We start from the raw sequence: 71,790 nt of genomic DNA, 5'->3' as shown, positions 1-71,790 counted from the left end.
TCCGGCCAGGGACCAGGGACTCGAGGCACAGCTGCGGGCCGCCAAGGAGAAGCTCGAGACCGCCTTTGTCTCGCGGGTCAACCTAGAGCATATGCTGGAGGACATCCTCCGGCGGATGCAACGGGCCGTGGAGAAGGGTGGTCTCGGACGGCTTGTCGACGACAAGAAGGGCGACGGCCCCGCACGACAAGTGTTGGGGTTGCAGCAGGTCTGCGAGCGCCTCGAGACCCTGCCCTGGGCAGTTCAGGAACTTGCCGCCCGGGAGGGACGTGGCTTGGCACGTGTCGTGGCCGAGCACGTCTTGGCCTGCTACCGAAGCAGGGACCCGAACTTCCCGTTGGAGCCAGCGCGGGAGGGAGTAGTCGAGGCTGAGGAGGAGGCCGCCCGGGCAGCGGTTAGGAGTACCGCCTCCGTGGTGGCGGCCGGCTTCAGGCGAGAAGTGCCGCCGCCGCCAGCCCCCGGGGACGACTCGGAGGATTCAGCCGACGCCTCTGCCGCCGACTAGGCCTTCTGTGCCCTCTCTTCTTTTGTTGTAGATGTAGGAGTGAATATTAGGAGTGAACCCTTAGAAAACGCCTTGTATATGTCTTGTGAATATAATGGCAGCTTTTCCTTGGGCTCGCAACTCCAATTTCTCTGTGTGTTTGACGTTTCTTCTGGTGCTCTGTCTGGAAGTCCCGGGGAGTACTCAGTCGGGCCGTTCCCGACCTTCCCATCCCCGAGAAATGAAGTTGTTCCGGTCGCTGGCGTTGGCGCAGCCAGCCCTCAAGCTCTCGCGAGTCCGCACTACCTAGGTTAAGAAACGAAGACACAGACTCCCTTGCCCGGGAGATAGATCGATCCTGCTCGGAACACGCCGTGCCTAATGAACACTTTTTCACTTTGCGACCACTCAGTTAGTAGAAGGGAGACGCGTGCGGGCGAGAATGTGACCAAAAGTCCTCGCGGTCCGGTGGTGCCCGGGCTCAAAACGGGCCGGACCGAGCACTGACAGCCCGCCCCCAAGGCCGGAGCTCCGGACTACTCGAGCAGCTCGAGCGATAGGATTACCCAGGGCACCCGAGGACTCGGTAGTGATCGGGGTCCATAAAAGCAGACCGAACACCACGACGACCACGAAGGGCTTCGGTCAGACATTATCGTAAGCACGGTACTCCTTTCTACAAACCGCTATGTCGTTCTGGGAAAAAGGTAGACACGCGGCAGGGTTTTTGCGTGCAAGGAGACCACCTCGCCGAACAGATTAAAGCGCGAGAGCCCCCGAGAATGACTCGGGAACATAAATTTACTGAAAGCAGACTTGTCTGAACATAACCACTCACCGGACAGCTGTCGGCCTTCCAGCCAACCGATCCAGGAGGGGTGTGCTTCCGAGCTCGGGGGCCCGGGGACTTGATTCTTTCAACGGAGCGCCCGAGGGCCCAGAGGCATACGAGGCTCCTAGGGTCGGGTGGCCTCGACCACCCAAGCCTAAGTGGTAGGACCACCCGAAGACCCTTGGAGCCGACCAGAGACCGGGGCATTGAAGCCCTCGCGGCCGAACTGCTTGTGATTGCCAGCCTGTGACTTGAGAGAGAATATAGAATTTCTTTGTCTGGTGCGCTCTGTTAGTGCGGTACTTGCTATAGACTGTTCTCGTTTTTGACCCGAGACCTCTTGAATACCCAAACCGGCGAACAAGAGCGGACAGAGGCATAACCTAGAGGTCCTATGGTTCGATGGCGTCCGGGTACGACAGACCAGACCGAGCACCGACAGCCCGCTCCGAGGTCCCGAGCTCCGGACTACTCGAGCAGCTCGAGCGATTGGATTACCCAGAGCACCCCGAAACTTGGTAGTGCCCGGGAGCCTGCCATGACACCGAACACCACAGCCTACCATGCCGGACGTGGGTCAGCGGCGACTGCTCGCATGCATACCGATCGGGATTCTTTTGTCAACGGGAAAAGAGAGAGAGCGAACTTTTTCTCGCACAACCGAGCTCCTCACCAGACATATTAAACATACGGAATCCAGAAAAAGTATTTTGATATAGCAATTGCTTATTGAAAAACTTAATGTGCAATATTTACAAGGTTGGGTGACATCGACTTACCCCACGGGGCGAAGCCTTCAGACTGCTCGGGCGGGGAGAAAGCCCCCGGCCTTACTAACCTGAACCGCGAGCACGGCCATCTACGGGTAGAAGCGTCGAAGATGCTCGATGTTCCACGGATTCGGGAGTGGCTGTCCTTCCTCCGTCGCCAACCTGAAAGAACCTGCCCGGGGGACCGCGATCACGGTGAAGGGACCTTCCCACACAGGGGACAATTTATTCATTCCTTCGCGCGACTGGATGCGTCGGAGAACTAGGTCCCCCACCTCGAGAGACCGGGCCCGAACATGGCGCAGATGATAACGCCGCAGACTCTGCTGGTACCGAGCCGCCCGGACAGCAGCACGCCGCCGGCGCTCCTCCAGGTAGTCTACGTCGTCGCGCCTTTGATGCTCCTGCTCACCCTCAGAGTATGCATGCACTCGAGGGGAGCCCAGAGTGAGCTCGGAGGGGAGGACTGCTTCGGCGCCGTAGACGAGGAAGAAAGGAGTCTCCCCGGTAGCGCGGCTTGGCGTAGTCCGATTGGCCCATAGCACGGCTGGCAGCTCGTCCACCCATCCCTTCCCGTGCTTAGCGAGCACGTTATAGGTCCGGGTTTTGAGGCCCTTTAGTATCTCTGCGTTGGCGCGCTCGACCTGCCCGTTACTCCGAGGATGAGCGACGGAAGCGAAGCAGAGCTTGATGCCGAGATCTTCGCAATAGTCCCCGAACAAGGCACTTGTGAACTGGGTGCCGTTGTCGGTGATGATCCGATTAGGGACACCAAAGCGGCTAGTGATGCCGCGGATAAACTGGAGCGCCGTGTTTTTGGTCACCTTGATGACTGGGACCGCCTCCGGCCACTTAGTGAATTTGTCGATAGCGACATATAGGTATGCATAGCCCCCGATTGCTCGGGGGAATGGACCCAGAATGTCCAAACCCCAGACCGCGAAAGGCCATGACAGGGGAATGGTATGGAGAGCCTGAGCTGGCTGGTGAATCTGCTTTGCATGGAACTGGCATGCCCTGCAGCGCCGAACCAGCTCGGAAGCATCCTGGAGAGCTGTAGGCCAGTAGAAACCTTGCCGGAAGGCTTTCCCGACCAGCGTGCGGAACGATGAATGGCCACCGCACTCGCCCTCGTGGACCTCAGCGAGAAGATCGCCGCCTTCTGCCCGAGAGATGCATTTCAGGAGGATACCTCCTGCGCTACGTCGGTAGAGATCCCCATCCACAATGGCATAGCGTTTGGACTGCCGAGCAACCCTTTCGGCAGACGCCTCATCCTCGGGTAGGAACTTTTCTTTCAAGTACCCTCGGATGTCAGACATCCACGAGGCATCTTGAGAACATTCGGCGAGCACAGCGCACTCGTCGGACGGCGGCGCCCTGACGGGGCTTCCCACTGAGGGCACCGCCGGGGTCTCCTGAATTGAGTTCGAGGTTTCCCCTTCATCCTGTTCGGCAGGCAGGACGGAAGGCCGTGCGAGTCTTTCTTCAAAGACTCCGGCAGGGACGCGCGCACGTGATGAGGCCAGGCGAGAGAGCTCGTCGGCCGGAGCATTGTCGCGGCGAGAGATATGCCGCAACTCGAGGCCGTCGAAGCGTCGCTCGAGCTTTCTGACTGCAGCCACGTACGCCGCCATTTGAGGATCCGTGCACTGGTACTCCTTGGACACCTGGTTGACGACCAGTTGGGAGTCCCCTTTGACCAGGAGGCGACGAATCCCGAGCCCCACCGCAGCTCGGAGGCCGGCGATGAGACCTTCATACTCCGCCATGTTGTTGGATGCGCGGAATTGCAACTGTACGACGTACCGGAGCTCTTCACCCGTTGGGGAGGTGAGAACCACTCCGGCCCCTGCGCCTTTCAGCGAGAGGGAGCCGTCGAAGTGCATGACCCAGTACCCGGGCGCGTTGTGCCCGGGATAGGCAGAAACCTCTTCTGGGATGACGCAAGGGACGGGCGTCCACTCCGCCAAGAAGTCGGAGAGTGCCTGGCTTTTAATTGCCTGGCGACTGACGAAGTGTAGGTCGAACTCCGCCAGCTCTACTGCCCATTTGACAACGCGCCCGGTGCCTTCCCGGTTCCGGAGAATGGGTCCCAGTGGATAAGTGGTAACCACCGAGACTTTGTGCGCCTGAAAGTAGTGGCGCAGCTTCCGGGAGGCGATGAGCACGGCATAGAGCAGCTTCTGAGCTTGGGGATACCTTGTCTTGGCCTCCCGGAGGACCTCGCTGACGAAGTACACCGGTCGCTGTACCCGGCGGGCCCGGATGGTGGCCCCACCCGGGGGGCTGCCACAGCCCCCAGGGTCGGCGGTATGGTCGGGGTTGGCCGAGCATTCGAGCTCGATTCCTTGGCTGGGAAGAGCAGTGTGCTCGGGCTCGACCCCTCGCTCCGGGGGAGCCACGAGGACAGGTGAGTGGTCGGGGGCCTCTGGGAGCTGGGACCCAGCACCCGGCCCCGAACACTCGTCTCGCTCCACCACCAATACTACGCTCACAACCTGAGGAGTGGCTGAAATGTAAAGCAGCAGGGGCTCACCTTGAGGAGGAGCCACCAACACGGGTGGCGAAGTAAGGTACTTCTTTAAGTCGCGGAAGGCCTGCTCGGCCTCCGGCGTCCAGTTAAAATGACCGGATTTTTTCAGAAGCTTGAAGAGGGGGAGCCCTCGTTCCCCGAGCTTGGAGATGAAGCGCCCGAGGGCGGCCATGCAGCCGGCGAGGCGCTGGACTTCCTTGAGTCGAACCGGGGGTCGCATCTGCTCGATGGCCCGGATCTTCTCCGGATTGACCTCGATTCCTCGGCCAGAGACCAAGAAACCAAGGAGCTTGCCCGCCGGGACTCCGAAGACACATTTCTCCGGGTTGAGCTTGAGGCGGGTAGAGCGGAGACTGTTGAAAGTCTCGGCAAGGTCCTCAAGCAGGGTGGCGCGGTCTCGGGTTTTGACCACGAGATCGTCGATGTAGGCCTCGACGTTGCGGCCAACCTGCGAGTTAAGAGTGATACGAATGGCGCGCTGGAAGGATGATCCAGCGTTGCGCAGGCCGAAAGGCATTGATATGTAGCAATAAGTCCCCACCGGGGTAGTAAAAGCAGTTTTTTCCTCGTCCCCTACGGCCATGCGAATCTGGTGATACCCAGAGTTTGCATCTAGGAAGCACAAAAGATCACATCCCGCAGTTGAATCTACGATTTGATCAATGCGAGGTAAGGGGAAGGGATCTTTAGGACAAGCCTTGTTAAGGTCGGTGTAGTCCACGCACATGCGAAGCTTGCCGTTGGCCTTCGGGACGATGACCGAATTTGCTAGCCAGTCGGGGTGGAGGACTTCTCGGATGAATCCGGCGTCGAGGAGCTTGCGGACCTGCTCGCGGATAAACTCCTGGCGCTCTGGCGCCTGCCGCCGGACCTTCTGCTTCACCGGGCGGGCGTCCGGACGCACAGCCAAGTGATGCTCGATCACCTCCCTAGGGATCCCGGGCATGTCGGACGGTTGCCAGGCAAACACGTCCACGTTAGCCCGGAGGAAGGCGACGAGCGCGCTTTCCTATTTGCTGCCCAGGTCGCTGCCGATTCGGACAACCTGGGTAGCGCCTTCGCCCACCTGGACCTCCTTCGTTGGAACAGAGGTGTCGGCGGCGAGTCGGGGTCTGGATGAAGAGGGTCCCGGGCCCCCTGAAGAGCCATCAACCTCGGCCTGTGCTGAGACCAGAGCCATGTATGATTGTTCGGCGCAGGAGACGGCGCCGCGGGAGTCGGCGACCACGGAGATAGAGCCTGCGGGGCTGGGCATCTTAACCGTAAGGTATGCATAATGCACGGCCATCATGAACTTGGCAAGCGCCGGACGCCCGAGGATGGCGTTCTAGGGGAGAGGGAGCTCCGCAACATCGAAGAGGACGCACTCCGTGCGGAAGTTGTCCCGGCTCCCAAATGTGACAGGCAACTCAACCTGCCCGAGGGGTAGGGAGTGCCCGGGAGTTACTCCACAGAAAGGGAGTGACGGCTTTAGGCGTCGGGAAGATACTTGCAGCTTCTCAAAAGCCTCCTTGGAAAGGAGGTTGAGGCCGGCACCACCGTCGATCAGCACTCTGCCGACCTTAACATTGCAGATAGTGGGAGACACAACCAGAGGTAGCCGTCCCACGGCTGCGGTGCTGACGGGGTGATCTGCCATGCTGAACGTGATCGGAGCATCCGACCACCTCAGGGGTCTTGTGGCCTCCTCGCTCGGGGTTGCCGAGCACACTTCGCGCCGCATGACCTTGATGCCACGGCGCGAGCAGGGTGTGTAAGCGCCCCCGTCGATGAAGGCAACCGCATGTTCGGGCTCCTGGAAGCCGAGCTCGGTGTTGTTGGGGACGACCTCGGCATTGCCTCCTCCGTGGGACTCGTCGCGCTCCCTCTGGCGCTGCTCCACGAGTCCTTTGACCGTACGACACTCCGTGAGGTCGTGCCATCTGGTCAGGTGTATGGGACACCATTTACCTGGCTCGGGCCCCGCGGGAGCGGGGACCCTCGCTGGAATAGGAGCTCGGCCAGGGGCAGGGGCTCTTGCTGGAGCTGACGCCCTAGCCGGTGCCGGGGCCCTCGCGGGCACAGAGGCCCGAGGAGGAGCCCGAGCAGGGGCCCTGACGGGGCGCCGATCGGCACCCGGCTGACGCTCTTGCCGGCGATCGGGCTCTTGCGGCTCCCTGTGAGCGGGGACTTGGGCTGGCTCAACGGGAGCGGCCTCGCGCTTCCTTCTCTTTTTCTTTTCCCGCTTATCAGAGCGGGAAGAACTTGGCTGGTCGGAAACGGGGCGAGGAGCATGCCATGCCCTGGCCTCCGCAGCCTTGGCGCACTTATCGGCCAGTGCGAAAAGCTCCGCAGGGGTCTCGATCTCGTGCGTACCTAGCTTCTCGAGCATCCGCTCATCACGGACGCCCTGCCGAAAAGCAACAATAACAGCATGGGGGGCCACTCGCGGAATAGTGTTGCGAACCTGGCTGAAACGCTGTATAAATCGCCGTAGCGTCTCCCCTTCCTGCTGTTGGACGACGTGGAGGTCGCACTCCAGACCGGGACGTGCGAACGTGCCCTGAAAGTTGGCCACGAATTGGTGGCACAGGTCATCCCAGGAGCTGATAGATCCTGGGGGTAAGTTCATAAGCCAAGAGCGGGCGGAACCCCTCAAGGCAACATGAAAATAGTTTACCATCACCTTTTCGCTGCCTCCGGCCGCTTGGACGGCCGTCGTGTAGATCTGGAGGAACTCGACGGGGTCGATGGACCCGTCGTACTTCTCCGGCAGCTCGGGGCGGAACTTGGAAGGCCACCTCACCCGGCGGAGCTCGGTGGTGAAGGCACGGCAACCGGTGCCGTACCCCGCAGCACGAGCGGGAGTTCTTGGTGGCGAGAAGCGGCGAGCCGGGGATCCCCGGTGGTCATGGGCCGGGAGAGAGGAAGCCTGGTCCTCTGCCCCAACCCCCTGCCGGGTCTCCCGCTGACGTTCGAGAGTGACTCGAGCATCTTCGTGGCCCCTCCGCTCGTCAAGGTGCAAACGAAGGTCCCGGGCTCCGGACATGGCCAGGGGGACGGCACTCCGCCTGGAGACCCCTCGGCCCGTGCGGGTGTTGCCCGCTGAGGAGCCGGCTCTGGCGGCACCGTGCTGAGAAGTGGTGCGAGGACTCCCGGCCTGCACCTGGCGACGAGCAGTGCCGACCAAAGCGACGACGTCTTGCATCCACCGGCCTTCCGGAGTGTTTGGCGTGGCCTGAATGGGCGGGTGTCTGAGGAGAGCTTGTGCTGCAAGCAACGCGCTCCCTGGGCTGGCCTCACTGAAAGCGAGCCTGCACCGAGGCGGCACCCGACGTGGTCCAGAGGCAGACCTGGCGGCCGGGGTCCCGACCACCTGCTGGGGGTCGGAAAGTACGTTGGCAGCGGCGGCGGCGCTGATGGGCCCAGCGCCTTGATCCCCTTGGGCGGGAAAAGCCGCACGCGTGGATGGCGGCTGCCGCGGGTACGCAGCAGCGACGGGGCTTTCTTCGCGGGGCAGCGTTCCGTTACTGGAAGTGGAGCCGGAACGCTGGAAACGGTGCCCACCTACCATCTTTTCCTGTGGAGAAAAAAGTGAAACAAACAATCCAGGGATATTCCCCCCTACCTGGCGCGCCAGCTGTCGGAGAGTGAACTCCTGTCGCAGGGATCCCGAGAGACCCCTTTTTAGAGATTCGGCCGGGGGGATGATCCTGGAAAAGCTTGTTTGGGAAATAAGCGGGAACGGAAATAAATGCGATGGCTGGCGGGAGACGATCACCCTAATGCAAGAAAAAAGTGGGTACGCCGGGTTTTAGACAGGTTCGGGCCGCACGGAGGCGTAACACCCTACTCCTGTATGAACACTATATTTATCCTTGAAGAGAATTCTTCAAGGAGGTATCTGGTTCTAAGGGGAGAGCTGTTTACAAAGAGCTTGAGGCTCTTATGTTCTAGCTTAACTCGAGCTGGTTCGAGTGTCTGTCGATCTATCTTTGGCCTGGTTCGTCGGAGATTGTTGGTCGTCTGGTGGTCGAAGGCTTTTTCTTCTCCTTTTTTAGTGTTCTCCATCCTTTCCTTTTATAGGCGCGCCGACCTCAACATATCCTGAATGGGAAAGAGGGGACACGAATGCCAAGGTGCCACGGAGAAAGGCGTAATCATTTCATTTTGGCGAAGTGACAGGGGCGGTGGAGAAATGCGGCGCGCATTCGACCACCAGCCGCTGCGGAAGCCTCGGGGCGCCCTAAAAGGGGCCCACCGGTCAGCCTCAGAGGTGCCCAGTGCGCCCACCCTGTCTTGTTCTTCTGCCAGGGCAGGGTGGCAGGCGGAGTGCTTCGATTCTGGCAACGTTATCCCGAGGCACCTGGATAAAAACGGGACGGGACCCGTGCATTTAATGGACCCACGGCCCCCTGCTAGTGCATGGCAGGGTCTGACACTGGGGCGTGGGCAGCTGAGAATGTCAGGATGTCAGGATGTCAGACCGCGCGTGCCTATTAAATGCGGCATTGGGCCTTTGACTGGATGACACCCTGACGACGGGACCCTTCGGGTCGTTGAATGATCTTGCGCGAACCTTCGGGGCACCGAGTCCTCGGGGGCTGCCACGTGCAGCCCCGAGCACTCTCTCCCGAGCACTTCGGTGGGACCTTCGGGGCACCGAGTCCTCGGGGGCTGCCACGTGCAGCCCCGAGCACTCTCTCCCGAGCACTTCGGTGGGACCTTCGGGGCACCGAGTCCTCGGGGGCTGCCACGTGCAGCCCCGAGCACTCTCTCCCGAGCACTTCGGTGGGACCTTCGGGGCACCGAGTCCTCGGGGGCTGCCACGTGCAGCCCCGAGCACTCTCTCCCGAGCACTTCGGTGGGACCTTCGGGGCACCGAGTCCTCGGGGGCTGCCACGTGCAGCCCCGAGCACTCTCTCCCGAGCACTTCGGTGGGACCTTCGGGGCACCGAGTCCTCGGGGGCTGCCACGTGCAGCCCCGAGCACTCTCTCCCGAGCACTTCGGTGGGACCTTCGGGGCACCGAGTCCTCGGGGGCTGCCACGTGCAGCCCCGAGCACTCTCTCCCGAGCACTTTGGTCTTAGTATTTGGACCCTGCAGATCATCGGGGAACTAGGGTGCTCGGGAACCAGAGGCGGCGGCCCCGAGCACCTTCTCCCGGGACTTAGCTTTTTCTTACCTCGCAGGGTGGTGACATGTGGTGGATAGCCGGCCTGGCCTCGGGACTTAGGGACCCCTGGTTCTGAATACACCGACAGTGTGACAATAAGAGTACCATCAAAATAGCCAATAATCCAATGCAACACTCAAGAACCAAACATATGGACATACAACATTATTTCTTGAGAGATCACTCAATCAAAGGGGATATCGATATTTGCCGCGTGAGAACCAAAAAATAACTAGCCGATATCCTCACTAATCCACTAGATGAGCAAAGGTTTTACGAGTTGAGAAGTGAGCTAGATATCCTAGACTCTCGCAACGTGGCTTGATATGTTACACACAATTGATTGTTTTAGCTTTATAGCTTTGATAGCTAGAAGTTTGCAAAAAATATCATTTGTGTGCTATTTTAAAAAATATTTGGTTCTTTGATCTTTTGATCATAATTTTCTACTTGTGATCATAGTTATGTATTATTGTTTGTTGGCTTATCACAAGTAGTGAAAATGTCTTATATGTCCAACTATCCTTTCTCGAAAAGATCCATGTCGAATCTCATCTCAAATTTTCAAGTTCAGTCATCTTCAGAACCTAGAGTATCCGGCCTGGCCCGGAGTATTCGGATTCTGGAGGTCTTCAAGACCTTTTCTGTTTTGTCAGGTTGACAGTACCCAGAGTGTCCGGGTTCACCTGGAGTCTCCGGATACTGTCACTCAACCCGAAGGGTCTGGGTTCCTCTCCGGGAGAGCTTCTCGGTTTGGAATTAATATCCAACCCAGAGTCTTCGGGTTCACCTGGATATTTCGGGTCATCCAGACTTTTTTATCTCCTCGAGAAGTTACCCCTTCATTTCATCTTTTACAACTCCACTTTCACCGTCTCACCGTGGAGAAGCCCCCTCCGGCGATTTCAAGACTCCACCATGGAATTTGCGAGTTCATCATCACCTTCAACTCTAGGTTAGATTCTCCGGCCCTTCCTCTGGATCGACTCTCCGTGCATCCTGTGACCTAAAGATACTCCTCAAGAACGTTTAACCCGATCTCTGAATGTCTTAACCTAGAGTCGAATTCCTATGGTAGAAATGTTCCTTATCCATCCTAGAACCACATACTCCAAGGGTTTTTGCAATGTATTGGACAAATGACCCAAATCCCATGTCATTCCTCTCGGAGTCGGGCTACCTGGAGTATCTGGGTTGGCTCGGATACTCCGGGTTATCCAGTTTAGTTCATATGAGAGATGTTTATCAATTCAAATCTTGTGCAATCCTTCTTGAATCTCAAGCATTCTATTCATATCTATCTCAGTGTATATCCAGATGGGCCGTGACAAGTTTGACTCTCAAACTTATCAAAGAAGGACGAAAGCTCAATTTGATCCGCATGCTCAAAGCGACGCTCCTCCACAGCCAGCTGAATCTGGTGGAAATGGGAGTGACAGTGGCTGCGGTAGTGGCCATGGGCGTGTCCACAAGGCCACTAAAAGGATGTCGGTTCTGTTGGGTGGAATTCAGATTGAAGAACCAGCTCAAACCGCCAATGTACCTCTTGGCACTACCTAGCCTAGAAGGAGAACGAAAAAGGTAGCTAATAGAGGGAAAGGCAAAGCGGTGGCTTCAGGATCAAGAGATCATGGAGAAGAAAGCGATGAGGAACAAGAAGACAGGGTCTATGTGCAACCTTTAAAGCTTCACCAACCCCTCAGAACATGTACTTTATCTGATGTGCCCAGGAGAATGGTGGATTACATGAAAAGGGCCGACAGGGTCAAGAAAGAAAGAGAGGAGGATCCCTTCGACTATGAGAAGAGTATGACAGATCATCGCTATTGGAATGACTTTCAGGCAGATATTTATGAAAGTGTAATCCATAAGAAGAAGAAACCCATCTCTCCTATGCAATGGATTGACTGAGACTATATGGCTGGCAAGAATGATCCTATCTTCAATGAGGTCATTGCAGCGTGTGAATACAAAAGGATTAAAAGAATTTTGGGGTTGAAGCATGACTGGAGTGTTGAAGTCATAGCTCAATTCTATGCCACATTTCACTTTGATCATGAGGAGAACCAAACGATGAAATGGATGATAGAAGGAGAGAGATATCAAATCAAGTATAGAACATTTGGTCGCTTGTTTGGTTTTGATATCCGTGATTCAAGCAAGACTAAAATCCATATTGAGCAGCAACTAGCTTCTGATAAATTGAATTTTATGTATGAGAATCAAGGTCCAGTGACTCATGGCACAACCAAAGGCATGAGAACTTTCTACAAATGCCTAAATTTCTTGTTCTGTGCCACTTTAACTCCTAAAAGTGAGGATGCCACTACTGTTCAAGGGATAACCGGAAATCTGCTTGCTAGGATGGTAGTGAAAGTGAACCTTTCAATGTGGTGGATTTCATATGGGAAGAAATTCATATTACGTCCTACACACCTAGCAGGAGTTGTATCTATGCCCCTTACATCATGTACATGATTATAAAGGTAAAAAAAAAACTTCTTTAAAGAAGTGAAGCATGAGCCCTATAGGGTGAGGTTGATTAGCTCAAGATCCATTCCCGCTATGCCACCTTCCCTTCCTTTGACTGCTCCTAGTGCCTCTCAAAGGACTGCACCAAGGCGTGCACCTTCCTCTCATAGCACACCATCCTTTATCAAGAGCGCACTCAAAGCTATTTTCATTGTTTGCACTCATAATGTTGTAAAGATAAAGGAGTATAGAGACAAGACAAATGTGAGGTTGAGAATGCATGAGGAGAGGCAAAAGGCTATCTATACTAATTTTAGGATTGAGCTTGTTTACTCTCCAGTTGCCTTGGAAGAAGATGTGAGTGAGCCATAAGTTTTGGAAAATCCTTGGGCTTGGTATGATGAAGCTGAAGCTGCTGCTGGGGGCATCAGAACATCTCATGCTCAAGAAATGGAAGAAGAATCTGAAGAAGAGGAAGAAGTCTATGGTGGTGCCGAGGAAACTCCGCAAGATGACGATGATGCTAGTGGAAGTGGGGATGGAGACGAAAATGAGGAGTATGAGGGCAGCGACTAATTATCCATCTTTTTCTTTTTCTTTTTGGTGCTTGATGTCAAAGGGGGAGAAAGATATCTCAGTTTATTCCTTTTTCATTTCCGTTGGACATGTAAGCCTACTGTAATAATCTGTGATGACTATGTGTGGTGTGCTTGATGTCGTACTTTTAATTTTTAAGGACTTAAGTCGTTAGTGTGAGATCATTGCTATGTGATGTGATGCTTGATGTAATGTTTGTTTTTCTATTTCTTTTGTTATTTGATATACCATGTCATACGGATTTCGTTTATACTTCGGGTGACCGGAGTCTTTGGACTATACTCTGGCAGAGAGTCTCGGTTATAGCCTTAAAGATTCACTCGGACCCTTCAGGTTTACCCGGATACTCTGGGATTCTGTGTTCATCTAAACCCTCCAGTTGGGTTTCGGACAGGCTCTTGGCTGTGAGATTTGTGCTAACCCGGAGTCTCTGGGTTGATCCGGGTACTCCGGGTCAGTTCAAAAAGCACAGTAACGGCTAGTTTTTGAGAGGGGGTATAAATACCCCCTCACATCCTCCTTCATTTGCTGCGGAATAACTCATGGACAAACTCATTCATAGCCATTCAATAGCCTTCCTAACTCCTCTAAAGCCTTAAATCTTTGAAGATTTTGGATAGTAGGGTTGGGAGAGTGAGACTAAGAGCTAGTGAGTTTAAATCTAATCTTGAGAACTTGAGTTCATCGCCAAACCGTCGATCTTCAACTCCATCACCAGATCTTCTGATGGGTTAATGAGAAACCAAGTGGAGAAGTTCCTTGGTTTGCATGTGATGAGGCATTGACAGCAGTTGATGCGTCTTGAACTTGGTTAACATTTGTTTATGGATGCTTGTTCTTGTTCATGTCTAACTCGAGTTGGTGGTGTTTAGAATTGGTAAATTCTTTTCTATACGTAGAAAAATTACACACACCGGAAGTTATGGTATTCACCAAAAGTTCCGGTGTAGGCAGTTGTCGGAGGGTGAACTCCTCAAGCGGGGATCCGGAGGGACCCCTTTTGAGATTCGGCCGGGGGGATGATTCTGAATCCGTTTTGCGGGTGAAATAAATGGGCGTAAATGAGATGCAGGTGGAATGGAATGATCGGATGCAAGGAGTAGTAAATGCTCAGGGAATTTTTAGACAGGTTCGGGCCGCACTGAGCGTAACACCCTACTCCTGTGTGTATGCTATAAATGCTCTGAGAATGTCTCTCTGAGTATCTGCTAAGTTACAAGAATGTTTGTCTAGTCTAAAGCTTCGTGCCCCTTGTTCTTTGACCGATCTAAGCTTCTGTGCTTGGCGCCGGTTGTCAAGAGTCCGATCTTAGCCCGAACTGGCCCCCTCCTTCTCCAGGGGGCCCACCCCGCCTTTATACCCGCTGGGGTGGTGGCGTGCCCAGAAAGGATGGCGTGAGTTCCAAGGCGCCATAAATGGAAAGCAACCATTATGGACCTGTGCATTAAATGTCCCCACGCCTCCCTGCTAGGCCGTGGCAGGGACTGACAGAAAGCGTGAGGGGAGCAGTTGGAAGTGATAGGCCACGCGCCCTCTTAAATGCAGCATCGGGCCTCTCACTAGCTGACACCTCACCGCTGAGCCTCTGTGGGGGCCACCGGCGAAGGACTTTTCAGGCCCTCGGGGAACCGAGTGCTCGGGGGCTACTGTTCGCTGCCCCGAGCACTCTCTCCCGGATATACCCTTCCTCTTTCGGAACTGACTTCCCTTGGGTCCTCGGGGGACTCGGGTGCTCGGGGGCCACTGCTCGTAGCCCCGAGCACCCTCTTCCCGGTACTTGGCTTTTCTTGTCGTCGGGGGAGTTGAGTGCTCGAGGGCTACTGTTTGCGGCCCCGAGCACTCTCTTCCTGGCACTTGGTCTTCTCGGGTCATCGGGGAACTCGGGTACTCGGGGACCACTATTCATGGCCCCGAGCACCCTCTCCCGGGACTTGGTCTTCTCGTACCTCGGGGAGATAACCCCAGCGGGAGGGCGCCACGTGGCACTTTGCTGTTCTGGACTCGAGACTCGGGGACCCCCGATTCCTATATCACCGACAGCAGTGTATATTTATTGGACTCTTTCTTGAGATAGCAATTTTTTTTGGCGAAATTGGAGATTAATACACCAGAAGGTCTGGTGAGTGTGGTGGCTACACCGGAGGGTAGCACAAGAGCATTTTCAGTGCTGAAGTAGAAATGAAAGCGAACACCGGATGGTCCAGTGATGGACTTTGAGAGCGTCGGAGTATTTTTTGCAGAGAGGAGATTTTTGACGCCAAGTTTGATTGTGTATGTCGGATAGTCCGGTGCTGAGATTGTGAACATTGGAGAATGCACTGGACCTTTTGTTGCAGAGATGTTACAGTAGGGTGGTTCTGTGGATTGAGATCACTAGAAACTTTCACCATTCCTTTTCTTGTAGAGAACAAAATTTTCCTAGAACAAATAGTGTTACACTTACCGGATGGTCCAGTGTTCAGGAGCAGAACACACCAGAACATCTGATATTCATATTTTCTATAGGATGTGCTCTGAGTTGAAGTATTTGATTTAATGCTAACCTAGAGATGTTTTGAAGTGTGGAGAAATGTGTTTGCTTGTTTCAAGGTGTGCAGGTGACGGATGCAATTTGCCAGTCGACGGCGGATGATCAGGGCTAAACGGGTGCTTGGTGCCGGATGATCAAGGAGGGTCGAGTGGAGTCAAGGATTATCCTAGCTGTACACATGAAGGTCAAGCAAAGCATGAAACAGAGGATGAAGATGTCGTGTTGACAAAGTCAAGCAAAGAGGATGCCGCTACAAGTGACAAGACGACCCGAGGGATCGGGAGCAAGAGAGAGTTACTGGTAGTCAAGATTGCAAGACGGAGGACACGCGTCATCATCGGAGCATTTGCTTCAGGTGGAAGCAAGTGGCAGCTAGTCACGCTTTGAGAAGCATGCTAGGGTTTCGCGGTTTGGTCTCCAAATCGTGGGAGAACTGGAGGAGTATGTGGTACCATCGTGAAGCTTACGTCGTGGCAAAGCTAAGTCGTAAGGGCGCCACGACTGTCCGATGAATGGAGAAGAAAGTAGACTAAAATGCTCTCAGTGGTAGGTAGAAGTGTACTACAAGAGATGGATATTTTGGGAAAAAGCTAGTAAACTTGGTGGTCAAATTTTCTAGGCTTATGAATAGAGGGGTAGGACTATGATAAAGGATGAATTAGCTATTTGAGCCCCTTATGCCTACCATATGAGAGTATTATGCTAGGGTTTTATTGAAGAAGAAAATGAGTGCTTAGCCTATATAATATGTGATAGTTTTGAGAGAAAAATCTTTGTAATCCGTTTAAAATAAGACTGACATTTTTTAGTAATGAAGTTTTTTTTGTTTCATATGCTTGAATTTCCCTCATTCTAGTTTCTCTCTATTGGTTCACTCGCCTCTTGTGCAAATTTTTCTTCTTCGGTGTTGATTTTTGTTTTTCTTTTTAGTTGAAATTTTAACACCTTGGGAGGTTGTTCTTTTGATGCTAAAGAAGTAGATTCACATACATATTGTAGCATCCAGGCCCCTAGGTAAGAGGTAAGAGTTTCGGTGATTAATGACAACCGTATTATTGTGACTAATGTATACGTTTTGAACAGTATCAAAGAAAAAGAAAAACTCAATTGACAATGATGTCTTGATACTCTTGCCCTTTAAGCGCTTATATGGACGATCAAAGGACCGGTACATGAAGGTTAAGGATCTTCTAGTTCTGAGTGTCACAAGGAGATGAAGGACACTTAGAGTAGTATAGGTTCTATTTCTTTTTAGTCTTTTGCCCGTACTATAAAGAGGGGTTAAGAGTTGTAGCTTGACCTAGGTGAGTCTAGACATAGTTGATGCACACTTATGAAATTCCATAGCTAGGTTGGTCATACAAGCTTTTGGTTCAGTATCCAAGAAGTTAGAACTCAAGATTGTTTGAATTAGATAAATTCAGCGAAAATTCAACTCACCGGATGATCCTCTGTATAAAGAGTGTACTCACCGAAGCAATTTCCTAAGAGTTCTGAGTTGTAAAATTTTTGAAGACCACGCCGGATGGTCCGGCGTTCGAGTGGTGAGATCACCGGAGAAATATTTGCAGTGAAGTCTCGGCTTAAGTCTACACGCCGGATGGTCCGGCGTTGTGAAGAGTAAACGCCGGATGAATTTATACATAGAGGTTGCAAACTATCATCTGGCCGGTTTCCATGCGCCGGATGATCCGGCGTTAGTCCGGATGAAACACCGGAGCTTTAACGGCTAATGGAACAGTTAACGGCTATTCTGTCAGGGGTATTAGCACCGGATATTCCAATGTGAACCGAGTTATTCACACCGGACCTTCCGGCGTTAAGAAAAATTCTGGGTTGTTAGGCAACGGCTAATTCTTGATCCTTAGCCTATAAATACCGACTCATTTGGTCTCTTTTGGTGCTCTTGTGACCCTGTAGCAGCTCATACACTTGGTGTGTCATTTAGAAGCAAGAGAGAGCACTTGTGTTTAATCTCAAGTTCTTAGTTGAAGATTAAGGACATCTTTAGTGCTTGGAGAGTAACAAGTGTGCATCTAGCTGTTGTCTAGGCTTTGTCTTTGTCAAGTGAAGCTTGAAGCTTGTTACTCTTGGTGGTTGGCAACACCTAGACGGTCTTGGTGATCGAAGGTGTTCTCGGTGAGCTCTTGGAGGATTTGTGGGAGCCCCGGGAAGAGATGATGTACTTGGTTTGATGCCCGCCAATCCGGAGATGTAGAAGGGGCAATCAAGAGGGAGCACTTGAGTCTTGGTGACTCAAGGGGGAGCTACATCCTTGGTGGATGCTCCAACGAGGACTAGGGGGAAGTGCCAACTTCTCGAAACCTCGGGAAAAAAATCGGTGTTCTCTTCTCCAACTATTTACATTTCCGCATTTTACTTTGAGTATCTTGGTTCTTGTAAGTCTTTCTTTTTACCGTTTTCCCTCTTAGTTATCTTGCTTGTTTAGTTGCCTTGTCCTAGTTTAAATCACGTAGTTGCATTCTCCTTTATCTAGGCTAAGGTTGTTATTTATTTTAGAAATCGGTAGAAGTTTTAATTAGCGCCCAATTCACCCCCCCTCTTGGGCTATTCGATCCTTTCACATATGCATATGTGATAGGTTCTTAAATTCACTTGCCTTAATACCATCATCTTAGAGATCTTCTTTACTGGTGTTCATCTCTTGTTCCTTGAGTGATTTTTTTCTCAAGATTCAATCTTTGTGTGAGGATGAGTCATGGCTTAGTTTTCTATGGAACCTAGTGTTCGATTCTAACTATGAGACCCACTTTTATTGAATCTTCTAGTTTGGTTTTTAATCTTCCTTTGGATTTTTTGAAATTTCTGGGTATGTGTAGTTTTCCATTGTGTATTTGTATTACGTTATATAGTGATTCTCTTGTAGAGGTGTGTTGGGTGTTTGAATAGGAGAATGTCATCAATTTTTGTAAGAAATTTATTGAAGCACCTATTCATCCCCCTCCAGTCGTCATTCTCGATCCTACAGTTAACTTGAGTCAGACCGCGCCATTTTTTCTCTGCAAGAAATACTCTTGTGCATTAATCTTCAGAGCACCGGACCTTCCGGTGGGCTGTTTTTCATTCTTCAACACTTATAGTCGCCTCTACAAGAAATATTTCGGTGCTATAATCCGGTGTGCACAAACCAAGCACCGGACCATCCGATGGGTTGATCTTCAGTCTTCTGCACTTACATTCTTCTCTCCAGAAAGTACTCCGGTGTTATCCAGTACAGATCACCAAACTATTTGATGAGGTTCTCAGCCTTCTTCCCCTTTGTCAGAAACACTCTGATGGTCTCATGTCCTATTCACCGGACTATCCGGTGAGGCTATCAGCCTCTAGACATAATGCTTTGGTGAGTGCAAACTCCTCTGCACCGGACCATCTGGTGAGGCAAATCTTCTGGGATTTTTCCAATTCGATCAAATTTTGTCCCGAGTGTGGTGACTTCTTGATGTATTATATTTATAAGACCTACTAACATATATTCTTGACAAACATGTTAGCCTCAATGAATATATTGTCATTAATCACTAAAATCAAAATCATGATCTAATAGAGTCATTTTCGCTACACACGGGTACGATGGCTTAGGCCGTACCCATGCTGGCATAGCACGAAAAGGGCATGACACAATTTGCACGATCATTTTATCGTGTTTATTCTCTAATTTCTCTGATACAAAGCATGAGATATTAAGACACCGTTTATTTGGTGAAAAATGGTAAGAAATAGTACGAGATAAATATGTAAATATTGTCAAACGATATTGAGCATAAGGGAGATATGTGAGTATAAAAAATATAAATGTAAGATAATAAAATATAAATATATAACTATTATCCGATGATATGTAACATGATTGCACTTACACTGGTACGATATGACAATGCCATGGCTTATGGAGGATTATGCTTGAATCTTCTTAAAGTTGATTCGTACCGCGCAATAAGGCATGATAAATCGATCATATCTGATGACCATAACATGACGTGACATGAGATACTACTGAACCGGACCGTGCCTTTACGGCTCTATTTGGCTGGCATGGTGCTGCTAGCTCAATCTTACGTGGCCAAATAGTAAAGGCCGTCATAGTTCACCTGCTGCACGCAACTGTGAGCTCATCCACCCATGAAATGAAACCACGATGGAACCCGATCGACGACATGACACTAACCCCTCTAAATTTATGCTACCAAACACCATTCCCAGTGGCAACCAAACACAACTCTCTGGATTGGATTCCATCAGCAAACTTATAATAATCGGACAATCCTACAACGAACGAAATCACCGGCACGAAACCTAACGGCCCTATAGTCGTCACATCTGACCTGCAGAAAAGCGTCAGGAGCCTTCCTAGTCTTTACCCTAACAGTGCGAAGCTAGGACATTTTAGCAGCAACCCGGTCGTTCAAGTGTCCTATCAGCTGGCCTGGTGGTGCTTACGTGTGGAGCACTGCGGCAGCTGATTGCTTTAGGTCCAGCGGCATCGCACACAAATCCTTCGTCTTTTTAGCTAGCTCCGCTGGTGCCAACTGCCAAGTTGCAGCACCTGATCCTGACCTGTCCTTCCATACTCAAGGCCGTCGCTTAATTCCATCATCTTTCTTTTTCTCCTTGGATACTGCCTGATTTTGATTTTGCAGTTGATTATAAGCAGGACTGCAGCAGAAGATTAATACTCCGTACGAGGAAGAGAGGTTTCCATCAGCTCCCCTGAGAAGGGAAGCAACAAATGCTGGATCAGGAATCATATTGGTGGCCTTATGCTACGGTTGATCTCCTGTTGGTCTGGATCAGCAGTTTGGCAGCGTCCAATGCAGTGGGTGGCATTGAGAAGAAAGCCGCTGTCCCGAGGGAGACTGAGGCCTATTTGGCACAGTCGGTGCTTTCCTATAAAATTATATGAAAAATAAATTTTATTTCTCTAGATTGTATAGTTTATTCTTAAAATTCGTTTAATAATAATTTCATGTAAAATCCTACCGTTAAGTACAGTTTCTATAGAATCCTCAAAAATGCCAAACAAGACTTAAAAAGATCGACGGTCTTCCTTCGGAGAACCAATTTTGCTCATTAAAAAAAAGTAGTTTGGCAGCATGGCGGCTCGCTGAACTTTCCCGCCTTCCCACACTCCTCTGCAAAATAGGCACGGTACGGCGGGTTGCGCGAGATCTGGCGGTACTCCGTATTACGAGTATGATTTTCTACTGTCATTTTACAGGCCTACGGTGTCGTCCGTGCGATCCGTCCGCCCCAATAGATGGTCGCCGGCAAAGTGCCGACGAGAGGTGTGGAGGAACACGATCCCACGCATAACACATTCACATGCAACGCTAGCGTGTGCCGACTGCAATGCTACCGTGCAGTTTTAGAAATATCACCGTAGGTCTTCACTGTATTTTAGGATCTTGGTTTCGATGTCCATTCATCGGAACATCCGCTTCTCTCCCTTTTTCTCTTGCTGGTATTGTGTCCTAAAAGTAGTGGCGGATGCAGACCCAATAGGTACGAGACTACGTTCTTACTCCTCTTCCTTTTGTTTCCATTATTTCTTTCTCCTTTTTCACATCTAATCTTTAATATAGTTTTAGTTACAGGAATGTAGATCCGCCCATGCCTAGAGGCCAGGGTTAAAAAATCGTCGATAACCGCTCAAAAATCGTGGTTATCGACCTTCTCGATCCGGTCCGATTTCAGAAACCGAACGATAACCGAAATTTGAATTCGAAAAATTCGAAAAAATAAAAAAAATTCAAAAAAATCTTTAACAAAACTAGACACAATTCTAAGACCTTCTGTGAAAAAAATTTCAAAAATAATGTATTTTGCATCATATTCTATAGGGAGAAAGTTTAAAAAAAAAATGAAAAAAATTGAAGCGTGCGGCTCAGTTATTAACTCACGTTAAGAAAAAGTGTAACATGCAAACACATATTTTTCTTGTATAAAACGTATTTTAAGAGAATCTTTAAAATTGATTTCACTTTATTTAGAGTTTTATTAAATTCTCTATGATTTTTACAAAGTTCACAAGTATAAAGTGAATATGTTAAGAAACAGCACTGTAATTAATTTTTTCATGTCTTTTATTATTTTTTCTACGTAAATCATAGTATAATAAGCTAATGAAAGTGGTTTCACTAATTTTTGAGGTGTGATGGGTCAGTTATGAATTAATCTAGTCGCAACACATTTATACAATCATGCATGTTACAATAACTAATTCATGAGTTCATGTATTTTTAAAAGATATATGATCATATAAGAAGACTAAAAAAATTAGTTTCATGATTTTTGGATTAGCAAAGAGTAAACTATGCATTTAACTTGGTTTAACAAATAAAATTTCTTACAGAAAATTTTGAACTTTTTTATGAGTATAAATACTTTTATCATGTAGATAATGTTACAAGGAAGCCAACAAAATTTGTTTCACTTGATTTGAAGCTCAGATGAATTAGTTATTGATTTTACAAGATTGAACCCTTTTTTAGATTTTTTTTGAACTGCGCTGAAATTCGATAAAACCGCTCGATAAATCGAGAAAACCGAGCCGTTACCGACCCAAACCGCTCGGTAACCGACCAAATCAAAAATTTGAGAAAATCACTTGGTAACCGACCCAAACCGCTCGGTAACCGCTCAAAACCGAGCGGTTACCGAGAGGGCAAAAACACGATTTTTTCGCAAAAATTCAAATTTTGCCGAATGAATTTTCTTCGATTTTTTTTTGAATTTTTGACCGGTAACTACGGTTACAGTGAGATTTCAATTACCGTCAAAGCTCAATAACCAAGCTCCGATCGGTAACGTGAACCTTGCTAGAGGCATCTCCGGTCCCAACTCCAAAGAGAAACAGTCATACAGACAAGGGTCCCTGTATCTTTTCTGCCTTTACCTTAAAGCAAGAAAGACATTCTACGTAAAAGAAAAGGATTCTGCATCGTTACCAATCAACGTCCAACAGCATTAAGCACAGACTTTACCAATCAGCTTTGTTCAGTAACACAAGTAAGCTGACATTAGAGGTTAGACTAGTCTCACCGAGAGTACAAGGAAGCAATTAAGGGTCAACATGGCATTGCACTGGTTGGATAGAGCGAGATGATGGCCTAGCTGTCATAACTGGTTGATGTAGTACTACTGACATTGTGCTCAACATTGATCCAGAACCGGAAGTCAGAGGGGAAGAGTATTTTGTGGGAGGTAAACAGTGATGTACAGGCGAATACTAAGTACAAGTACTGTTTATAAAACTATTATACTATCTTCCCTGTATCATGGGTACTGTAGCATGGACTCTTGCCGGTCACTGTACTTCTCTGACTTTGCCGAGCAGAGTCATGGGATCCTCTTCTCATTGATGCACTGCTAAATTCTTGTCATACACAGGCACTTCCGTACGCAATCAGTCTCGTTCTCATCCATGATGGGGCTATGGGACGATACCCGAGCACAATGATCGACCAGCTCCTTGTGTCTTATCATATCTCGATTCAATGACACTAGCTTTGCTGTGTAGTTAGGTGGATAAGGTTCAGTTCAGCCTGCGTTGAAAAATGAGTTGTCAAGCACGGTTGAAGTTGGAGAACCCCACATCGTCAGAGGCAAGCACAAGAAAAGGGTGAAGTCTTAACCAGGAACATGGCTAGCCCGCTAATCATTGTGATATCTCAAAGCTGGACAGAGGCTCAGAGCTTGAGTGGGTGAGAATTAGGATTTGCTTCATGAACGTCTCAAATGAAGCATCTTATTAACTCGTATAATGGTTTTGACTTTGGCAGGGTCGATTTGTCAAGACCTACATGCCAGTGAGGCATCAATCTGAATTGCGACGAGGTGATGAATAGAGTGACTACAATGTGTTTTTAAAAAAGGTTTGAGAGCATGTCACTCATTGGTCGTAGAGATAGGAATTTAGAGTGATGCTTCTGTATGGCCATACCTTGGTTGCATCCTGACGGGAAGAAACAATAGCAGCGATCACCAAAGACTGATAGGAAAGTGGCTAATTTAAATTTTATCTATATCTGCTGGAACATCTAGAAAGGAAGAAACATGCGATTTTTTTCAGTACAAGAGCTTACAACTGGTTTAGGCTTATGTGATAGATAAGACCATGGCAAAACTAGGAGAAAAGATGATTTCAAACCTCTAAACCTGCTACGATGTTCTATCTATATATATCATTCTAGTCATCCCTGTTGTTCTTTTTTTTAGTCATTGCTCCCTGCCGATTTTACTCGACTATTGTTCTATTAATGTAAAAATCTCGTTTCTTCTTTAATCGATGACAATGCTCCTGCCACTGTTTAAAAAATTGAAATTGGTGGATCCTAGTTTTTTAACTTAACTAAGTCATTTTATTGCTCAAGCTACTAAGGAAATGCGCTTAAGTGAGTCCTGGTGTATTTAGTTTTTAAACTACTTGTACAATTAGGGCAAAGTATAACCAGCTAGTGATCTCGAACGAAAAGAAGAACAGAGTTTTATCCCAACTACAGTAGTACTTTCTCCCATCATAAATAACTCTCGTTTTTAGATAATGTGCAGTTAATAGGGATAGCAATTTAATCTGATTACCTGCAGATAAATACCCGAATAAGGTCAAGTATGAGTCGTATTTGGTACCTGCGAGTATATTTATGGGCAAAAAATACTACCCAACGGATGGACGGATTTGGATACGAGTAAAGCATATCCGTACACATGAAACTCGTTTATCTATATAACTAGTCTAACATGTGGATCCAACCTAATCCTTCAAACTCTAAATCTTTAATCCCTTTCCCAGCTAGCCTTTCTCAGTAATCCCATTCCCACTGTCGCTCTTTGCTCCCACCACGCGCCGCCACCTCCAGGTCCTAGCCCTACCGCCGCCCAACCTCTCCTTGCATGTTCCCGCGCTACCCATCCCCTCCCCGCTGTCGCCAAACCCTTCCCGCCAAGGCCTAGCACGACCGATGTCGATGCCCAGGCTAGGCCTAGCTCCCCGTTGCCCAGGTTAGAGCTAGTAGAAGATCTAGTAATAACCGCGGGTGACGGCTTTGGTGCCCATTCTTCGCTCGTGAGTGTTCATCGGTATATCCAAGAGTGGGTAAAAACTGACAAGTACGAATATAGGTGAGCATTGCCCGCATCTCTCACTCTCTCTCTTCTCTCTCTACCCTCTCAGCCCGTTGCCCATGCGCCTGCAGCCGCATGACTTTCGCACCCACGCACGGGCATGGACGGCGTAGTGCACCCATGTCACGGGAAATGAGGTGGGCGCCGCCTCGCCACCTCCTCGTTGTGCTGCTCACCGACGACCGCACGGTGTCACGAGCGTCGCACTGCCTCACTGCTCCCTCTCCCTCTATAAATAGAGCGCCTCGGTTTCTCTCTCTCTCTCTCTCTCTCTCTCTCTCTCTCTCTCTCTCTCTCTGTTTCCCTATTTCGCCACCACCACAACGTCGCCTCCACCGCCATTACCGCCGCTGCGACCTCGCCACCGTAGTTCCACCCCCGTGAGCTATGAAGAGCACCTGGAGGATGCCGTCGACCCCTTGCCGATCTCCATGGACCAGGAGCCCGATGGGAGCCCGCTCGCGCCAAGAGCCGAGCCACTTCGCCGCCAAGGTGTTGACGTATCGCCGGCCGCCATCCAGCACATCGTCTTTTCTGATCTCGGTGAGCTTCTCATCCTCTCGCGCAACGCTCCTAGGTAGCATATCGTCACCCCTGTGCTTCTCTCCCCGCGTAGCCACGTGAAGCCTCATGTTCTGCTCTGCAGCCGTGTGATTGCTCACCGCTAGCATGCTTATGCCCATCTGTGTGGTCCAACCTTCGTGTCGAGTATTCCAAGGAGCTCTAGGCCCCTTTTCTGTGCAGGTTGACCACCTATAGTTGATGGGAGGTGTTGTCCAATTCTTCGCTGTCACCTCGACCCTCTTCGGCCGCCATCTGGCGCCGCTCTAGCCCCAGGCCATCATCGATAAGCCCTTAACTGAGTTCCCTGTAGCACATTGGTAGCCGGTGTTAGCATCTAGTTGAGAAACCCCAGCAGAAACTCGTTTCTGGTGAGCTCGTTGGCACGGCTCCACTGCGATTGCTCACCTTCATTCTCCCATTCGCCACTCAGTTCAGCCAGCGCGCTCGCGCGCTTGCGCGCAAGTGGTTGGGTTCGCTCGCGTGTCGCGTAGCCCACCCTAGCAGGCTGTCGCTTATCCCGCGCACCGCTAGCCTGCCAGGCTAGGCCCAACCAGCCGGGGCCGTGCCCCTGCGGGCCGACCCAGCTCTGCAGCTCATTAAGCCAGCCAAAACCTGAGCGGGCCGGCACTGTGCAGCCCAATCCTGGTGCGGCCCATCTCGACCCAATCCAAGCCCATCTCAGCCCAGTTGGGACTATTCATGTGGGTCCTACTAATTCATTATTCATACGGGCCCAAACTACTCTTCAGTGGGCTCCACTTATGAATAGTGCAATTTTGTAATTGTCTGATTTAATTTAGATTAAATCTTCTGGGAGTCCTAACTTCTCTGTTCTGGCTCAGATTTCGGCGATTCTTTCGCTGAAATTCATTTAAATTCGTGATCTACCCATCTAAAATAGTGTGATATCCATTAGGGCCCATTTGGATTTCCATTTGGTATTAATTCGGTTCTTCTCTAGTATAGTTCGTTATTGATCGTAGTCGCAATGGCAGAACCGCCAGAATTCTGCGAGTGTTACGTGAAAAGCGTGAGGAGCGAGAAAGATCTTGACTACAACCAAGACTTTGAAGAAAACCTAGGAGAAGGCAAGTCTTATTTACTTGATCATATTGAACACATGTTTTCAGATAATCTACATGATCTACTAAAACTTGACTTATTATTATATGTGCTATGTATTGCGCTTTTACAAATTACTTAAGGTAGTTAACCCTATCAAACACATGACATGCCTTAAATGTCTTGTCTAAAATACATATCACCCTATGATTACTTATTGTTATCTATATTAAGGACAAACAACGTCTTGATATCTAGCATGCTTAGGATTAAATACGTCTCCTCGAAGACGACACTTTTAAAACACCTCTCATCAGAGATAAGATTTATTGTTATCAATGATAACTCATATACCATGAATCCTTGATGGTTGTGAATTTTGTGATGGTTGTGAAATCCTTAATGTCATGTGGGATGTGGAGGGTGGTGTGTAAAAATGGGTGAAAACTTTTTTGGTAGTGGCAGGTGGAGTAGTACTTTGGATGAGGATGCTCGTGGAGACTTGAGTTATCTCTGCGGTATTCATTACCAGAAAATGTCTACCCTGATCATTTAAGGATTGAGTCTTTGCGCCGTCATGCTTAGCCACCCCTCGTGCAATCATGCGTCCTGAATGGGTAGAACTTGACTTCTCCTTCACCGGACTGAGTTGGGCATTATACTAGGAGGTTGAGAGCTGCGAGCAGTCAAGTGGCTGTGTGACCCTTTGTTTGAGCGTGCAGAGACCGGCAAATGCTTAAAAAGGAAACATGTCATTTAGTACAAGACCACTAGTACTTGGGGGTGAATCTCGTAGAAAAGTCCGACAGAAAAGGTGATTGGAGTGTCTCAATATGATACGCTCTTCCGCTTACAATGGTTGGAGGCTAAGCATATCACGTGGGTATAGTGTACAATCTCTACAGAGTGTAAATCTATCCAAATATATGTGTCCATAGTCATAGACATGCGAATGCATGGTCACGCTTGAATAGACTCTAGGTGAGTGTGTTTTGATGAGTGAGTGTGTGGACTAGATGTCCGTGTGATATTGTTCCTGACTCAATCTGTCAGAAACTGTGTGGTAATAGAGGTACACCAGATGTGATGATAGGGACTGTAGAGCAAGGTATAGCCCCTCTAAGGACCGAAAACTCCCAAATATCGCTTATGACCTTGTTTTGAAACTATTTAAACAGTTGAAGTCAATAGTAGATAATACAATTGAATATTTGCATAAACTACTTTACGCTTAAAACTAAATCGTAAAGCCTTATATTTGAATTACCCCTTTATACATCTATCAACACCTTGAAGTAGTATAGGGCTTGCTGAGTACTTTCCGTGCTCACTCTTGTTGTCATTCAGATGAGGAAGCCAGCTGTCGGTGTATTAGGAACCAGGGGTCCCTGAATCCCGAGACCGGGCCGGCCATCTGCCACATGTCACCATCCCGCGAGGTCCACCCTGCAGGATAAGAAAAAACTAAGTCCCGGGGGAAGGTGCTCGGGGCCGTAGCCTCTAGGTTCCCGAGCACCCCAGTTCCCCGATGATCCGCAGAGTCCAAGTACCGGGAAGGAAGTGCTCGGGAGGTTTCTCACTTATCCCCGAGTACTATAGTCCCCCGATGATCCAAACACCGAAGTGCTCGGGAGGGAGTGCTCGGGGCTGCACTTGGCAGCCCCCGAGGACTCGGTTCCCCGAAGGTCTCACCCAAGTACTCGGGAGAGAGTGCTCGGGGCTGCACGTGGCAGCCCCTGAGGACTCGGTTCCCCAAAGGTCCCACCGAAGTACTCGGGAGAGAGTGCTCGGGGCTGCACGTGGCAGCCCCCGAGGACTCGGTTCCCCGAAGGTCCCACCGAAGTACTCGGGAGAGAGTGCTCGGGGCTGCACGTGGCAGCCCCCGAGGACTCGGTTCCCCGAAGGTCTCACCGAAGTGCTCGGGAGAGAGGGCTCGGGGCTGCACGTGGCAGCCCCCGAGGACTCGGTTCCCCGAAGGTTCACGCAAGATCGTCCGACGACCCGAAGGGTCCTATCGTCGGGGTGTCAGCCAGTCAAAGGCCCAATGCCGCATTTAATAGGCACGCGCGGCCTGACATCCTGACATTCTCAGCTGCCCACGCCCCAGTGTCAGACCCTGCCATGCACTGGCAGGGGGGCGTGGGTCCATTAAATGCACGGGTCCCGTCCCGTTTCATCCGGGTGCCTCGGGATAACGTTGCCAGAATCGAAGCGCTCCGCCTGCCACCCTGCCCTGGCAGAAGAACAAGACAGGGTGGGCGCACCGGGCACCTCTGAGGCTGCCCGGTGGGCCCCCTTAAATGGCGCCCGAGGGCATCCACAGTGGCGAGTGGTCGGATGCGCGTCGCATTTTTCCACCGCCCCTGTCACTTCGCCAAGACGGAATGATGACGCCTTTCTCCGTGGCACCTTGGCACTGGCACCCCTCTTTCCCATTCAGGATATGTCGAGGTCGGCGCGCCTATAAAGGGAAAGGATGGAGAACACGTAAAAGGGGAGACCGACAGCAAAAAGAAAGAGAACGCAGACGCTCGAACCAGCTCAAGCCAAGCTAGAACACGAGAGCCTCAAGCTCTCAGTAAATGGCTCTCTCTTGTAACCAGATACATCTTTGAAGAATTCCCTTCAAGGACAGATATAGCACTCACACAGGAGTAGGGTGTTACGCCTCCGTGCGGCCCGAACCTGTCTAAACCCTGGTGCACCCATCTCTCTCGCACTAGGACGATCATCTCCCACCAGCCACTGCATTTATTTCCGTTTCCCGCTTATTTCCCAAAACAAGCTCGTTCAGGATCATCCCCCCGGCCGAATCTCTAAAAGGGGGTCTCTCGGGATCCCTGCGATAGGAGTTCACCCTCCGACACCAGCGCTGACTTTGCTGGAGGTGAAGGCGAGGATGAAAAGTAGCCTTAGAAGTCGCGTTGGCACCCTAGCTGCTTGTGGCTTTGGGTCTTTGCTTTCCGCTATGCTTTTGGTTGGCCGATCGGTTAGGTTTGTAATATATAGTATGATTTGTAACCTTTTATACTCTAAACTCTAATACTTATGTACGAAGTTTGATTATGATACTACAACTGTTATACTGTATGTATCAGCTACTTGATCCAGGGACTAATACTTGTGGCACAGGAGATCCCGAGTTGGGGTCTTATAGTCGCCCCCCTCACTGGTGGGTTCCTCATGTGACCCACCTCCTCCTCTCCTTCTTCTATGCTACAGATAAGCTCCAACCGACATTCATGCCGTGACCATAGAGATTTGGTTGGCTGTGTTTTTTTCGTGTGCGTGGGTGGCCATGTTTCATCGTTTGGGTAGACGGTGCCACTGGTGGCTTGCTGTCGGCTGGGTGGGATCTACCACTGACGAGTGCATCCATCTTCTCGCTATGTTATGTGGCTCCAGCTAGCTTTGCCATGACCGTTGAGATGTGTTGGGTGCTAAGATGAATAGGTCTTCTGCTTCGACTGGCTTCGTGCCATGGCCATTGAGATGATTTGGCTGTCGTGGTTATATTTTGATCGTTGCTTGTGCTGTGGCCGTGGAGATATGTTGGTCGTCGTCATCTTTGGTGCTTTTGATTTGTGTGGGGCTCCGGCTCGCGCATGTTTCTTTGTACTCGCCACCGTCGAGTTGGCTTGGGTCGTTGCTGTGTCCAGTGACCCGTGAGTCACCGCCAGTGTGCGTGTTGTGGTCGTGTTCGCCATGTGGTAGCTATCCCTGGCTGTTGATTTTGCTATGTGTGCTCCGTCCGGCACTTGTGTCGGGGCCGTTGAGGTGTGCTATGTTGTTTCTTCTGCTGGTGTCCGCTATAGAGATTACTCTAGCTAGCCTTTGTTTCCATGGCCGTGGAGATTACTTCTACCGGCCTTTGTGCTATGGTCGTGGAAGCGGATATGCTTTGGCCTCATTGATGTCGAGATGTTTTGGTTCTGTTGATTAATGCGTGCTCCGACCAGCGTGTTGTTGTCGACGTCTAGCCATGTTTTGGGCCATTGGCTAGGTAATCTGAATGTTGTCGGTTGGGAAAGTTGAATATCACCGTCCTGATGCACCGTCGGCTGGGAGTCAGAGCGCCGCTAGATCCAGTTGGGCGTCTGAGCCCTGTTGTGCTGTGAGTGTTTGCTGGTGTGGTGGTTCACTGTTTTCCTCTATTTTCGCCAAGCGCGCACGTGTGCTATTTCTAGCCTTGCCCTGTTAATGATCAGTGTGTGTTGTTGTCGGCCTCTGCTATGTACCCTTCTGTTGATAAGTCAATCCTCTTGCCTATTTATTTGCCTTTCATTGTTGATTGATCAAGTAACAGGGAGGCTAGTGGCAATGTTTGATTTGGTTATGATCATGTGAGGAGCTCCATGCCTATTGCTGCTTGTTTGATTTATTGATATGGTGTTGGGTATGCGAGGATGAGGCTGGTATGCTGCCCCTGTATTGCTATTCTTGATGTATACTTGGCGATGACTTGGCTGTGGGTGCTTGATTGCCAAATGATGTGGCTCTACTTCTGTTGAGTGGGGCTATGTTATTTTAGGCCCTTCTATTGCATATGGTCCTTGTGGCTCATCTGGTGCTGAGCCCTCTTATTGCCCTGTTACCTAATGTTGTTCTGTTATTGAGCATGAGTATGGCCGCTTGTTGCTGATGTGATTACCCTTTTGCCTATGTGGCTTTACCGCCTTTGTGGCTTGGTGCCTATGTGGCTGGGTTGCCTTTGTTGCCTTCAGAGATGACTAATGAGGTTAAGTCCAAGGCCTGAGGGAGTTAGTGAGCTAATGACGGTGTTGGGCTCCCTGCCGCACCGGTTGTAGCTATACGTCGTGCCGTGCTCCTAGCTCACCTCAATCATATACTATTTTGAGGTCGTTTAGCCAATGATGACCCAAGATACATAAACAATCCATAAAGCTCATGCTAGATTGTTATCCCGTTTATGTTTTACTACTAATGCTTACTTTGCTCTGTTTTGATGCATGTGACTACAGCTTTGCAGACTCGGAGACGACCTGAACATGACGACCGCCAACGCATCTTAATCTAAGGTAATCTGGGAGATAGACGTAATTAACCGGAGGCTTCATGAGACCACGGGAACCAAGACGAAGCAGTCGCCAGATCAGAAGAGCTAGTCAGATAGCATGTGCGTATGAGTATAGAGCAGAGTGTTGTAATCGATGAAACTTGTAGTTTAGTAAGGAATGAATAAAGCTCAATGTTTCTATTACATTGCTCTGATGTTTCTTTTGTATACAGTGGTTTAAGCGCATGTCTGTAAACGATATATTCAAAATTATACAATACACAATTCGAAAGCCAAGTTTTGAACCCGCGAAATAGTGGGCTTGTCTACAATAATGGAGAAGCGGAGTTGAGGGTCGGAAAAGCTTGTTGGGGGTCCTACGAAACCGAAGAGAGGGTCAACGAATCTTGGGGCACAATGGGGAAAGCCAACAACGGTGAAGAGGCGGCGAGACTCACCGGAGCTTGGTGAGGAGGTGGTTCCGGTGGCGAAGCGAGAAATCTGGAGGTCGGGGAAGCCTCCTCGTGCTTCTGCGAAGCTGAGGGCGGCCTCAGATGTGCTGGGAAGGGCTCGGCTGCAGCGATCTTCGAGCAGTTGAGCTTCGAGCGACAATAATGGTGGCTCGACGATAGTGAGCTCGGGCGACAGGTTAAGGTAAAAAAATGAGGTGGTGGGGTTGGGTGGCTTTATAGGCATGAGGGAAGGCGCCGGTTGCAGGTTCGAGTTCGTGTGGGGGCGGGGGGGGGGGGGCGAACGTGGGGGTGGCGGTTTCGGCCAACGGTTGCGGACATGACGGGAGCAGGAATGACAGGTGGGTCCCGGCTATCAGCAAGATGAAGAGAGGGAGGGAGGGAGTAGTGGGCTGAGCTAGGCCACGCGCGTGGAGAGACTGGGCCGGCCCGGCGGGAAAAGGAAACGGGCGTCACAGCCTCGTCGTCTACCTTGAGCCGGTCAACCCTGGTGACGTGCCCGTCACCGCTGCGGGCGCGCTCAAGTCGTACAAGCTTGCTGCCAAGGCTATCTCCCGGCTGCAGTCGCTGCCCAGAGGGAACCTCTCCTTGCTGTGCGACGTGCTGGTCCGTGAGGTGAGCGAGCTCACAGGCTATGACTGGGTGATGGCGTACAAGTTCCATGAGGATGAGCACTTTGAGATCATCGCAGAGTGCAGGAGTTCTGATCTGGAGCCATATCTTGGCCTGCACTACCCAGCCACCGACATTCCGCTGGCGTCCAGATTTCTGTTTATGAATAACAAAGTACGGATGATACGCGATTGTTATGCCACTCCAGTGAAGATCATTCAGGATGACATCCTAGCACAGCCTCTCAGCCTATGTGGCTCCACGCTCCGGGCTTCCCATGGTTGCCATGCGCAGTACATGGCAAACATGGGTTCAGTCGCGTCGCTTGTGATGTCGGTCACTATAAACGAGGACAAGGAGGATGGAAACACTGGGAGTGACCAGCAACCGAGAGGCAGGAAGCTGTGGGGGGCTGGGGGCTGGTGGTCTGCCATCATACGAGCCCGAGGTTTGCCCCTTTCCCGCTAAGGTATGCAGTATGCTTGCGAGTTTCTCTTGCAAGTATTTGGCATACAGCTCAACAAGGAGGTGGAACTGGCTGCTCAGGCAAAGGAGAGGCACATTCTCCGAACGCAGACCCTTCTCTGTGATATGCTCCTCCGGGATGCTCCTGTTGGGATATTTACCCAGTCGCCTAATGTAATGGATCTGGTAAAGTGCGATGGTGCTGCATTGTATTACCAAAACCAGCTTTGGGTGCTCGGATCAACACCCTTCGAGGCAGATATAAAGAACATTGTCACGTGGCTGCTGGAGTACCATGATGGTTCAACTGGGCTGAGTACTGACAGCTTAGTTGAAGCGGGTTATATCCTGGTGCTGCTGCACTTCGTGAGGTTGTGTGTGGCATGGTGGCCATCAAGATTTCGTCCAAAGATTTTATCTTCTGGTTCCGATCCCACACAGCAAAGGAGACCAAGTGGGGTGGAGCTAAGCATGAACCGGTCGACACAGATGAGAATGGCAGGAGGATGCATCCACGATCTTCATTCAAGGCCTTCTTGGAGGTGGTTAAATGGAGAAGTGTTCCTTGGGAGGATATTGAATTGGATGCTATCCATTCTTTGCAGCTAATATTACGTGTCTCCCTTTAAGATGAAGATGCCAACAAAACAATGTAAGGTCCATTGTAAAAACTCCATCCGATGATATGAAGATACAGGGCCTACTGGAACTGAGAACAGTTACAAATGAGATGGTCCGGTTAATTGAGACAGCAACTGCCCCTATGTTGGCTGTCGACATCGCCAGTAACATAAATGGATGGAACAATAAAGTTGCAGAACTCACTGGATTACTTGTCAAGGAAGCCATAGGGAGGCCTCTGGTAGATCTCGTCGATGATGATTCTGTTGAAGTGGTTAAGCAGATTTTGAACTCAGCTTTACAAGGTTTGTCACTTTGCACTGAATTTGATCTTTTTGTGCTCTCCAGCTCAGTCTGAATGCGTCCGCTATTTTTAAAAGACAGGTTATAGTGCCTCCTTTCTTCTATTTCAGGAGTTGAAGAGAAAAATCTGGAAATCAAGCTTAAAACATTCCATCAACATGAATACAACAGCCCTGTAATCTTGATGGTTAAAATTCCTGCTGTTGTTGTGACCTTTCAGAGAAAGCTGTTGGACTTTGTTTTGTAGCACAAGATTTGACGGGGCAGAAGATGATTATGGATAAGTATACACGAATACAAGGTGACTATGTTGCAATAGTAAAGAACCCCTGTGAGCTCATCCCTCCCATATTTATGATCAATGATCTTGGTTCCTGTTTAGAGTGGAATGAAGCTATGCAAAAGATTACTGGTATGAAGAGGGAAGATGCAATCGATAAGTTGTTAATTGGGGAGGTTTTCACCCTTCATGATTATGGCTGTAGGGTGAAAGATCATGCTACTCTGACGAAACTTAGCATACTGATGAACACGGTGATCTCTGGCCAGGACCCTGAGAAACTCCTTTTTGGTTTCTTCGACATAGATGGCAAGTATGTAGAATCCCTGCTGACAGCAAACAAGAGGACAAATGCTGAGGGTAAGATCACCGGTGCTCTCTGCTTTCTGCATGTGGCAAGCCCAGAGCTTCATCATGCTCTGCAGGTGCAGAAAATGTCTGAACAAGCTGCTACAAATAGCTTTAAGGAATTGACATATATTCGTCAAGAATTAAGGAACCCACTCAATGGCATGCAATTCACTCGTAATTTATTGGAACCTTCCAAGTTGACAGAGGAGCAGAGGCAACTTCTTGCGTCCAATGTTCTCTGTCAAGAACAGCTGAAAAAGATTGTACACGACACAGATCTTGAAAGCATTGAGCAGTGGTAAGTGCCATATTGTCCAGATCATCTTAGTCATTTTAGTACAAGTGCCTTATCTAATTTCGACCCCTTCAGTTATTTGTGATCATGTTTCTAGTAATGTTAGTAAAACCAGGAAACTGTGCTTATACAAAACTGAGTTTGGTTCGAGTTCATGCTTTTCTTAGTTAGAATGGATATATGGAGTAGTATACGATTAAACATGATTCACATAAAGATACACTTTCTATTCATATTTACATGATGGTTAGAAACGCTGCATGAAATTTTGTTCAATGTAGTAATGCTTCTAGTACTAGAAAATATATGCATACATACCACGAGTATAGCAAGGTTGCCCCGTTCACTTTTACATGCATGAAAAAAATTAATAGATTAACTGCTCATAAATAAACGCTTGCTGTTACAGCCATATGGAGATGAACACAGTGGAATTCAACCTCGAGGAAGCTCTCAATAAGGTCCTAATGCAAGGCATGTCTTTGAGCAAGGAAAAACGAATTTCTATCAATCGTGATTGGCCTGTAGAAGTATCATGCATGTACCTCTACGAAGACAATTTAAGGCTTCAGCAGGTCCTAGCAGACTACCTGGCATGCACTCTTCAATTCACACAACCAGCCGAAGGACCTATTGTACTCCAGGTCATTCCCAGGAAGGAAAATATTGGGTCTGGCATGCAGATTGCTCTTTAGAGTTCAGGTAACTTGCCTCATCTTGGTCTTTTGATTCTTGTTCTTGAACTGAAAGGACAGCTTCAGAAGTAGACGGACTGTTATATTTTTACATCTACTAGTTTCCATTGATCCAACGTAACTCCCAACATTTGTCTTGTTCAGCGGGGCGCTCTCGTAAATAACTTTGGCAGTGTGATTCAGTGTTATGTGTCCATGAACAAAAATTGCCATCTGTTGACGCACAACAGATAAGCCCTAAGATAAGCAAATTGTCACTTCCTTACATCTTAATTCCCACAGTTTGTGTTTCGTATCACTGCATCAGAAAAGATACAGGCAGACATACCACGAGTATCATGAGTAGAAACTCTGCGGTTAGAAACAGTATAAGTGGCACCTGTGTAAAACTGGTACTGTCCCGGCCACTTGTATAAACATTGCAGTGGCTAAGAATACAGGTCACAGTGGTAAAAGGCGGGTCACCTATGACTCCTTTTGGGGAGCTAGATGTTGTAGATTGCCTGGTGAGCTTTCTGGTATGCACAGATGATTTCACTGGAGAGCAGTCTCCAGTACAAGCCTTTCTTGTGAAAGCAGCTATTTAAACTGACTGGCTGAACGCCGGGCATCCCAGAGGCTCTGATACAGTAGATGTTCCATCACAGCCCAGGGGTGTCCAGGGAGGGTCTCGGCCTGTACATAAGCCAGAAGCTCCTGAAGATGATGAGCGACATGGTACAGTACCTCCGGGAAGCCGACAGCTCGTCGTTCATTGTCCTGGTGGAGTTCCCGGTCGCCCAACTCAGCAGCAAGCTGTTGAAGCCTTCGACAAGTAAATTCTGACGCTCTTGCACCCAGAATTGTAAACTAGGCCCTTTCAGGGAGAGCTCAGCTGTATCAAATATTCAAATTCAGACATCGGTTGGTCGCGTTGGTATCTGACACGGACTTCGTAATAAGGGTAGATCTGGTCGTTTGGAGAGCTAGCTAGCTGGCTAGGTTTAGTGTAACTTTAACCAACAATTGTATGTGAATGATGACATGTAAGAGCAACTCCAAGGGAGTCGCTATCTGGCTCAGTTATCGGCAGTGTTACCTGGACACGGACACATGTGTCGGAATCCGACTCGGACTCGGGTGTCCGATTCGGCAAAGAAAATTTGGACATGCGAAATACAACTCGGAATTCGGCACGGGTGTTGGAATCCGGCTCGGATTCGGGGTGTCCAATTCGTCAAATAAATTTGGACACGGGTGTCCAGATAACAAAGGTTATCAGCAAATTTGCCGAACGGGATGAAAAAACGGCTCCAACTGACTCGCTATCATTATCCAGCTTGCTATTGTTCCTCGCTCGCCACATCGGGAGAGGGGATCACAATGACATTGTAGACAATGATTGTGGACCAAATCAAAACAATGGTTTTCTATTGCTCTAAAAATTTTAGAACTTTTATACATGTTCTATAATCCTATGTAACTCATTTAATTGGATCCATCCAAAAAGACTGTGTAAAATTTATGCTAAAATTCTTTAAAAAAATGCTACTTTTATAACTTGTAATAATTATTAGGGCCTTAAATAAATTCCCTAAAATCGGGGAAGATTTACTAATATTTTTATTATTTGTTGGATAAATTTTTAAAATTATTTCTAGCTCTAGGTTATATGGTGAAAATAATAGTAGTTGCAAATAAAACAGTTGGAAATATTTTTTTAGTTATATGATATTAATAAAATATAGGTGAGTGGAATTTAAGGATCGAGATTTAAGAAATCAGTTGGAGCGCGTAGAGAAATGGAAAAGGAATTTTTGGAGAGACTCACTATATGAAGATATAAGGAGCAAGATTTAAGAAGTCGGTTGAAAATGCTCTAAGGTTGAATAAAAGCCTCACTTGTGTTCTTTTTTCTTGTGAGACAGGCTTTACTTGTGTTGCCAGTAGGAGTATCTCTCAAGCCATGTTCTCAGGCTCCGTTTAGAAAGCAGGAATTCTTTCTGATTCCTTGAAGGAAATTTGACTGTTTTCACTAGTTCTTGCCAAATACCAGTTTCCTGCTCAAGTCTCCACTACCATTTGCATAGTAAGCTAATATTCCTTTTCCTTAGGACCTTAATCCCAAGACTCCCTTTCTTTTTTACTTTTTCATATTTTCTCCCATCTTGCCATATGATATTCCTTTTTTGTACTCCCCTTTGTCCAAAAAAAAAAAAAAACTCCTCTCACTTTATTCATTCTATCAATGGCAGTCTTGGAAAGTAACATAGACATATGATAAATGGGAGAATTAGTTGAACTTGAGTTAATTAAAGTGGTTCTGCCTGCAATAGACAAAGAACCCCCTTGCTACACATCAAGTCGTTTTCCATTATAGTCTTCCAAAGGAGCCCAGTCAATCACATGGAGGCGACTGGGGCCCCTAGATATCTTATAGGAAATTTTCCTATTTGGCAATTGAAAATCTCTGCATATTGCACTCTAGTACTTTCATATTGGATAGATGATTTCTTTTTTTCTCATTTCACCTAGTAGGTTGAAACCCCAACCTTTAAAGTACTGCTTAAATTGTTTCAATTTAAGCTGAATCCTATCAAATGCTGAATCTGCTTTGCATGATCTGTCACATATCTTTTTAACTTGTATAAAAAATCTGGCTGATTCAACCAGCTTAATTCAAATCTGAAAGTAAGATGCTTCAAAAGGCTTACCTACTTCAGTGGAGATTAGGATAATATCTGTACCATTACTCTAGGAAACAACAACTCCCACTCTTTGCTAATCAAAATTCGATCCAGTTTTTCTAATGTGGGATTAACCTGATTATTAGACAAGGTATACTTTCCACCAGACATCTTACTTTCTCTAACCTCATTCATTTGAATGATAGCATTAAGCACATCAGTTTTCTTATTCACATCATCCCCCTTGTTCTTATTGAAATCCCCCCCCCCCCCCCCCATAATGATAGGTTCAGAATTCTTACTGCAGAATTGTGCAAACTCCAGAAGGAACTCTTCTTTGTTTTCTTCTTGAGCTGCATCATAAACAACTAACATATTTCATTTAGTTTTCAAATGTTTGTCCCAAACATTTAGCTGCATCATATATTCCCCTTGAGAATAAGAACCTACATCCAGAAAATCCAAATTTATCCCACATAGAATCCCGCTAGATTTTCCTTTGGAAGGATTCCACATCCAGAGAGACTTCTGGTGAGTATCAAGAGTTCTTAAGAAAACATCATCGAAGTCCTTTTGCGTTGTCTCCTGCAAACCTATGAAATGAAAGTTATGCTCCAGAATGAGATCTCTGATGTAAGGGGCAACACCTTTTTTCTTGATGCCCCTACAATTCCAAACGAGGCCTTTCATAATTTCTTCTTCTTTCTATTCTTACTATTAGAACTGTCTTTTGATTAATGGTCTCAATCTCAGTAGTGGTTAAACTAGATTTTCAGAATTTCTTTCTTAAGAGACCCACAAGAACATGTTGGTAAAACTAGCTGACCAAATGCAGCAAATGAGCTAGTGACGTCAGTGAAATCTGATATCTGTGCAGTGGTCAATTCTTATGATTTAGTTACTACAGTTTTAAGTGCCTTCAGCACCAGTTCTTTAGTTCCAATAACTTTATAGCTGCCTGCTTTCACCAGTAAGGCACAATAGGTGCAATCACATGATATTTGGAAGAGATTAAATACACCATTTGGCTAGCAAGAATTCTGACTTATTTTTTCTTTGTACTATCATAATTTTCTTTCTAAAATTTTCACATGTATTCTCTCATTGGCAGGTCGGAGTTGGAATCAATGTTGCAGAAAGGTGTCAAATTTGAGACTGAAGCACTATCTGCAAGTTCCATTTCCTTTTTATCGGAAGAATATATCCCCCAGAAGATCAAACAAGGAAGGCATTTATAAGATTGAACATACCAGTACCCGTCCAGAATTGTGCCTGTCTAATGGACAAGTGTCTTCTTTTATTTTAGACTTTAGTTACGTTGCCTGAATGTACTTTAGTATAGTAGTTACATATCAGATCATGTAATAAACATATCTTTTAAGCTGGATTGCTAGTGACTGGAAGTTGACTCATCACAAGAATTCAACTACAATTATTTGAATATAAGTGCTCAAATGCTCTCAGAAAAAAAGTTAGCCTTGTTGTATTACTGTAGTTATGGCAACCCATTAGAATTGAATTGCTTAATGGTCTGCAACTCTGGATGTTCTATGAGTTCTACCAGGTCACTATCCCACGGGAACTGAGCTTGCCACTGCATATATTCCTGAAATCCTAAATGATCTCTAGGCATCAGATGCATCAGATTTGCTGCTTTCCTGCAGCTTCAAAGCCAATAGCAACAAGCTCAAAAGTCTGCATCTATCCAGGTGAGCATCACAGCTACACAATATTTTTCAATTATATGCTGGAAACATGGCAATAACAGGAATAGAGCTATAAAAATTTCTTCATATATGCAGGTGTGCAAGCTTCGAGAATCTTCCAGCAAATATTTGTTTCATATGTCCAGGCTTGATTTGAGAGGGAAAGTGGGATACAATTTCTCAATTGTCTCTTTTGCATCTTTGCAAGATTACAGTGTTACATATGGACACCAGAAATGCTAACAGCATCAACCAAAATCATTCAAGCAGCAAAATCAAATGCACATGCATATATCAGTCATCGACCGATTTGTGCCAGAGTCAGATCGTAAGCTGAGAGTGTCCCGGACTGGTCAACATCGAGCTTGTCAAACTCCTCAAGGAAAGAAGATATCTCCTCTTGGCTGATCTTGCCCAGCTCTTTTAGCTTGTACAGTACAAATTCAGCAGCACTGTACATAAATCAAGGTTCAGACATCAGCACCAGTGATATACACACTTCTGAAAACATTGACTGATGGAAGAAAGGTGACGAAAATGAGTTATAAGTATGCACTTACCCAACCTGTCGGTCACCATCCAGATCAGCTGCCTCAAGATCCATGGTTGTGATCCTCCTAGTGAGCACCCATTTGGCCAGCATTTTCTGCCGTCGCTCGGTGTAGAGCTCAGCAAGGTACAGGAAGAACTGAGCCATGATTATAGTACTTGTGATAATCCAAAACACCGCGAAAACACGCCCCAATTTGGACGAGAAGCTTTTATCCCCATAGCCCAGGGTAGTGATTGTGGCACAGACGCAGTAGAAGGAATCAACAAGGCTCAGTTTCTCAACCTTCCACAGAAATACAGTCCCAGCAACAACAGCCGTCACAAGAAGTAGAGCAACCGTGTAGAATTTGTACTTTACCCTGTTTTTTTCGATTGCTCTGAACATTTTGGCCTCACCAGCCTTCATATTCATGTGCAGTGCTTTGAAGAACAACACCTCCTGCTTCTCGACAAGGTAATCCGCAGACTTACTGACAAAGAGAGCAATGATCGCCATGCCAGTGAAGACGAAAGCACAAGCAAGAAGCTTTGTTGTGTCACTGTTAGGGACGAGATCTCCATAGCCAACCGAGGTCATTGTGACAATACAGAAGTACAAGGCATCAAGCACTCTATTAGTTCTCTTGCCGGATATCTGATCCATGACAAGGTAAAAGATGATGACGCCCACTAGCAGGTAGACAAAGAGGAGGAAGCCTACTAGCTTGAAGCTCGGTCGTATCTCCTTGAACAACTCCTTGGCTCGAAGCACGGAGCCGGCATCATCGGATTTTTGGCTGGGATCTGAGGATGGAGTTGTCCTGCATCGTCGGAAACGTTTGGCTCCTTCGGATGGCTTCCTTTTCAGCACATTAGGAGGATCATCTAACAATGCTTGTTGGATACTGTTGTCAGCCATCAGCTTAGCCTGGATCTGCTGCGATCGCGTTCAACGACCTGAAGTTCAGAGAGCTACACGCATATTATCAACACATAATAGAGATGACTAAGAGAGGATATATTTGGAACTCGTAAATTGTCATCAGCGAGACATGCTACATGCAAAAAAAAAAAAAAAAAAAAAAATGCTGCACGGAACAAGGATCACCAAGATTGACTTCCCCTATAACAGATTGATGAGGCAGAATGGACTGGACGAAGACCAATTCATAGGCAAAGGCAAAGGTAGCATGAACTTTTGGACTTTTGGCCCTTCAGGCACGCAAAGGGCATGATAATCCCCACCTCTATCTGTCTCTTTCCTTGTCACCCGAATTTCTACGCCAGTCTCTATCCGAATTTGTTAAGATCTGATCTCTAGCTCTCCATCGCGAGTCAACATGTAACTTAAAAAAATTCATGGAATCGAGCAAGGAAGTTCTGAGATGAACATGGAAACCTAGCGGTGGAATGGAAATTCAACTATTCAAGTATACATGAATAGAAAAAGATACATGAAGGCAATCACAGATGTTCTTCTTTACCTTGGGGCTTTGGGAGAGTCAGATCGACCGAGCTCGACTGGATCCTCCGGGCAAGGGAAGTTCCTTCAGCTCCGCTTCCTCTCTCGGGCTCCTCTGCCTTCTCCCCTCTGCGTGTCGGCAGTCCGCACGCCTCTTAGCCGAGGCGAGAAGACCGATGCGCAACGCCGCGATCCACGACCCCCGCCGTGCGCAACGTGTGGCTGCCGCGTACGCCGCGGGGGGCGCTATTTTAAGGGAGATGACCCGCGTACCTGCTTCGGTTCTGCTCTCCTGGAGGAGACGGAGGAACAGAGTAGACACAGGGAAAGCTAATTATTATATATCTAAAGCTTGATCGATTTTTATGTCTGTAGTTCCTCATTCTTAATCATATATCCTATAAAAACTAGTTTTTAATAAAATTTTATATTGAGTAAGAGAGACAAAGAAAAAATTGTTAAAAGTAGTCCCCGTGGGGTATATAATAAAAGATGATCAACTTCAAATATATTATTAAATATTGATCAACTTTAATACATATAATTAAGTCTCTTGTGGTTGACAGTTCATCAAGTGGGAAAACACAAAACATCTTGTAGAAAGTAAAATTTTACTAAGTACTTGAAGATGCATGGGCATGATTCGTGTTGAAGGTGTAGATGAATTTTTTATAAAATATATAAAAATATGAAATAGATAGACGTATATCAGATAAAGGAGAAACAACAAACTAGATAACTCTGTATTCACCACATACGGAGTTGCCTTTCCCATCGCCTTGCCTAGCGTTACACGGGTACTTACCGCCAGGGAGCAAGAAGAACAGATAGCGATCATTGCCGAGAAAAATGCGGGAAGGATTCCGAACACAGAAACCAACCCATCGATTTAACAGGGAGGCCGTGTTGGAATTCACTCAGGAATCATCCATCAAGCACGCATATAAAAGTCAGCATTGCCAGTGCCGTGCATTGCATATACGGATCATTGTTGGGAACTTCTTGCTGCGTGTACTTGGCGGATAAGAGGAGAAAGAGGCAGAGGGTGCATGCAGCAGAAGACTGAGACTATCCCCGAGCTGCTGGATGAGATCGTGTTGGAGATCTTAATCCGGCTGCCTGTGGCATCCCTGGTGAGGTTCAAGTCCGTCAGCAAGGCTTGGCATCCGTTTTTCGTTGGTGCGCACCTCCACCGCTCCAAACAGAAGCAGCAGCAGAACCCGTGTTCGTTCCTCATGGTCAGTCATCAGCCCCAGATTTCGCTGGGAACCCGGCGTCCTGGAGGACTCGCTTGACAAGCCTTTCTGGACCAACATCCTCTTCTGCAGGTAGTGTTTACAAGAAGGCAGCAGCGGTACCGCGACGCTCGTCTACGGGAGGCACTTCCCGGACGGCTTGTTTGGGCGGCCGGTGTCCCAAATGGCGCACTGCGACGGCTTGGCGCTGCTCCCCACCAACACCGAGACCTACGTCGTCAACCCGGCCACGAGGGATGGCATCGCGCTGCCGGAGAGCCAGCGCAACATGACACATACCTTCCGATTGGCTTCGGCCTTGATGCTTCCTGTTCCACGGGCAGATACAAAGGTGGCACGCTCTTTCTATCTTCCCGTGATTAAAATCCCATGAGATTGTTGCAATGGGGATGGAGGTCCTCACCATTGGTGCGCGAAGATCAGGGGTCCAGTGGGGCTTGGCTGCTTCGCAACCAATGGGAAGCTCCTTAATTTTTTGCTATGGATGAGGGAGAGGAAGAAGAAAAGAGAGAAGATGAAGAAGAAAAGAAAGAGAGGCGGATGAGTCCTCTACACGCTTTCTCTGCATCCACCATTGGTGAAGATGGCCTCACTTGGCAGGGAAATCTTGGTTGATCCACCCTATCCTATTTTGAGCTCTCAGACCGGCAAGCATTGCAAGGGGTAATCCACGATGGGATTGCCGTTACATAATCGATGTCCCAAAGCAGTGCTACCCAATGGCCTCCTCACTTGGCAGCTCACGGGGTGGTTGTTGTCTCTTCCATTAGGACTTGGAAGCTCACGCCTCACGGCCGGGGTAAAAGAAGATGGAATATTTGACATGGATGGCCTGACGCACCTTGGAGGCATGCATGGGAAAATTTATGCTGGTTGGACCTAATCTCTTACACGGAAAGCCTTGTTCCAATTACTTCTAAGCAGTAGCGGGCTTAGCATTTTTAAATTGTGTGTACATAGCTCAAAATATGTCAAAGATATCAATTATGATAATTGACATATTGGCCATGTATTATGACATCTGAAAAGATAGCAAAGCTCTGTTTTAATTTTCTCCATATCTGCCTCACCTTCTTCTATAGTCAATTGGTCATCCATCATCACCTAGCACCTCTTTCTTTAATCTTTATTTTCGTATTCGTATTCTTATTCTTATTTGTTTTTTTTTTGAACGAACCGGCATAAGACAACGCTAATTTCATTGAATAAAGTAGGAGGAAATACAAGTAGGTAGCCCTGGGAAGCTACATATAGGAAGAAAAAGAAAGAGACAACATCATCAACATCACTAACAACACTAGAAACTATAGCCGACGTCGAATCAACTACAAGCAACAGAAGAAATGCAACGGTACCACTCCCTTTGCGACTAGCAAGATCAATGACTCATGGCCCCATGTAAGCTTGAAAGGCCGACGACCGAAATAATCCGGGAGAGCACTTCTGGTGGAGGGGGTGATGATCCATCGAACTTGGCCAGATACTTCTAGGTAAGGCAAGCACTTCGGCGGACCATCAATCTATCGGAAGTCCTTCGCTTGCGTGTTACCGGTGCCACCGGTGATGGGGGTCTCAGTGGAGTGCATGGGGGTCCTCGACCCTCACAAAAAATGAACTTTCATGTGCTTTAGAGGAGTCTGGAATAGGTGCAGTAGGAAAGTTCAAGTAGCAATCCAAAGTCTCCGTCTTGAACATAGTGGGGTGGTTTGCTAGCGAGAGAAGGTAAGCTTCATATAGTTGCTAATAAATCGGGGTCGTTGCCTCCAACTGATGAATGTCAATCCTCGAGTAGTCACAGTAGTACTCCAGGGTCTTCGGCTCAAGTGCAGGGAGCAACGGAGTGGCCACAGGTGTTTCAGACGGCCCCTCTTCTGCCCTAGAAGCATGGGCTTGAGTTTGCAACACAAGGTCGGTCATGGGCCCCAACAGTTCCTCTAAACTCGACAAGGCAACCCCATCCGCAGTGGTGACCAAGGGGTCAACAAGGATATCAACTTGGAGTAACGTCTTCTCCGAGAATGGTTCCTGGTGCTTTTGTGCATCAGGGGTCCCTGGAGGCACCACATCCACCTCATTGATGATGGGACACACTTGGATGCCCGTTTCCACATTAGTCATGGTCACCGTCTTGCACGACAAGGGATCCCTGGAAGGCGTGCAAGCAACTGCAAGTGGAATGAGTAAAGACGGATTGGTGAGCGCCAAACTAGATAACAAGGGCCAAAGAGGCCGACCATATCGGTAGCGGGGGGGGGGGGATCCTCACTAGGCATCTCCACGCCCTCCAGGTGGTTAGCCACACGAGCTAGCCACAGCTTGATGGTGAAGGCCTCATCCGTGAGGGGGCACAACACTTCCTCCAAGTGGGTCAAGATCATTGGTTGGAGCTCTGAACGTAGCGATTCTATCAATGGCGTAAGCACAAGCTCATGGCCCGTGGCGACCAACCCAAGAGAGGCATGACAATGACATCCGCACATAGCTCCCTCGTGTTGTGGCAGTTGGGGATGATGGGGCTAGGCGAATTTGATAACGGAGAGCGACTTCCACTCGACATAGATGTGGCCACAATATCAGCATAACTTCGTGCTTGCTGAGGACGGTGAGGTTGGGTGAATGGAGAATGGGCTCACGGGGCAAGAGATGAGGATTGAAGGTGGCAATGTCGCTCCCGATGCCCAGGGCGACGACAATGGATACAGCGGAAGGAGTCTTGACAAGAGCTGACTTGGTGGTCACATGCGAGGCAACGGTAACACCTACCCCGGGCCCACCTCTTGAAGGCCATGCTGCACACTGACTTTGATGATGGTTGCTTGATGCTGCGTGAAGACGGGTCGCGATGAGGGTAGCCTGTGGAGCCAACCGACACCCACGGCACCTTGCAGGAGTGAGTTGTAGTGTCCACCTGACCCTCCATACTAGCAACGCCCGCTGATAGAGGAGGCGTCATGACCCAGCCTCACATGCTGGCTAGAAGGTAGGGTAGGTGATGAATGAGCAGAACGTCAACAGAGATCCAAAGAGCCGAGGTGGGACTGCGACCAATAGCATCGAGATCCGACGGAGGAGACCTTCCTCGCTGCCTACACAACACCGGTGCGGAACACACAGCACACGGGTAGCGGCGCACTTCTACTGTTGCTCCCCTCGTGTAGACGAAGACGCCCCACCGATCGTGCACAGATCTGCACCAAGCCAGAAAGCTCGTCGATGGGAAGGAACTTGCTGAGGTGTAGATCGTCATGGGATGTGGTCGTCGAGGTCGGCATGAGTCGTGGAGGGCATCAGCGTGGGGCAGTCTAGTGGCATGAAGTAGATCGTAGAAGCCGACAGATCTGTAACCGAGCTTTCAGAGGGGCCGGTGAGTTCCGGGGACACGCAGATCTGGAGGCCGTCGACGAGCTCTAAGTCGGCACGGATTTGGCAGATGCGACGTTCTCCCAGGGCAGTGCAGGAGGATCTAGGTAGCAGCGCTCAGGAGATGGGGTTTGACGGTGACGTCCAGCTGTGGAGCTGGGGTTGGGGTGGTGGACAGAGGTGATGCGGATGGAGGGAGTGACAGATCCAATCCCCGGGGAGCATGTCCAGCTGCGGCGGCCGCAGCCGCCTAGTGCAGCAAAGCCCACCGGTTGCCCCCCCTCGTGACAAACCTCTGGTGCAAAGCTTAATAAGGGGAGGAGAGGAGACCGTGGATGGAGGCTAACAGAGAAGGCTGCGATGGCCAACAGTAATGGTGACTGCCGCTGGGAAACCCAGCCCCCCCCCCCCCCCCCCCCGCGTCACCCATTCCTCTCGTCCGCTGTTTTCCCTACTTCCGTTCCCTATTTTTATTTGTTGCCTGTTGGAATATGAATACTGTGAAAACTGAAAACCCATCCTAGGCATTCCAAAACCACAAACTCTTAAACCTTTCTTCCCTCGTTCTCTGGGCATGCAACAAATTTATTTCCAGTTTTCTTGCAACTATAGCACTAGCGCGTAGGAGGATTTGGACAATGTCCATGATAATGACCATTGTTGCAATCGTAGCAAACTAGCAAAGCATATCTAGTTGTAGATTATTGGGCATAACACTATAACAGTGAGAATGCACATTTAATTTAATGGTTAATTAGATTTATACCATTATAAATGGCACAGTTTTGAGAAATTCCATTACAAATCATGTATTTGAAAACATGCCATTACAAAACTGCCAAAATTAGATCCATGCCACTACCTACGTTTGCTAGTTGCCTTGCCCTGAAATCACTTGTGATTGGACAAAATTGCCCCTGGTCTTCTCCAGCACACCCATCTCTTGTGTCGGTCCACCAGCGGAGCTCCAACTTCGGTGAGATCCCCTCCCCTTTGGTGGCACACGATAGAATTGTAAGGCCAGGCCCAAGAGCATGGGTGGAGTGTCGTCCATTGCGGAGCAGAGTAGCTCCGCTTGACACGGTGAATCCAGCGACCAGATCTGTCGTGATGAGCTTCGACGAGTCACTCCACCGAAGCTTCGAGAAAGAGAATGATGAATTCCGGCCACCACCGTGTGCGTGCTTGGGTGAAGAAGCTGACCAACGAGGAGTTCCACGCGGCGTACCTCAGCGCCAAGCCCGTCGGTGGTGTGCGCCTGGCGTGGCAACGCTCAGAGCTCCGCGGTGGGCCATGCCAGCGTCGGGATATAGCCCAACCGATGCACGCCAGAGCACCACCGGGGTGAGGGGTAGCTCACCGTGTGCTCGGCTCATCGAGGGAGGCTGCACAGCGATGGCTCGACAGTGAGGTGGCGGAGGGGGTTTCTGGCGCCGGTGAAGAAGACGGATGGCGTGCTCAATTTGTTAGGAAAATGACGGGATCTAATTTGAGAAGGTAGATGAAGCTCGACGCTGGACACGCGCTTCACCTGCGGCAGCTTGGGTTGCTGCCTGGTTGCCTCATCGTAGTTGGCGCCGTCGCCTGGCTTGGCGTCTTGCTCGGCTGGCTTGGGTGCCTCCGCCTGGGCGGTGACGATCTTGACGGGCTCAGATGCCTTGCTTTGCACCACAACTGGCACGTCGGATGATGGTTTCGACAGCGGCAGCCAATGGCATGTGGTGCGGCTGCGACGGGTAGCTTCGGCTAGGAGAAGAGACAATGAGGGGGAGGCAGCTACTCGAAGATGACGAGGGCAAAATAGTCCATACAGAAATACGAGAGCTGAAAAACATATGAATTTGAGCCGAAGAGGTAAGTAATGGTACGGATCTAACTTCCGTAATTTTGTAATGGCACGACTCCAAAATCACGATTTATAATGGTATATCTCTGAACTGCGATATTTATAATGGTATATCTCTGAACTACGATATTTATAATGACATATCTCTGAACTGCAATATTTATAATGGCATATATCTAAATTTCCCTTAATTTAAAGGGATGAAAATCAAACCTTCAGAGCAACCACCTTCCTCCACCAAGGACGGATGGGTTGTTATAAGTAGATAATAACAAACAGAAATAAAAACCGCACTCTTCACCTGGAAAAAGCGGAAACCGTGGATACCCGTGAAGCTCTGCGAATGCCCTGCTAGCACTCCGCCGCGCCGCTCGCGCACTCCTTCCATCTCCCATGTCGATCAGAACAGCAGCAGCACTCCTTCCATCTCCCATGGCTGAGACCAACTCCATTTTTCCCTCCCAAGTGCGCCCCCTCTCCCTCAATGGCGTAGGAGCCGGCGCCAAGCAAGAGCTCCGTCGCCCGAGCCCACCTGCGCCAAGCGAAGCCGCGCCTGTGCGTGCCGCTGCGCACGGCCACGACCCGATGTGCGCGTCTCCGTGGTGCGTCGCTCAGCCGCATGCCACGCCTCCTAGCGAAACTGACCAGGCTACCAGCTCAGCTAGCACCTCCACGACATCGAGCCCCGCAGCGCTAGATCTCGCGCCGCCGTCGTGCTAGAGCTCGCGCCACTGCCGCTGCCAGGCGTTGTGCCGTCGCCCTTCGTCTCGTCTGGTGCGTGCTTGCGTTCGGCTGTTTGGGGCTTTGGGCATCAATTCTGTTGGGCCGTGAAAGTAGCTTTGGACGCAGCTGGGTCGGCAGGTCGCTGGGTGTTGGATTGGCCGATTGGGACACCAGACGGCAGGACAACCGGACTGCTGATATATACTTATCTTGATTCTCGTATATGTAGAACGTCCTATGTTCAGTCCTGTAGAGTATCTTAAAATTTGTAGAAATTACTCATCTCTTGCTACTCAATCTTTACTACTCCACTCGTATGTGTTCCGCTTCTAAAAATCCTGCTCCTATGTTTCGTCTCTGTTTCACGTGTCCACCTGCCCAGCGCGCTGTAGGTTATACACGTCGGTCGCTTCTCGCAGCTCTGACTGACACCCACACATAGATGGGTCTAATAACTAGTTTTTTAAAAACAAAAAATAAATGTACATCTGTGCACTATGACCTAATGTGGGTCCGCCCCTGCTTTTAAGGCCAGCTCGATCACAAACCTAAAATATGTATGTTTGTCTTGACTCTTGACCTCACGCCACGCCCATCTTCGTCTTCGAATCATCCAACGTTTCTCTCGGGACCGGAAGGCATCATCTCTAGCCGGTTGCTGCCGATCGAGGTCGCCGCCACATCTCATCGTCTTCGTCAGCAGCTTGCACATGAACATACTGCTTGCCCTTCGCACCATCGCTAGCTAGCCGCCAACTCTAGCTAGGTTGCTTGCACCATCGAGGTCGGCGCCAGATCACGTCAGCGTACATGAACGTAGCGGCATGTCAATATATAGATACATAGTTTGATTTTGAATGACTATGGACAAAGATACTCAGAGGCCTAACTTTGGTACGTCTTATGCCTATGTCACGTTCCATATGGACTCTTCTTTCCATGACTGTAGTGGATTTATATGTATACTAGCTAAATGCACGTGGATTTGCAACGAAACTCATAGATGGTACCATAATTTCAAACCTCAATTATTGCATGAATTTATAGTATTATTTACATGAGATCAGTTGGTAAAGTGCATATATTTAGCGCTTCAAACATTTGATTGAATATGGAGTACATTTTAATATAGTTCTCAACATTATATGAGACAAAATTTCTATACACGACGTGTTTACTCACAGCTCGTGGTAAAATATTGATACATATCGGCTTGGTGTTGAAAGTTAAAAACAGAAAATCAAACACGGCTATATCCATGAGTGGCTTTAATTTTAATTGGAACATGCTCCACTATGTCACTCCTGAAAACAAAGGAGTCTTGATGTCAAGATGTGCCCTTCTCTCCATTTCACTAGATGAAAATATCTAATCACTGTGGATAGGGATGTCGTCTTCATGCTATTACATCACAAGATGGCTCTGAAAATGACTGATCCAAGTTCTGAATGTTCAGAACAAGGACCTGATGCCCTATCAAAATCTCAAATATCTCGAATCGCCTAAAAAAAATGGCTCTTCTAGAATCAAACTTAATATTCAGAATCTCTGAGGACACATTACAATGAATAGTGATAGCATATTAGCCCAATCATAAGCATGAGCAGTTTTTATGTACAGGAGGCGAACTGAACACAAGAAGACTTGAACCAAAACCAGTGGTCAAGACCCCACCTTGTTGTTGGCATAAACATGAACAGGAGCTTGTCACAGCGCTTGTTCCTCCTTGGGACCGACCATTGAACACATCAAAAAAACTCTAAACCCATAATGAAAAAAGATCAAAAGGCTGACATATGCATGATGTCTAGAGCATTCAAGGTACAACGTCATCATTGCTCAGTGCACATAAGACTTCTTTTTCGCGATTAGTGCACATAAGACTTAAATTCAGAGTCTTATACACCGAGAAATGGTACACACAAAAGAAGTGCAATGCTTTCATGGAAAACAGGGGTCGCAATGTTCTTGATGAGTATAATAGGATACCCAAGTATCACTGAGGTACCATTGTGTGCTTTGAAACAAAATAATTACATTATTGCAATACTCTAGTTGCAGCCAAATATGACATGGGCCAGAAACTTTACTGTAGTAAATGTGGGTCAAGATTAAAACTACAACTTGATTGTCTTAGAAATACAAACAGCAAAGCTTCTTTCAAAATACATGCCAAATTGACAGAAAATGACAAAATGTGAGCGCCAAATCCACACTAAAAAATAACATGTGACTTAACACCATATGTGAATTGTTCGAGAAAAAACACCATATGTGAATTAGCACTTGCAGTAGGGATTTGACTGAAAGAGATAACAAAGAAAAAAAAACTGCCATTGGAACCCAAAAAGAAAAGAAAAGAACATCAACACATACCTACAGGCAATAGGCTATAGATCTCAAAGATGAACCATATATTTGCAAAGATAAGGAACATATATGCACGAGAGATTAACTTGCTAACCAGATACATGCCAAATCGACAGAAAAATAATAAAATGTGAGCATCCAACCTACTCAGCACAAATAACATCTGAGTGACCACCTTAGACCACCCCAAGGGAGTCCCTTCGCAGACAAGAATCTCTTCGTGAAGGAATTTTTGTTTCTTTCAGCGCTCTAACGGTTTTCCTTCACGATTCCCGTCACGAAGAGATTCTTAAGGTCATTCCCTTCGGAACGGGATTCTCTCTCCTTTCGTTTCACGAATCCTTTCGAAGTGAAGCTATTAGAGATGAGAGAAAATAAAAAAAACGAGAACAGGGAGGGAAAACAGAAAAGGAACTAAATGAAAGAAATATGATTGAAAATGGTTTTATGTGCATTAGCACTTAGGATGATGCAGCATACCAATACCAGTACATCTTCATAATGACAGTGGCTAATGATATACTAGATGTTGATGCCTGCGAGTTGTTGATTAGCAGTAAGCATATGGATGCCAACATTCGTGGCGATGTTGGGAGGGGCTTCACCTCTTTGACATTTTATAGTTCTTTTATAATTTAGTACCACTACGTGGGTACTAAGTTCGAATTGTTTAGGATGTGTACACTATATGGTGCAAAGGCCAGAAACTTTTTTCATTATTAAAAAATGAGCCCATTCGGTCACAAATTCCTGACTCTATTCATGTTATAGAAATTATATCGATAGTTATAAAATTTCTGAAAAGTTCCTCTAGCATATGCGTGGACTGACTTGTCATCAGTTGCCAATTGCATGAAATTTTGTCTAATCTCAATCGAACATCATGTACCTTGGATGAGATCTAGATATCATCTTCTTCATCAACTCTACTTCCCAAGACCTAGAAATCCACCCAAGGCGGCCATTATCATCGTTTTTGGGTCGCCACCATCGCACCACTATTTGCCTCTCAAGATGCCATCTTCTTCGTCTCTTGTAGCGGTGAGCATCTGGATCCGACTCCATGAAGCATCGCTCTCTTCTTCCTTGTGTTGAATCATCACTGGGCCGCCTACTACCACCACCCACAGCTCTCTTACACTCCCGTGGTGGGTGCCGTCTCCCGCCTCCCCATCCCCCGTCGAAGGTGGGGGCACCGCCTACGTGGTTGTGAGAAATCGTCCAAACAGTATTCTAATTAATCATTAAATTGATCATTTACTTAATCAAGACTTCAATGATTAACCAGAATACTACCTGGTAGTCTCGACACGTGTTTTGTGCCCAAGATTGAAATACATGACTTTCTAACATAAGCAATCACAACCAAGCTCAATAAAGAGCGAGTAATTAAATTATATTACAAGTTCTTAAGCATTTACAAGTTTAACAATTTACAGTAAAAGAGATCTAGGGACACACCAGGCCCCTACCTCGTACTGGTTGAGCCCCCGATATTTACTGCCATCGGGATGTGTTCTTTATCTTCCTACCTTTTTCGTCGATTGTGTAGATACAAAATAAGTCACAAAGGCATCATGCTATGTAACAACATAATGCCGAAACAAGCAATATAAGTACAACAAACATCAACATGTTACACTTAGGAGCATAATATAGCAGTTTTATACATATTAATCATGAAGAGGCATAAAAGAAACTTTAATGGGTTACTTAATGGATTTGACACTTCACTAACCCACATCCTAAGTATTGTTTAGGCTACTTCATTAAACCAAGCTCTGATGTCACGCTATGAGGAACCATCCAAACAGTATTCTAATTAATTATTAAGTCGATCATTTACTTAATCACGACTTCAACGATTAACCAGAATACTATCCCGGTAGTCCCGGTACGTGGTTTGTGCCCAAGATCGGAACACATGCCTTTCCAACATAAGCAATCACAACCAAACTTAATAAAGGAAGAGTGATTAAATTATATTACAAGTTCTTAAGCATTTACAAGTTAAATAATTTACAGCAAGAGAGATCTAGGAGGATACTAAAACTGATAAACTCCTAGCCAAAAAAGAAATTACGCAGTGGAAACAAAAGGTATAGACCATAAAAGGTGGATGAAGCCATATAACCTTAGGCTTCACCCCAAAAGTGTGACCACCGAGCAGCTGCCTACTCATGCCCACCACCCTCAGTAGACGTGAAGTAGCCAAACACCGTCTCTTCCTCACCTGCAAAACCTGTAGAGCAGCTGAGTACGAAGGTACTTGCAATACTTAATCCATATTTAGTACATATAAATAACCCGACTCCAAGGATCATACATTGAGCCATTAACAAGAAAAAGGCCACATGGTTAAGTACATTAATATGCTTAAGTAACTTAGACACATATGTGTGAGCACCTATGCTTAACTAACATACCCTGTAACCAACAACTTGCACATAAATGTAAATGTAAACAAAGCAATACATCAATAGTCAACATCAACATTTCCCAATAGACCATCCATACCATCGTCCCACACTCGTAACTCTACGACCGATGCGGATGGACAGAAGCATGCTTATGACCGAGAGTGCGGCAATTCGAATTATTTTTACACCCTGCAGGGGTACTCCTTTACCTACACGACTTGAGGACCATACGACTCAAGTGTCCACACAGGCTCACACAAGGGGGTACTCGAGTCGACCTTTCCCAATAATCTCCAGCCGTTTGCTCATACGTTGATAGGTGCGGGGGTCATCCAAAACTACTTTCGGAGCAAACTGGATATCCCTATAAGCTCGCCCGCTCACACCATCGACTCGCATGCAAAAGGTCATAGCTAAAAAGGTATCCGCCTTGTCATTCCCATAATGCGACATGTAATAAGTACGAAAAGTGCTAAAGCCAACGGCACCGACAGACAGTGCTTAAATGATGCAAAGCGATCTATGGTGCCCGAGCTTCTCTCCTGATCTACCTCGAGGAACTCCTCCGGGGCAGAAGACACCCCTAACACCACTCACATCTCGTCTCATCCTCACCACTCATCTAACCAGCATCATCAATATTATCATCATGAACCGTAATTAAACCTATAGCTCACGAGCGATGGAACACTCCACCACTCGATTTCTACTGGTGACCTATGCATTGCTAAGCATTTTGAATGACCTTATAAATTAGACATTAACAATATCGCCAAGGCTACAAGGATGTGGATATTTAACAACTCAAGGTAGAGTAATGCAATCAATATAGTTCTATCCATATAAACCCGACATTGACTCGCTACACATGCAAACATACATAGAGGATATCTTATCAATTTTAGACTCTACACTTTTAATTCAAATGGTGCAATATGCTTAGATGCTTGCCTTGCTGCTCTAGCGGTTGTCTGATACTCCCTGCACAACACTCACAGAACTTCAGGAGGTTGGCATCGCCTTCAACCACGATCGCGTCACGCTCTGGTTCTTTGTTCACTAAAGAACAAACACATGCAATGATGAGCATAAATGAAATGCAACAATGCATGCTACAATATACATATGATGAAATGCCATAAAATATGCCTTATAATGCATGAAAACATTGTTTCTAGCTAGAACAAGTCATAAGAAGACTAGGAAAATTAGTTTCACAATTTTTATACTTGTAAAGAATTAATGATGAATTAATGAAGTCTCAACCTAATTAATTTATCTCAGAAATTTAATTAATTATTTCATTGCTGGGGATATTTTTAATAGGTAGATTAGGGTATTATGAAACCAACAAAATTGGTTTCATAATTTTTTGGAGCTATGGAGAATTTATTATGAATTCTACAAGTTTCAGCAAATAGTAAACTACGCTAAAATGGTACTGTCTGAGTTGACAACGGTCAGACCGCCAATATGGACGGTCAGACCGTCGGGAGTGGCGGTCAGATCGTTGGAAAACGCAGTCAGACCTCCTCCTCGGCCTCCTCTCCTCTTTTCTCTTGTTCGGTTGGGAGAGTAAGAGAGAAAGAGATAGCACGTGAGGGAGAGAGAGTGGGTGGCGGTGAGAGTGAGGGCTGCTGGTGAGAGTGAGAGAGAGTGAGATGTGGGGCCGATCGATGGGTCTTATATGTTAGAGAAAGAAAGCATTTTAGCTGCGAATTTCATCATTTCTCTCTCGAATTTTCTTCTATCATACGATTGACTTAAAACGAAATACTCATTTGCTCCAAATAAAATTGTTCAAAATTAAGCACGATGCTTAACTATCATTTCCAAGAAAAATAATCATTAAGGTCACAATGGGTATGTAGTCATTGCTAAAACCAGATTACTTATAGCAAACAGGAGGTTCTATTTGGAAATGATAGGAAGTGCTTTGTACAGTGTGCTACAGTGCTCCGCACCCAACCCTAAACCGACGGCAGTGGCAGAAGTGGCACGTGGGGGAGTGGATGGCGACCATGTCGAGCCTGGCTTCACTAGCGCCCGCGAATGCATCTACTGAAATGTCGAAAGATTTTAGTCACGCTGGCAAGTAGTGTGTTTCCTTAAACTACGTACACAAAACAACCGCGAATTAAGTCACAAAGTAGTATTGCACATAAAACTATCGACGAAGCTTTACACAGAATACGGAATACGCATTCTTATACATCTTTTGCATACACACTGCACTTTATTGGTTTCAAGCCATAATACATATTCATCGTATACAACCCCGAGCATTAATTCTTTTTGCTGCATGGTTGATGGGTCGAGACTACCCACATGCCATGCTATACTGTATTTGTACTTACACATCTTAATTATTTTAGAGTATTAATCTAGTCTTAAATAGTCGAATCTGCCATGCACGTGTGACGTACGTGTCATCTGCGGCACGCACGTGCCAGCACCGAACCAAACAGCAGCCATGCATCGTTTGTGTCCGATGGAACAGTGACTAGCTAGACCGGGTAGGACGGCATCTTGGCGAGGCCGCAGACGCCCTCCCCGCGGACGCCGCGGCGGATCCTGACGTAGCCGCCCTCGCCCCACGACTTGCCCCACGAGTTCTTCATCACCCAGTACCTGGTGCCGTCGCTCGCCGTGCCGTACCCGACGGCCGTGATGGCGTGATTCAGCTCCGTGTCGCAGCCGTCCCCGCCCAGCACGCCGCCGTCGTAGAACTTGAACACGTGGTCGGCGCCGTTGATGGCCACGGACACGGGCTGGTGCGCCACGGCCGCCACGAGCGCGGCCTCGTTGTTGGCGGGGACGTCCTCGTGGCCGCGGATGGACGCAGCCCCCGCGTCGGCGGCGTCCGATCTGCACGACCCGTCCTCCCCGCGGTACGGGTAGCCGGACTCCGAGGCCAACCCGCCGCGGCGCTCGATGAAGTCGAAGGCGTTGTCCATGAAGCCCCCGTCGCAGCCCTGATCGTCGCCGTAAACGTCGCAGTCCACCAGCTCCTGCTCCGACAGCGACACCAGCCGCCCCGTCCGGATCTTGGTCAGCCCTTCCACCGCCGCCACCGCCGAGAACGCCCAGCAACAACCTGCACGCATGCATGCCCGTCAGATTGGGTCACTGGAACATGCACAGCAGCTCGGTGACTGTACATGCGCAGCTGTATTATCACTTCTTTTGTGAGTCAAATGATTGGATTAGATGATGAAACATATATATGGCTACTAATGAACTTCAGCGCATGTGAAAAAAATAGGAATCATTTGAGGTAAGTTATTTTTCACCAAAAGTGCATGGATTGAAGTGTAGGTAGACTCTAGTCTTCCATTGCCAAGTATCTCGTTTTGCTTTACCTTTCTGTTCAGACCTCGCGTGCGTCACGTAAAAGTTACAGACGTGTCCACGCATGCACGACACAATTGCAAATTTGCACTGCACTATTTCTGGATCAACTATTAACTTGTTTTTCATTTATTTTTTTGATTCAAATACTAGCTAGACAGTTATTCAGTATGCATCATGCATGTGGTGTGTGCCGGTGTCTCGTAATTCGTACCACAGGAGCCTTGGTCCTTGACGCCGGTGACCGCGCCCTTCTTCCTCCAGTCAATGCTCCGCGGCGCGTCCGCCAGGCTGAAGTTCTCGTACCTGAACCGGCCACCCCTTGCGCCGGCCACGGTCTGCGGGCGCCGGTAACCGGTCCTCGCGGCCCGGAACTCGTCGTCGGTGAGGTCGGCGAACCTGTTCGTGGCCAGCCGGTGGCTGTGCGCCCCTGCAGCGTTAAACGAGTCAATCAGCCTGGCGTTAGCCCGGAATATCTCCAGCCGCCGAGCCTTCTCCGTCTCGTCCTTGTACGTGCGCCCGTGCTCCGCCATCCACTTCTCGTGCCGCACCGCCATGGTGGCATCGGCAGCGGCGTCCTCCCCGGCCAGTTCGCGCGCCGCCAGCGCACGGGGAGCAGTGCAGACGCTGCTCACGATGAGAACAGCGAGGATTAACAGTGACGCGGACATGTTTACTTCAAGTGCCATGCACCAGCAGCTCAGGTGTGTACTGCGTAACAAAGTGTTTTTTTTTGGTTGCTCAAGTAGCTTACTGCTTGGCCAAATCCGGCAATGCAGGAAGGGGTTTATATAGAAGGTCTGGAGCAGGAAAGGAACCAAAAAATTGTTAGGCATCGTTAACTGTTACTCTGTTAGTGCTAACAGAAAATTTCCATGGCGCAATCATGATTAACACGAAGAAAAGAGCCGCCACTACTAAAAAACTATTTTTTAAGACACTTAGGATAATTTTCTACAAGCGGTTTATTTGAAAAACCACCTGAATAATTGGCGAGGGCCTCCTGCAGTTACGGACCGTCTGTGAAAATATATTTTCATAGACGGTTCCTTATGTGAACCGCCTCTAAAAATGACCATCTATTAAAAAATTCATAACTTTTGTACATGAAGTCGGATGAGGAAACAATCTATATGAAAATTGTGGCTTTCGATGAGATCTACAACTTTGTAGTTGAAAGTTTTTTTATTTGAAGTCATTTAGATATCTAAATAATCGTTTGAAGTTTCAAATAATTATTTGGGTATCTAAATGACTTCAAATGAAAAACTTTTCAACTACAAAGTTGTAGATCTCATCAATGACTACAATTTTCATATAAACTTTATTCTCATCCGACATCGTATGAAAAAGTTATAAATTTTTAAAGATAAGCTGACACACATTTTTACAGCGGTCCGTATAAGGAACTGCATGTGGAAATGGGTGACACCTTATTTTCAAAAATTTATAACTTTTTTATACGAAGTCGGATGAGGATAAAATTTGTATGAAAATTGTAGCCCTCGACGAGATCTACAACTTTGTAGTTGAAAAGTTTTTCATTTGAGGTCATTTAGATGCCCAAATAATCATTTAAAGTTTCGGATTGCAGATATTAAAAGAATTACATATGCTCAATGTTCAGTTTGTTGGTAATATGCCCTAGAGGCGATCGAGTTTGCGGATTGGATCTGCTAATGGGCTTTAATGTTGATTAAAGGACCATTAGGGTTTAGAGTCATAATGGGCTTTAATGTTAATTAAAGGCCCATTAGCGTGCTCTATATAAGAATAGGCAGGGGCCAAGGCGTATTGAGTTTTTTAGAAACCCTAGCCGCCTCCTATTCCCGAACTCCCTTTGAAACCCTAGCCGGACGCGCGGTGCTAGCACACCGGCGCACGACGATTCCATCCTTGTACGTGTGGATACCGTAGAGGCGCTGCTACTATTGCGGTGCTGATCTGCTCCGGAGTACTCGGAACGTACTCGCGAGTACTCGGAAGGTGCTCGGGACGTGCTCGGGACGAGGTTGACGATCGACTACTTGACGCGCAAGACGTTGGATTGGTCTGCTCCAACTCTTCTTCCGCTGCACTGCTCGTCAAGTGGTAACGATTCATGATCCTCTACTTGCATGGCTTCCTGGTTGAATACGGTAGAGAAAATTTATTTTGTGCTAGCGTAGCCTACCAGCAACCCTTCACAGTTGTCGTTCTCTGGTGTGATGGTGGGGAGGGATCGCGCGACCCGATATCGAGTTCGAGTGCCAAAAACCGCGTAGCGTGCGTATTTCGCGCGAAAAAACGCGTGACTTGTGACTTGCGACCGTGTGGGGTTCCTGGTCGGTCCAATTTTTATTTATTTTTTTGCTTTTTTCGGTTCAAAAAATATCGATTGAGTGACCGACTATCACAGGCGGTCCGCTTAAAGAACCGCCTGTGGAAATCAATTTTCACAGGCGATCCGCTTAAGGAACTGCATGTGGAAACCTATTTTCACAGGCGGTTCCTTAAGTGAACCACCTGTGATAATAGATTTCCACATGCGGTCACTTTTGCGCCTGTGAAAATCATTTATTTCTACAGGCCTTCGATCATAGGCGGATGCACTAAACGCCTGTAAAAACGAGTTATCACTCGCCTCTAAAAATAATTTTTATAGTAGTGCGCAAAGTAAACTCCTACATGGACCATGCATATTCATTCAATTAGTTATTTTGAATGGATCCAAATTCATACGCATGTAGATAATTAGCAAAATTATCTTCATGACACTAAAGGATTGTGGCTTTAATTTGTCTTCATGACATCATTATGTTTGATTTTGGTGCAGAATACTGCAAATTTGTGATTTTGTCTATAGGACACTAGGGGGTGATTGGTTGTCCATATCCAGAGATCCTGGCTTCGCGGACACGTATAATCTCATATAGAAGCGTGTTTGGTTGTCCATATGCACTGTTTCAGCTTGGACTGGCGAATACAAATGTTTTCCTGCAGCCTGGCTCAGGAGGGAAGCTCGATTCGAGCTTCCCTCTGTAGCCTGGCTAGGCGGATGCAGGCTATTGCATCCACTCATACAAGCAAGTCCAATTATTAGTATCACAAAATCACATTCATGTGAGTAACTTATCATAATCTCAGCTCTTGCATCTGCTCATGCGACCTCAGATTCAATCAACCAAACAGAAACTCAACTCAGCCTGTCCAGACAGATATAACCAACTAAACACTCTTGCATCCACTCAGCTTGCTTCCGTTCAACCTACGTATAAGATCAATGCGAGTAACAGAACATGCGAGCAACCAATCACACCACAGAGGAGGGGCAAAATATCATTATTCCCTTACCTTCACACTTTCTAAAAATATTTTCTCCATGTATAGATTATAATTCATCTTATTTTTTCAGAATTATGCAATGTTATATTCCCCATCGGTGCGATTTTTTTCCAGATTTTTCATGTAAATTTTACATAACGAAGCTAAGGCATAATGGTCTTTTGCTCCTCTACTATACAGTGTCCTAGATGACATCACAAATTCGCAGTGCCCTAGGGTCAAAATCAAACATTACGGCAGTCTTGGAGACAAAGTCATACTCTTTTTAGTGTCTAGAGACAAATTTGCCTACATAATTTAATGTGGCTGGTGGGCCTCCATGCCATTACATGCCATTATTATATAACGAACATGATGTTGCCGCCCTTTTTGACCGAGTGCAACCTGCAAAAACATGGAGGCCATATGTGTGTGTGCGCGCTTACACATATTGCATTGTACCACCGTTGAATCGCGCATGGCCCGGCGGCCTTCTGCTGGCTGGAATCGGATTGGTGGCGCCAGCCAGCGGCTCTGCTTGATCGAGCCGTGAGTGATTCCTGGGGTCCATGTGTATTCATATGTACTGATGGTTAGGATCACACAAGTGATGTGCATCCCTACGGTACCCTCGGAATCTCTTGGCTCGCAGTTGAGAGATTGGGACGTCCCTTAACCTCGGAGAGCTTGGGATTACCATCCTTCCTCTGCGTCGATATAAAGTGTGTACGAAAATTTTGGATGCTTGGGATGCCGGGATTTCTATCGATTTCCTCCAAAATTTGAATTGCTTTTCACAAAAATCCTACGTTCGTGGCTAACAGCATGTGGTATTTATCGTCCAATCCATAAAACGAGAAGTTTTCTAGCCATCATGATAAGTAGTATTTTAACATAGATTCACTAAAATATTCGATCATTGGGTTAGGTTTTGCTCAACCCTGAATACACCTTGACCCTACTCCGTGCAGTCGTCGTTTTTCTCGTTCCCCAACAGAGACAGTCAGTCTTCGAGTTGCATACATCACCAAGGTCGCCGTCGCGGTATTTCCTTTTTCACACGCAAGATATGGTGGCGCCTTTTGAGAAACCAAGTTACTGGCATTGCATATATCCTATACGGCTGCTACGATCAAGGTCGCCATCGCGGTATCTCTTTTTTCACACGCAAGATATGGTGGCGTTTTTGAGAAACTAAATTAAAATATGTCTTAGTTTATATGTGATAAGTGATTGATAAGTGTATCGATTTAGTTTGTCGAATTTTAGATTGCTTGAGCTTGTTTCTGTTGAATTGCTTATAGAATGTGGAGTGTATGCATTTCTTTTCATATAATCCGTAGATATTCGATGGTCTGCTCTTTTTTTCAGATAGTTCATAGTTTTTGAAGTTAACTGGGATTTGTGGAGTGTCCGTATATTTTTGTGGAGAGTTCCAATTTTTGTAGAGTGTTCGTACATTTGCGGAGTTTGAACAATGTTTTTAGCATTTGGATTTCAATTGGATTGTGCTCTGAATTGATTTGAGTTTGGGTTTCAATTGAGCATTTTGATTATGGAACTAACTGCAGGTGATGTATGCAACTTGACAATCGACGGTGGGTGATCGGGGTCAAGCGGGGTGCTTGGTACCGAACGATAAAGAGGTTGGGTGGAGTCAAAAGTGATCCTAGCAGTATACGTGGAGGTCAAGCAAAGCATGGAAAATGGATGAAAATGATGTGTTGACAAAGTCAAGCGAACAGGATGCCGTTGCAAGTGACAAGGCGGCCCGAGGGATCGGAAGCGGGAGAGACTTACCGGTGGTCAAGATCATATGACGGAGTACACACGTTGACATTAAAGCGCTTGCTTAAGGTCTAAGCAAGGCGGCGAGTCACGCTTTGAGAAGCGTGCAGGCGGTTTCGCGGTTTAGCTTCAAAACCTTGTGAGGACTGGAGGAGTATGTGGCACCATCGTGAAGCTTGCATCGAGGCGAAGCTATGTCGTGAAAGCGCCACTGCCGTCCGATGAATAGAGAAGAAAATAGACAAAAATACCCACGATGGTAGGTAGTAGTATACTACAAGAGATATGTATTTTGGAAAAAAGCTAAAGTTTACTAGGCCTATAAATAAAGGGTAGGATTATGAGAGAACTTGAACCAGTCACTTGAGCCTCTTTATGTCATTAATTTGAGAGCTTAGAGCTAGGGTTTTAGAGGAGAGAAGGATGAGTGCTTAGCCTATATAATAGGTGAGAGTTTTGAGACATAAATCTTTGTAATTCATCTAAAATAGAGCTGACCTCTTTGGGTATGAAGTTTATGTTTTTGCATATTCTTGAATTCCCCTTCTTCTAGTTTCCCTCTATTGGTTCCCTTACAAATTTGCAAGTTTTTCGGTTTTCGATGTTGTTTTCGTTTCTCCTTTTAGGCTGAAATTCTAACACCTTGCAAAGTTGTTTTTCTCGTTATTAGAGACATAAACATTCACATACTCATGTACTTGAGTGGATCTTGAGTCTCCTTGCCTCTGGATAACTAACTTGGAGAGTTTACTTGCCCGATGTTGTTCTTTTTGATCTTTTGGTGATTTTTCTTAAAATCTGAGATTTGCATGGGGTTGAGTCCTGGATTGGTTTGCTGAGACACATAATATTCTATTCTAACCATGAGACCCATCTTTTGTTGGATTTTGATTTTTCATTCGCTGTCTTGCAGAGTCTGGACTCTCCGCATCCAAGTCCGGAGTCTCCGCATCCAAGTCCAGAGTCTCCGCAATTCTCCAGGCTCTCCGGATATTTTTTCGGACTCTCTGGACTTTCTGATTTGCGTGCTGTATTTCCACTGTGTTCTTGTTGCACCATGGTTTGATTCTCTTTTAGAGGTGCGTTGGGTGACAAAATAGGAGAAGGCCATCTGTTTCTCAAGAAATTTGTTGAGACGCCTATTTACCCCTGTCTAGTCGCTACTCTCGATTCTACAATTGGTATCAGAGCGGGTTTGATCACTTGTTGACCTTAACCGGCTTTGTGATCTGTAGACAACATGGAGAGAAGTGAGAAGATTCCGTTGTTTGATGGCCGTGATTTTTCGTACTGTAAGGTGCGCATGGAGGCTTATCTCTTAAGCCGAGGAAGTGCAATTTGGGAGGTAGTTGAGTGCAATTTAGGAGGTAGTTGATTCCAACTACGAGATCCCTACTGCTCGCACGACTCAGGTTCAAATCGAATAGTATGAGGCTAACAACAAGGCCAGAAATGTTTTGTTCGCAAGCCTGAGTCGGAATGAGTTTGACAAGGTTCAGCACTTCCGTATTGCCCGGGAGATTTGGACTACTCTGAGTGTCTTTTATGAAGGCACTAATCAGATTAAGGCCAGACGTCAAAGCACATACAATCAATAATATCAAATATTTGTGCAAGACCCTGGAGAGTCTTTGGATGCCATGTATGCTCGCTTTGATGGAATTATTAGCAATCTTCGATCAACTGGTGTTTTACCCTATTATGATCATGAGAGAGCGATCAAGCTTCTCTATGCTCTGGATCGTAGTATATAGGAAGTGAATATCTCGAGCATTGAAGAGTCATCAAGTTACAACACGTTGATTTGTGATGAACTCTTCAGCAAGCTCAAGTCCATCGAGATAGCCAAGGTGGCTCAAATTGGTCTCGGAAACCCTCTGTCTCAGAATATGGTGTTGGTTTCTGGACCTAGCGGTGGCAATCAATCTAGAATTGGTGTTTCTTGTGCTAACACTTTATCTGGTGGATTTACTTTGTCTTCCTTGGTCTCTATCACAGAGGAGCAGGTGGATGTGCTTGATGATGAGGATCTTGCACTGATCGTGAAGAAATTCACCCGCTTCTACAACAACCACCGAGACCGGAGGAGGGACAGTTCTCGTGCCTGCTTTGAGTGTGGTGACACCACCCACTTTAAGGAAGACTGCCAGAAGCTCAAGAAGAAAGAAGACCATGACCACGACTACGACAAGCACAAGAAGAAGAACAAGAAACCCTTGTTCAAGAAGAACCACGACAAGATGGCCAAGAAGGCGGCCAAGGCGGCTTCTAGGACGTTCGTGGAAGCTCTTAACGACATTGACACCTCTTCAAGTGAAGAGGAGAGCTCAGAGGAGGATGAACCTCAAGTGAAGAGCAAGAAGAAGGCTAAAGATCTCACTGGCTTTTTCTTCATGGCGGACGATAACAACGACAGCGACCCTGAGTTTGATCCCTTCGAGGTATTACCTTCCTACGACCAGCTTTCTATCCAAGTCAATACCTTGAATGATACTCTCGTTAGCCAGGATATATTACTTAAGAAATATGTGCGTGAGTTGAAAGAGCTTAGGCATAAGTATGAGTCTGTTTCTTTTGAGCTTGCATTTCTTAGGTCTATGCATGATGATGAGGAGTGTGAGAGTTATTTGGTGGTTATGATACAACTTGCCGAGCTTTAGGCTTTGCATGCTCAAGTTGCCAGTCTAGATCAACTCTTTTAGACGCCTGCATGAATTGCCCTTTGCGCTCAAATGATGTTGAACTAAAAGTAGTGTGCATCAAGGAGTTGGAATATATATTGGAGAGTGTTGGGAGTTCAAATAATGAGCAGCCGAATTGTCCCACCTGCATCATCTTTCAGGACAAACTCACCTGGGTTAGAGGGAAAGTTGAGAAGCTTTTAGCCGAGAATGAGTATCTTCTTTCTCTAGTAGAGAATGCTCAAAAAGCAAGGGCAAAATGAATTTGATCTTGGCTAAGGCCAAGATGTGTGCCGATAAGGCGGTTTTGGCTCTTAGGTTGGGTTTTGAGAGGGTGGCTTACAATAGAGAGAGTAAGACTGTTTTCACCACACCTACTACCCTAAAAGCTGAGAAATCCAAAATTAATACCACACCACAACTCAACAAGAAGAAACCCATACCACAACCTACCAAGAAGAAGCTCGCACCACAACCTAAGAGAGCTTCACAGTCTCATATGAGAGCCCCTGTGAGAGAGCCTAGAGTGACCTGCAGTCGAATTCTCAAGAGACGTTACCACTGCACCTACTGCCAGAGAGAGGGTCACTTGGTTGGGTTTTGTTTCGCCGTAGGAGGGATGAGCGGCGTGAGTGGGAGTGGAGTATCCGGGACATGTACCGCCCCTCTGTTAGTGTACATGAGCCTTCTCCTCACTCTTACCCACGAGTCTCTGGTGCTTTTCAGTCTCTTCCTAGAGGCGGTGTTCGACGTAACCATGACTCATATGGTTTTGATCCATGTGTAAGAGGCTTTGAGTTCCAAGGCTTTGGTGGACCACATTTTTCTCTTCGTGGTTCTCGCCCCTAGCGTACTAGTGTTGATTTTAATGCACCTTCTTTTATTGCTTCAGGGCGGATGATCTAGTACTGGATTCCCAAGAAGTTTATGACTAACCCCAGTATTAAGCCATCCACCTACTACTCTTCCTGCATGTAGGTGGTAGACGGAGGCCTGGAGAACAAGTGGCTCATTGACTTCGGTTGCTCGCGCCATATGACCCGAGATACATCATGGTTCTCTAGCTTCACTCTGATGAAGCGGCACGAGTACATCACTTTTGGGGATGGTCGGAATGGAAGGGTGAAAGCCAAAGGTATGGTAAGAGTGAATGAGAGTTTTAGTCACAAATGTGGCTTTGGTGGAGCATCTGGGATACAATTTGCTTTCTGTATCTCAGTTCCTGGATGAGGACTTGGAAGTGCATTTCAAACGTGATACTTCTCGAGTTATTGATTCTTCAAGTGCTTTGATTTGCCGGATTTCCAGAGTTGGGAGAGTTTTTGGAGCTAATTTTTCTGAGTTCCTTGGTTCTTCTCGTTGTTTGATTGCTCAACCTTCTTTTGAGCTTTGGATATGGCATAGGAGACTAGGGTATATGAGTTTTGACTTGCTTATTCGTTTGAGTGCCCTAGGCTTGATCCGAGAATTGTCCAAGCTTAAGTTTGAGAAGAACCTTGTTTGTGCTCCTTGTCGGCATGGAAAGATGGTTGCCGTCTCTCACCCACCAGTCAATCTGGTGATGACTGAACAACCGAAAGAACTTCTCTATATGGACACTGTTGGTCCTTCCCAGGTTTATTCAACAGGTGAAAAGTGGTATGTACTTGTCATTGTTTATGATTTCTCTCGTTACTATTGGGTTTTCTTTCTTGTGAGCAAGGATGAAGTGTTTTCACACTTTTAGAGCTTGGCTTTGAGATTGTTCAAAGAACTGCCTGGTGCATTGAAAGCAATTCACAGTGATAATAGCACCGAGTTCAAGAACTATCTCTTTCGTGCTTTTTGTCTTGAGCATGGCATTGAGCATCAATTTTCGGCCTCACGCGTTCCTCCACATAATGGCATGATTGAGAGGAAGAATCACATTTTAGTGGAGATGGCTAGGATGATGCTCGATGAGCATAGGACTCCTAGGAAGTTTTGGGCTGAGACCATTATCACGGCGTGCTACATCTCCAGTCGAATTTTCTTGTGCTCGATCTTGAATTCTTATGAGTTGCATTTTGGGAGGAAGCCGAAGGTTTTGCATTTGAGAGTTTTTGGGTGTCGGTGCTTCATCCTAAAGTGTGGCAATCTTGACAGGTTCGAGTCGCGTTCTTCCGATGGTATTTTCTTGGGGTATTCTCTTCATGGTCATTCTTACAGGGTCTTTAATCTTGATACTAAGACCATCATGGAGTCCTGTGATGTGACCTTTGATGAATTAACCCCTTGTAGCCCTATTTTTGAGTGTGCAGGTGATCAGGAGATGAGTGAAAGCATTTTTGTAGACAACAACCTTCCAGCTTTCGGGGATGACGAGGATGATCCACTACTTCCTACTACTACACTCGCTCCCGAGCTAGTTCCTGCCTCCTCAACACCAGCAAAGGGTTCTATAGCTCTACTTCCACTTCAGCTGCTTTCGAGCCTGCACCAGTAGTTTGAGGGGGAGGTTATCTCGCAGCGCGAAGCCCCTTAACACATTCAGCAGTGACATCCCCTACACCTAATGATTGGCGACCTTGGTGAGAGGGTAACGAGGTACAAATCTATTTCTCATGCTTATTTCATTGATTCTGCATTTGTTGCTTCTTTTGAGCCCCATGATGTTGGACATGCTTTATCTGATTTGAGTTGGATCAATGCCATGCATGAAAAGCTTGAAAACTTTGAGAGAAACCAAGTTTGGGTTCTAATAGAGCCACTCCCAAATGTTCACATCATAGGCACCAAATCGGTTTTCAAAAACAAATAGGGGGATGGTGGGTCTGTAGTAAGAAACAAGGCTAGACTAGTAGCTCAGGGTTTCACTCAGGTAGAGAGGGATAGACTTTGCAGATACATTTGCACCAGTAGCTAGGCTAGAAGTTATTAGGATCCTCCTTGCATTTGTGGCATCCCGAGGTTTCAAGTTGTATCAAATGGATGTCAATAGTGCTTTTCTAAATGGTTTCATAGAGAAAGAGGTCTATATCTGTCAAGACCCCGAACCCAAGTTCCCTAGTGCCTCCTGTATCAGTCACTGGATCAAGTAGCTGATACACACAGAATTCAACATAATGATATCAAATACATACCTATAATAAAAATAAGTAAAATAAATACCTGAAAAGCAAAAAGATGGTCTGGTGGATAAGAATCCATAACAGACTAGCCAGGCAGAAGAGCCTACAGTACAGCGGAGAGAAATGACGATGCAACCCAATGCCATAGGCAACTCGGGTGCGGACGCGGCTTTAGTGTTCTTCTCTTTAGCTTCATCTGGGTTGAGGCTGATCTCCAACTCAATAATCTAAAAGTAACAAGACTGAGTACGGAAGGTACTCAACAAGTCCTATACTACTTCAAGGGGTTGATAGATGCATAATGTATATTTCAAGTATAAGGCTTTACAGCATAGTTTTGAGCGTAAAGCAGGTTTTATGCAAGTATCCAGTTATATTCTCCATTGTTATCCTTTTTTAAAAAATGCATCAAAGCTTTTGAAAATAATTTTAAAAGTAACAATTGCAGGCATCTTCTGTTGGTACTGAGTATCACCTCAAGTCCCCAACGTGTTAGAAGGTGACCTGGTAACAAAGCTTTCAAAACAGTTTTAAAACCGGGTAACAAGCTTTATCTGGGGGTTTTCGGTCCTAGGAGAGGCTATACCTCACTCCGCAATCCCTTTTATCACATCTGGTGTACCTCTAGTACCACACAACTTCTGGCGGATCGAGCCAGGAACCTCATCACACGGACATCCAGTCTACACACTCACTTATCAAGACACATGCACCTGAAGTCTAATCATCAGTGTTACTTTTTTTGCATGTCTATGACCATGGACACGGCTATTCGAATAGATTTACACTCTGCAGAGGTTGTACAACTTTACTCATGTGATATGCTCAGCCTCCAACCATTGCAAGCGGAGGAGCAAATTATACCGAGATCCTCCAAACACCTTTTCTGCTAGGCTTTTCTACGAGACACCATAAGTACCAGAGACCATGTTCAGAATACCAGATTGGCTATGCCGTCTCTTGAAATATTCAACAGAGGGCCAGATGGACACTTGGTTTCTCGCTGCTCCCCAGCTGCCTAGTATTATGCCCAATATAATCCGGTGATAGAAGAGTCAAGTACTGCCCATTTAGGACACATGGTTGTACGGGGGTGTCTAAGCATGACGGCGCAATGACTCGGTCCTTAACCGGCCAGAGCAGGTATCTTCTGGCAATGAACACCACAAAGGTGACTCAAGCCCCCAAGAGCATCCTCATCTAGAGTACTACTCCACCTGCCCCTGCCAAAACAGTTTTTACCTATTTTTACACATCTCTCACCATATCCCACACGATGTCAAGGATTTCACATCCATCACGGAATTTATAACTATCAAGGATTCATGGTATATGAGTTAACATTGATAACAGTAAATCTTATCTCTAAGGAGAAGTGTTTTTAAAAGCGACGTCTCCGAGGAGACGTATTCTATCCTAAGCATGCTAGATATCAAGGCGTCGCCCATCGTTAATATATTTAACAATAGGTATTCCTAGGGTGATATGTATTCCGGATGATGACATGTAAGGCATGACAGTGTTGATAGGATTAACTACTACAATTACTTTGAAAGAAAATGCAGCACATGTGATAATAAGTCCGGTGTTAGTTGATCATGTATATTATTTGAAAAGCATAGGTGCAGTATGATCAAAGAGATAGGACTTGCCTTCCTGAAGGGTCAATTCACAATTGGTCTTGTTGTTCGAATTTCCTGGGTCCTTCATCATCATTGGACCTTGCCTTCAGTTCCTTCCTCGCGCTCTTGCTTAGAACCTTGACTTCGAGCCTACGGAAGAAAAACGACTAAGCAAATGAACACCAACACAAAACCAAATGAAACACCAAGGTGGAAGAAGAACGACTGAGGGAAACGACGAAAGCTAAAGCTAGCGGAAGACGATCGGCAACTCTAAGCAACGTGAAGCTAATACATAGAGAATAACAGGATAATCTAGTAAAGCTAGGTTAAGCTGCTAACTTAGTTGTTTTATCAACTTAAGAGAAAGCCTAAATAAATCACGATTAACTAGGTGAACATTTATTAGCTTAATTGCCGAAAGGCGACAGCTAGAGATTCTACGTGTAGGTGAGTGCATGTGTATAAGCATGAATGTATGTGTAATACTTACGTTTACATGTATACGAGCATGTATACATATATACGTAAGTACAACCCTAAGAAATTAAACTATAAGTGCTTAAGCGTCAGATTAAACATTCTAATCTATATAACTAAATATGGTTATTTAGCAACTAATCTTAATTACTTAGTGTTGTTTAATTGCCACACTAATTAAGTTATATTTATTGCTATCATAAAAGCATGCATGCAATTAATTAACTAGGATAATTTATTCTTTGAATCTAATTAATTAATTACTAAAAGAGTATTCAATTAATTAATTATCAATGTTAAATTATTCTATCATATTCTATTAACATGTATTTATTTATTTAACTGCTACACGGATTAATTTATCATTAAGTATACAAAGATTAATCCTATAGCTTAGTGCATGAAATAACGATCCACTTCAATTAAACTAAAGGCAATCTTTAGCTTATTCTAAGTAACAAAAGGATTAATCTAAGATTAAGCTAGTTTATCACATGCGACAATACCACGATCATAACTAAACATAGTTATCGAATTATCTAACTTAGCTCTATTTAATAAAAGACTAAGTCTAATTCTAGGTTTAAACGTTGAGACACGAAATAATTAATGAACGAGAAAATTAAATAAACTCTAAAATTTACAAGACTTGGCAGGGATGAACATTATGAATTTAGAGAAATATCGGCGAAAGAATCACCGAAATCAGAGTTGAAACGGAGGAGTTATGGACATCGGAAGATTTGCGGAAAAGGAAAAATCCTGGAAATTAAAAAGGAGCACTGTTTCACGGACTTGGTCTACGGGATTGGTGAACCAGAGTGGTTGTGAGGGTGGTCTATGGTGCACCGGAATCCGTGGGCTCGGTCTGTGGCTTTGGTGGACCAAGGCCGGCTTGGGTGGCTGGTCCACCATGGACCGACTTGGGTGGACTGGCTCGTGGGCCCACTCACCAGAGGGGGATAAGGCCGGACGGCTGGGGGCTTTTCCCGAGTGGCACAGAGAAGAGAGAGAGATCGGAGTGGCCGGCCAGGGCAAAATTCGGCTGGGCTCAACGGAGCGACGCGGCTGCGCATGATGGCGTGGTGCGGGACCGAGTGGGAGGGATGTGGAGCCGAAGAGGGGCGGTGGAGATGGCTGGCTGGAGGGGCCAACTCACCGGTGACGAGGAGAGAAGCTCACCGTGGAGGACGGTTTGCGGGCGGTGCAGTGGAACGTCCTGCAGTGGAAGGCCGACGGTGCAGGAGGACACGTGGGCAACGCAGGACGGCGTGGCGGCCAGCGCTGACGAGTTGCTGCTGTGCTGTGCGCGTGTGTATGTATGCATGTATGTGTGTGGAGGCTTGCAGAGAGAGGAGAGCTAAGGAGGGTGCCGGTGCTGCCGCTGCTGTGATGTGTTTGTGTGCTGTATGCTTGTTTGTGGATGCTTGCATGGTGTGTGCTCAGGCTTGTGCGTGCTCGTGTGTATGCTGTGTGAGAGAGAGGAGCAAGGGAAGGTGTTCCTTACTGGTGAAGCTTGAGAGGAGAAGCAAGGTTGGCTGGTTGATCTTTTGGGAGAGAGGAGAGATCTTTTGGGAGGGCATGGGCAGGAGAGAGCAGGGCATGGGCTGGAGAGGAGGAGAGATGAGAGATGTCTAGTAATTCAAATGAGATGGACCTGTAACAATTCAAATTGAACAATAAGAATTGGTAATTGGATTTGGAAAGATTCAATTTTAAATTGAATGATTCAGTTTGAATACAATCGAGTCGAGTTGGATTTGTGATAAATTAGATTTGTAATAAATCAATGAAGGAATTGAACTTGAATGATTCAGATCGATTGTATGATGATTCAGTTGAACAAATTGACTGGAGTCAGATTGGCGTAATTCAGATAAGTTT

At 47.1% G+C, this 71,790-nt stretch overlaps 2 protein-coding genes and 1 pseudogene across 3 annotated transcripts; 1 reads left to right on the top strand and 2 right to left on the bottom strand.

The window, feature by feature from the left end:
• The first annotated feature begins 31,949 nt into the window (after positions 1-31,949).
• Positions 31,950-35,252, top strand: LOC133914551 (phytochrome C-like; annotated as a pseudogene).
• A 4,437-nt stretch (positions 35,253-39,689) lies between these two features.
• Positions 39,690-41,934, bottom strand: LOC133915428 (two pore potassium channel a-like). Of its 2 annotated transcripts, none has more exons than XM_062358579.1 (3): positions 41,640-41,934; positions 40,185-41,127; positions 39,690-40,076 (listed from the first exon to the last, which is right to left on the bottom strand). In XM_062358579.1, exons 2-3 carry the CDS (start codon positions 41,072-41,074, stop codon positions 39,923-39,925), a joined length of 1,044 nt encoding a protein of 347 aa, XP_062214563.1. In that variant the 5' UTR covers positions 41,075-41,127; positions 41,640-41,934; the 3' UTR covers positions 39,690-39,922. The 2 variants fall into 2 exon arrangements, with proteins under 2 accessions (XP_062214563.1, XP_062214562.1); XM_062358578.1 differs by having other exon boundaries at positions 40,185-41,112.
• Positions 41,935-55,827: 13,893 nt separating this feature from the next.
• LOC133914117 (senescence-specific cysteine protease SAG39-like) lies at positions 55,828-57,717 on the bottom strand. Its single transcript, XM_062357269.1, has 2 exons — positions 57,158-57,717; positions 55,828-56,689 (listed from the first exon to the last, which is right to left on the bottom strand). The coding sequence occupies exons 1-2, from the start codon at positions 57,630-57,632 to the stop codon at positions 56,100-56,102; spliced, it is 1,065 nt and encodes a 354-aa protein (XP_062213253.1). The 5' UTR covers positions 57,633-57,717; the 3' UTR covers positions 55,828-56,099.
• Between the last annotated feature and the right edge of the window lie 14,073 nt (positions 57,718-71,790).

The sequence above is a fragment of the Phragmites australis genome, chromosome 4 (assembly GCF_958298935.1).
Source record: "Phragmites australis chromosome 4, lpPhrAust1.1, whole genome shotgun sequence".
NCBI classification, from domain to species: Eukaryota; Viridiplantae; Streptophyta; class Magnoliopsida; order Poales; family Poaceae; genus Phragmites; species Phragmites australis.
This window is presented reverse-complemented; position numbering and strand designations above follow the sequence as displayed.

What these genes read in the sequence shown, in the direction of transcription:
- LOC133915428 (XM_062358579.1), bottom strand. Translation starts at nt 41,074, where the DNA reads ATGGCTGACAACAGTATCCAACAAGCATTGTTAGATGATCCTCCTAAT. An exon ending in GATGGTGACCGACAGGTTGG is followed by an intron (nt 40,077 to 40,184) that starts GTAAGTGCATAC and finishes ATTTATGTACAG; the next exon opens with TGCTGCTGAATTTGTACTGT.
- LOC133914117 (XM_062357269.1), bottom strand. Translation starts at nt 57,632, where the DNA reads ATGGCACTTGAAGTAAACATGTCCGCGTCACTGTTAATCCTCGCTGTT. An exon ending in CAAGGACCAAGGCTCCTGTG is followed by an intron (nt 56,690 to 57,157) that starts GTACGAATTACG and finishes GCATGCGTGCAG; the next exon opens with GTTGTTGCTGGGCGTTCTCG.